The 72,089-nt window shown below is 34.7% G+C and overlaps 1 protein-coding gene and 1 pseudogene across 2 annotated transcripts; both read left to right on the forward strand.

Annotated features, from left to right (window-relative positions):
* The first annotated feature begins 5,281 nt into the window (after positions 1-5,281).
* LOC143591244 (disease resistance protein RPV1-like) lies at positions 5,282-26,426 on the forward strand (annotated as a pseudogene). The gene is made up of 8 exons (XR_013145625.1): positions 5,282-5,868; positions 7,976-9,101; positions 9,231-9,296; positions 19,057-19,278; positions 19,385-20,134; positions 20,241-20,844; positions 25,578-25,639; positions 25,808-26,426. The product of XR_013145625.1 is annotated as a disease resistance protein RPV1-like (transcript).
* A 39,440-nt stretch (positions 26,427-65,866) lies between these two features.
* Positions 65,867-66,181, forward strand: LOC143591245 (uncharacterized). Its single transcript, XM_077071505.1, has one exon. The coding sequence runs from the start codon at positions 65,867-65,869 to the stop codon at positions 66,179-66,181; it is 315 nt and encodes a 104-aa protein (XP_076927620.1).
* The last annotated feature ends 5,908 nt before the right edge of the window (positions 66,182-72,089 follow it).

A 72,089-nucleotide genomic window follows, 5' to 3' on the forward strand; every position in this document is an offset into this window, starting at 1 on the left:
ATACGAACCATTTTATGATTATTTAAATCGTCCCGAGAATCCAAAATATTTAACCCTAACATCAATGGTTTCGTATATTAAATCAAACGAAATAAAAGCCGATATACGAGATTCATGACACGCTAGATATTATCTAAGTTACGTAAAATTGTTCTCTTGCTTGAAGAACCGAACCAGCCAAAATAAGTAAACCGCGTAACTTGTTATTTGTAGTCGATATCCATTCCATTCTTTGATAATCCTGCTGCTCATACTAATGCTTATACGAAAATCTCAGCCCTGTGAACTCTCCGATCAATGAAGGTATCCGTATTTATGTATTCATCATTTCATTCGTTTTGTTTCACGCATCAGAACCGATGTGTAAAGACCAGGCCGAACCGACACTTTGGTAACTCGTTTAACTAAGAAACGAGCTCTAAAACCAAAACAATGTCAACTTATTTTTACAGCCATATACATAATATTTTTGTGGTATATAATATAACCAAAATCTATTTTAAGTGGAAACATTGCTTTAAAACCGAACTAGAGGGCAAACGGGCTTAAACCGAGCTCGAGCTCGTTAGTGCAGCTTTAAAACATTTTTAAAACTGAAATGTTAGAAAAACTTATTTTTATTTACTATTACAGGTCCTAACATACTTGTTAACCAAAAATGAGTTTTGATAGAAATATACCATAAAGGTGCCAACTTGCCCAAACCAATATTTTGGTTTCAAGTTTTAATTTACTCAGATATTTAGAACTGTGTTATGAAAAAATCCAATGCCAAATTAGGGCTTCTGGTTCAGGGCCTTACACCCCCAAAAAGCAAATGGTTATCATATTATTCATATGTTCAATTTTTTCCTAGGGCTGTGTTGGTAGTGGTGGTTATACAAACACACTGATAGAGAGATAGTGATGGAGAGAGGTGGCGGGAGAGAGAGAGAGAGAGAGAGAGGTAGCATAGATGGATCTTAGAAAGGGCCAGCCCATCCTGTCTTTTTACCCGGAGAGTAAATTTTTCTGAAACATAAAACATATTATATGTATTAAGTCTGGTCTATTTATATAAATTGTGTTAGGCCCATCATGTTATTTGTGTCGACCCACAATTGAATTTTTTTTAAAATAAATTTCATTTAAAGCCAAAGAATGGGAACTGTTTACCTAATGAACATAAAGAAAGCCTCATAATCCAACTTTTTTTAAAATAAAAAAAGCCCAATCCCAAATGATTTCTCAACAAAAAAAAACTAAATATAAGCCCACATCCCGACCATAATCGAACGACCGAAGTAGAGAAGCGTTTATATATGGCTGCTATTGTGTGAAAATTGAAATCAAACAAAAGTAGAAGTACGTCGTTCGAAGAAGGCTATGACCACTAGACCAGGGATGAGTCATGAGTGCTCACAAATTGTGATTCAAACACTAGACAAGCAACATGTTCGGCGCGTTTTATCGATTTGGCATGTTAGGGTTTGTAATTATTCGAAGAATTGGTGCTTGAAGTCGGTCTCCTTTCATGAATTAGTAATTGTTAGATGTAAATTTGATGTGTTTTGATTTTAAATTATAAGTAATGTGTTATGTTTTTTTTTAGCGTTTACTTTGTAGTGTTAAATGTGTGAAATTTACAAGAATTTATGTTTGATATGGTGATATTTGTTAGGTTAGTTACCATTAGGGGTGTGCATATTTAGGTCCGGACCGAAAAACCCGATAAACCCGGCCCTAAAAAACCCGAATCCGGACCGACCCTATTTTTTTCGGGTTCATTTCGGTCCTGAAAATTAATGTTAATCGGTCTCGGGTCGGGTTCGGGTAGATACCCAACAAAACCCGACTTTGGCCCGAAACCCGAATTTAGGGAAAAAAAACAGTTTCCAACCTATTTTCTTTGAGACATTTTATCATACAGTTGGAGGGCATTCTCAATACAAGCAAGTAATAAAGCATATGCTGATTGATTAAGCACACAAATTGAAAACCCATTTGACTAATCAATTAAATGGGAAGAATCATGAACAAAATTTATCAACTTCTTCAAAATCGCAAAAACAATGCCAATCGAACATGAGAAAACAGAACAAAGAAGTACAATCTTACCTTAATCAAATGGATGAAGAAACATTGGAATATGGGAAGGTCGGTCTCAGGTCTGCACCAGAAGACCGTTAGACCGATTCCAGTTAGTACCGATACCCGACCATCAACATAGGGTTTAGGTTCAGTCTTTGAATTTACAGTAGCTCGGTCATCGGGTCGGGTCGGGTCGGTCTCTCAACGGGTCGGGTCGGGTTTTATGCTTTGTGCAGCCCTCGTTACCATAGGGAAACCGAAAGCCATTTATTCTTTTTTGACAGAATTACAAATTTTGTCCTTTAAAAAAAGTCAAATTACGGTTCGTGTCTTTTTTTTAGTTTCTTTGCAGGCGGTGTACTTTAAACATTTTTTTCTTACACATTATGTCCTTTACGCTAACTGGGTTAGAAAAACTCAGTTAAATACCCTCACGTGAGGCGCACGTGAAGGCATTTTTGTCTTTTCATCTGTACCCCTTTATCAGTATTAAATAGCCAAAAAACAAACTGAAACTTAATTATATATATTAAAATTAATATACAAATTAAAACATTTCTTCTCCACCAACCCACCACCATCATCAACCACACCACACCACCTGCGGGTTGCCACCATCTAAACCTCCGAAAACCACCACTACCTACCACCACCCGCAACCACCACTCTTTCTCCAACATGTGATATATAATTCGATTCGGAATTGTGATAATATAAATAGATCTACGATAGTGGAGGCTGGTCATGGGTCGCCACGGTACTGGTGGCCGGAAAACCGACTGTGACTACGATGGTGATTCTAGGGAAGTAGAAGTCAATAGCCATGAGTGATTTTTATGTCGGTGACGGCGACTGTGACCACCATCGTAGGATTCAAATATGCGATTTTGATTTTTCAGATCTGCGATTTTTTAGATCTGTGATCTGCGATTTCGACTTTCAGATCTGCAAGGATTACGATGGTGGAGGCGTAGTATTGTTCCGATGGACGGTGATGATGGCGATTGAACAATGGTGGAGGCGTAGCAGTGTTCCGGTGATGACGACGGCTAGACTGTGGTTGTCTTTAGAGAGAGAAAGATGAGAGAGAGGGGGGGGGGGAGTTGAAAGAGAAAAAGTCTATATTATGTGTTTTGATCTCAGATTAGGTATTGTTGGTGGTGGTTTATGGTGGGAGTGGAGATGGTTTTCGTCGTCGGAGAAGACGACGGCTGTGGCTTGCCGGAGAGGAACCCAGTGACAGGCAAGGGAGAAAAGGACGAAGGGGGAGACGGCGGTGGGTTGGGTTTTGTTTGACTTCAAGGGGTTTTGTTTGCAGGTACAGACGAAAAGACAAATATGCCCTCACATGCGCCTCACGTGAGGGTATTTAACTGAGTTTTTCTAACCCAGTTAGCGTAAAGGACATAACGTGTAAGAAAAAAATGTTTAAAGTACACCGCCTGCAAAGAAAATAAAAAAGGACACGAACCGTAATTTTGCTTTTTTTAAAGGACAAAATTTGTAATTCTATCTTCTTTTTTCAAAATTATGATGTTGAAAATAAAGAGGAATGAAGTAACATCGCCAAGCTTCATCAACAAGGGAGCTGCAATCGCAAGGATCACAACCACAACCACAAGAACGTTAAGTTGAAAGATTAAATTAAGAGTTGAATGATTGAATTAGTTGAATGATTGAATACAGAGTTATTTTGTTTGACCCGAACAGAAGCGGGTTGCCAAACCGAAACATAGAAGTAGAAAATAAAACTTGGGTCTCGCTACTTACGGCTCATCCATACTAGATATTCAAGATCCTCTCTGAGAGAGAAAGAGAGAGAGAGAGAGAGAGAGAGAGAGAGAGAGAGAGAGAGAGAGAGAATACCCGTGATGCATGTGTATAACTAGTGTGCCTTAAGTTTGATGTTAGTAAATAACATAAATAGCCCCTAAATTTTAGTAAGTTACATATATAAACCTTTCTAAGTAAAACTACCAATTAACGCCCTCATTGCACGACACAAAGAGACTTAACTGAAAAAATGGATGGCCTTAGTTTAAAAAGCAAAAATCAAGCAAAACATGTAAATAAAGCCGGCTCTAATTATTAGCATATAAATATACATATATTAAATTGAATTTGTTATTTGTCTTATATGTGTCATTTTGCCACCAATTATTGATGGGATTATCACTCCACCCATACAATGACCGGGCAAATGTTTATTGTCCAGTTTTGTATTTACGTATCCATAAACAAATGAATAATTGGTGGAATATCATCCTTAATAATTATACAAATGCATCATGGTCCAGTTTTGTATGCAAATGAATAATTGGTGTTTCTTTGTCTTTATCCATAACCATTATTAGTGGTTCGAAAAAGAATTTATGTTATATAATCCGTCCTTCCGTTTCAAATAAAATTACCGAATGTAAATTTTCACAAGTGATAAGACCCGCTCAACGTTCCAATTTCCATGGAGGAAATTATAGTGATATATTTTTTTAAATTAAGAGAATAGATCGAAGGTGTTGATTATTATGGGAGGATTGATGTGATTTTCAGTTGTGACTGCTGTGGGTGGTGTAGCCGGCGTTAATTGCTCGTTTTTGGATCACGGTGTCCGGTTTGTATTTTTCAGTGGTAGTATACGTGATGGTTTGTTGGTGTGTCTAATTTCTTGTTAGCCTTTTTATTATTATAATATATGGTCGTTCAAATAAATAATAAATAAGACCCGCCCGATAAATAAAACTAGTAGCTACGACCCATGCGTTGTGCTGAATTTGCAGTATATCCAACATCTATCTATAGTCATTTTAAGTTTGTATTTAAAACGTGTGTGTTGCGGTGGAAACCTTAAACCATATCAAAATTGATTTGAAAACGTCAACCCGAATATAAATTTAAACCACAAACGTCAAAACATTAAAGAATATATATGTTGTTTTTTTTTTTTGCAATTTTTGAATAACTCAATTAAAAACATAGATATTACATCAACATAGCATGTAGGCGGGCAACAAGCTGCGCCGCTATCCCTTTGTGAATTGCAAACCCTAACCTGCTAAAAACATACCCCTGCCCCTTTGGAATCGACGCATTGCTATGCACAACCCATTGGACCCTGGTTAGGAAACGGATAGCTTCCGGTGCCAAGGAGCCAAAGATATCAAAAGCCAGAGGGACAAAAACATATTGTATTTAAAATTTGTTTCGTAAATTATGCCAAAAAGATGCTGTATGAATAATACAACATTGGCAGACGAAGACTTCTCATGCCTATATACCCCCTTTCTTCGCACAACTTCTTTTATGTACAAAATTTTACTCAAATTTGATTTTACCAACTTCAATGGCGTCAACTTCATTATCTACTCATACTACTAGATTTGACGTGTTTCTAAGCTTCAGTGGTGAAGATACTCGTCATACTTTTTCCGATCATCTATATCATGCATTAATCCGAGCAGGAGTTCGTACTTTCAGAGACAATGATGCAATCCCCAGAGGTGAAGTACTCGGGCAACAAATCAAGACCGCAATCATTAAATCTAGGGCTTCTATTGTTGTATTGTCTAAAAATTATGCGAATTCTAGATGGTGCCTCGAAGAGCTTTGGTTGATCCTAGAGCAAAGAAGGCATTGCGCTCATTTCGTTTTACCTATTTTCTATCACGTCGATCCGTCAGATGTTAGGAACCTTCGAGGAAGTTTTGCTATGGAAGGTTCAAAATGGAACGCGGATGATGTGACGCGGTGGAAGGAAGGACTAAAAGAGGTGGCTAATTTGACCGGGGAGGTTCTTTCAAGGTATATACGGTTTCTTTCCAGATTCATGTTTATTATTTAAGGCTTAAGAAACTATTACACTAATTAATAACTAGAATCCAATACAATTAACATAGGGCATTTGACTCAATGATATCAAATGTGTAATAGGTGCTCCCTTCCTTGAAAGAGTTGAAGGTTGATTGTTCAAATACTGCGATAGGCGTGTTAATTAAATGAACTTAGAGGTAGATCACTATTTGTTAAGAAAATTCCGTTTCTTGCCTAGCTGGGTCATCCTACGAAGGCATAAACTGTAGCCATATCTTCGTGCTTCTTGTAGCCATATCATTTCACTAGCATTCCATCTCATTAATATATATATATATATATATATATATATATATATATATATATATATATACTAGACGGGAAAATGGTTCAAATAAAAAGAAGAAATTTACTAGGAATGGTAAGAACCAATAGAATTTTGACATTTGACATTAAAACCTATGGTGAAAGAATAATTCTAGGAAACTATGTCGGTTATAATGCTGAAAGACTATTTCTAGGAAACTATGACGGTTTTTGGTAATTTTAAATCTCAACCATTGATTGATATGATCCAATGGCTATGATTTATTCCTAGTATTCTTAGAAAACTACTTGTTTTTAGGATAATTCTCCCCTACTAGACGGTGCCCACACGATGTTTGAGAAACTCAGTAATCATGTAACGAATTTATTAGTGTTTATTGTTCGATTTAATTACAGGTTCAACTTAAAAACTATCAAAATTTTACTGTGAAGACCCCTACGTAACATGTTAGTTCTCTTTTAATTAATAAAAACTGTAGTAATACTATACTTCAATTAAAGAGAATAAAATGCTCGTTTTTATGGTGCAAATTTTATAAAAAAGGTATTAACATATGAAAAGGTTATGGCTGTTTAAAAAATCGTTTGGGAGTTAGTTTAAAAATGAATTAAAAAATATATATTTATAGTAAAGATGATGGGTTAAAGTTGTAACTAATCTTCAAATTAATAAAAGTTATTAAAAATGAGGGGGTGATGTTGTAAAACTTTATTTAAAGAAGAGGAAGTTAAGTGAATGGTATTATATATAAAATAGTAAAAGACAATTGCGTCATATACAGATGTTAAACAATGAAATAAAAAACTACACTTGTTGATTTAATCCTATACACATTTTAAACTACACTTTTGTGATAGCTACACAAGGTGTTGTAATTGTAATAATGTAGTAATCATACACAAATTGATTAAGTGTACACTCAGTTGTTTGATTCTAGACTAATGTCAGAAGCTCACACAAATCTAACATTATTGTGTAAAACCTGCATATATGTGTCAGCCCTACACATATCATACGCTACGTATTGTGTAGGGTTATTTTTTGTTTTAGTGTTTATGGTGTTTGAACTTCTTTATCCTCACAATAATAACTTGGAAATTGTAAATTATAGAGTGACTAATAACTTACCATTACAAGAATATATATATATATATATATATATATATATATATATATGTGTGTGTAGATAAAATGTTAAAAAATTACAAAAAAATATGAGTTATTTATTTTGATTTTTTTTCTGTACATACAAAAAAATGTATTTAAAAGGTAAAATATTCGAAAAATATAAACCACTGATAACTTTTTAAAATTATTTAAGTTTTTTTTTCTTTTTATTCTTGCAATAATTGGATATTTTGTAATGAACCAAATAGTACATAGTTATATGGACACTAATTTACGAAGACACAATATGTTGATTAAGAACCACATAACGACTTCTACTTTTTGATTTTAAGTGTGATACAAAAGGTTGTTGGATAACCACATACCGTACTATCTCAATAAATCGTTAATATAATGAGTGCATGTGCTTTAAGCGGTTTTCATAGTTGTCAACCTAAACTTGATTATGAAAAGAAAACACTCTATTATTTTTTATTGAATTTAGTATTTAATCGAATTGTAATTGCATATCTTGTATACAGTACCACACTCACATTGAGGATTTTATTGTTATCAAAAAAGTGAGTAAAAGGTACTTCATTTGCTAAACCATATCGTGTTTTGGTTTTTAAATGTGCTAATTTCCATCTTCTTTGGTTCTAGGTCCGAGGTAGACTTTATCACAAAAGTTGTTGATACAATTGAAGGTAAACTTCATTTGAGACAACAAAGCACTCTAGCCCATTTAATGGGAATGAAAACTCGAGTTGAAGCTATTGATTCCTGGTTGAAAGATGAGCAATCTAACGCGATAGCAATTTGTGGCATGGGAGGCAGTGGCAAGACAAGTCTCGCACAATACATCTATAACTTACATAAGCAAGAGTTTGAAAGTAGCAGTTTCGTTGAAGATATTGGACAACACTACAAACACAATATGCTTAAGCTACAGAAAAAACTCCTCAAAGATGTTTTACAATTAAATGCAATCATGATATCAAGTGTTTTCGAGGGTACACATAAGATTGAGGAGGTCCTCCAAATGAAAAAAGTCCTTATTGTTCTTGATGACATCGATGACCAAGACCAGTTAAGAGCTTTTCTTGGTACAAAGGCGTTCCCCACGCATAGCAAGATTATAATAACAACAAGGCTTCTAGACTTAGAATCATGGTTTGCTTCCGTATCTTGGAGGTGTTTTGTGCATAAAATCCAATTATTGAATGATCTCGAGTCAGTAGAGCTTTTATGTTGGCATGCCGTTGGATCTGATATTCCTATGGAAGGTTTTGAGAAGCTTGTAGTACAATTGGTGCAATATTGTGGAGGGAATCCGCTTGCTCTTAGAGTATTAGCTTCTTCTATGTTTGTTGGTTATAAAGATCCAGTTACGAAAAATAGTATGATAGAAATTTGGGAAGATAGAATTAAGTCTATGAAATCATCAAAAGGAGACCTTCATGGTAAAATTCAAGAAGTGCTGCGAACAAGCTATGACTCCTTGACACATAAAAGTCTCAAAGAGTTGTTTCTAGACATTGCTTGTTTCTTTGTTGGTGAAAGTAAAGACCTGGTTACGACATTGGAGGATGATTTGTACGCAAAATCGGGAATCATAACCCTCATTAACAAATGTCTTCTTACAATTTCACCTGATGGAAGATTGATGATGCATCAATTGCTTCAAGATATGGGAAGAACGATAGTTAGTGAAGAATCTGAACATCCTCTAAGACGTAGTAGAGTCTGGCATGATGATGAATCTTATGATGTGTTGCAAAAAGGAGAAGTAGGATGTCTCTTATGTGTATATTTATGTTTGTTTGTTTTTTGTTTTTTATTCTTTTTCCTTGTATTTTTCTGTCTTACAACTGCTATTTCAACGACCATTCTCTAATTTTATGTCTTTCTTCTTTAGGGTTCAGATACAATTGCAGGTCTAGCACTGGATATGCGAAAGGTTAAGCAAGAGATGATATCAGAGGTAAGAAACAAAAAGATAACTATTTTATGGTGTTCGACTGACAAAACCAGTTAATGTATATTATATTATTTGAAATCTTATCTTACAATACTAATAAAAGAAAATGTTGAAGCTTAGAGGTAAGAAACAAAAAGATAACTATTTTATGTCTCTCATCTCATTCATTCTAGCTATTCATGGGTCATGGGTCAAAATCATTTTGTCAAGTGGGTTAAAACATATTGTGGATTTTATTCATTATTGAATTAAGTTTCATTTTCATGCCTGAGGTCCAATTACGCAACTTTTGTACTTTTTTATAAATTTTTTGACGTTTCCATTAAAACCATGCTATTTTAGTACTTTTTATTAACCGTCCGTTTGTTTTTTTCTATTAAATCTACATTAAATTAATTTATAAGTATTTTGAAAATCACAATTGATCAATAAAAGATCTAATTTATTTTTATTATTTGACAAATCCCGTGTAATGCACGGGTTCAAAACCTAGTAAATAATATATTATTTCTAACTCCTAGTAGGCTAGTAAAATTTATTGGAAATAAATCACCACTTTAATGTATATTATACTAGTTTGAGGCCCGTGTATTACACGGGTAATTGTTGAAAATTTTAAACTTTGACTATTAAGTAAAACGCAGTCAACAAATTAATCATGTATTGTTAATACAATTACAATTAAATTAACATAACAGAAATTACAGAACTAAGATTACACAAATTATGTTACACATAGATAAAAACTTCCTTTTACACTACATTTGTGATTGTATTAGCAAGTATATATTGTTTATTAAAGATCAAAATATTTAGTTCATGTCTGCTTGTAACTCTTAATAAAGTAATATATAGGCCTGCTTGTAACTCTTGATATAACCATATATAGTTGTTTGTGTGACAAAGAAGTTCTCAAAGTACATAACAACTCTAGATAAATGATAATATATATCCATGATACTAATAAAAAAAAGTTCATACACATAAAATATCATAACTTTTAATCAATTAATATGATGTCATTTGAGAACATCTGCTCATGTTTATCCAAAAAAATATGAGTATCCAAAAAACCATATACCTGAACTTTGTTGATATAATCATTCTTAAATTCTTTACAATTTAAAATTGATTGATCATGATAAAATTGTTTTCATTAAAATTCTGTGTATGATAAATTTTTAATTGACTTTATATTTTACAATTAAAATTTGCATAATCAAGCAACATAAAAATCGAAAATTTAAATATAACAAAATGATTTATTTATTTCATATGAATGTAATTGTCAGGAAAATGAAAAATACATACTAACATTAAAACCATGTTCAAATAATAGTGATTATTTTGAGTTAGAAAAATATTAGAAGATTTAAAGTTGCATAAGTGAATGTATTGATTCTTATTTATAATCGTTGAAAGTAGGGCTGTCACTTTTACCCGTAACATGAAACTCAACCCAAAAAAACCCGTACTTGAACCCAAACTAACCCGGCCAGAGAAACTTGAAACCAAGAAAATACTAACCCGAACCTGAACCGAAGTGATTCGGGTTGGTTCTTGTGTCCGAATTCTAGGTTTCGGGTCAACCCGAAATCTTTTAGTATTAAAATCATATGAATTTTTAGGTATTAAAGGCTAAGCCTTAGCCGCTGACGTTATCAAGATTTAGTCCAAGTCGATTGTTTTCATTCCACATATTAAGAATATAAACCATAATAAAAACTTTAATTAACACTTCAAAATTCGTTAATCATCTCTTGTCAATCCATATAGAGAATACTTATTATATGTAGGAATGGATTTAGTTGGAATAAATCAATAATAATAATGTCCTATATTGAAATGAATTAAAAGATAAGGACCATATATGAAAATTGGTTGAAAAAAATGTGAGGATGGCTATGGTATTGACAAGTGACAAAAATGGTAGGCTTTAATTAGAATAGATAGATTATTTGGTCAAAACCAGTTATGCACTGTGAAACTATTTATGGCTATCATGGTATCAGCTTAATCAAATTCCTTCCTTTTTTTAAAAAAAACCTAATTTCACCACAACCACCGATCAGTTTTCTTTCTCCCCTCCTGCTCGTCCTTCATGACCTCTTGCACTAATCTTCCATTCCCATGACTACCTTGTTTTTGTTCATACAACTTTAAACAACCACGAACACTTAATCCGAAAAATATATTGTGTTCGTGTTTTTTTTCTTTAAAAAATGAACATGTACGTGCTCGTTTATTTATAGGCAAAACGAGCAGTTTACGACCATAAATGAACATATACGAACCAACGTACATGAGCACAAATAAAATATAAACGACATAAATGAACATAAATGAAAAAACATAAAGCATTAAGCTAACTATTCATCCAAACCTTCATTCAAAAATTAACGTAATCAAATATAATTAAAGAACATTAATGAACGAGCATAAATATTAAAGGACAAAAATGAACAAACGAAACATATGTTCATGTTCGTTCGTTTAATTAAATGAGCATAATTATTTTTTCATATATATTCGTTCATTTATTAAAAGTTACATTTGATTTACTTAAATGATGGCTTGGGCCAAATCATGTCTGCGGTCGAGTATATGACCATTCTTAAGTACCGCTTGATGGTCCCAATGTACCCAGAAGACGAAACATGTCCGATCTTCCGTAAGACTTGCCTGGATAAATTCGGAGAGCATGCGGTTCATTGCAAGGATATGCCTGGGTTCAAATACCGACATTTTTGGGTGCGAGACGTTCTTTGGGACATCTTAAGGCGAGCTGGGATATCAGCTAAAAAGGAATCCCCCGTAAACTTCCTTACCACGGAAGAGAGATCCACTCTACGACCGGCAGATTTGCTCGTCTTTGGTTGGGCCGGGGGAAAGCACGCTTGTGTTGACCTCACAGGGGTATCTCCTTTAGCTGGTTTGAGGGATAATTGGTTTATAGCTGGGCAAGCAATGAAAAGGGCTGAAATGAAGAAGGCAGATTTTCCGGTCACCCGCTTTTCTGCCTTTTCCGGCCAGAACCATGGCTCCTTCCAATATTATCCAACTCACAGCCGCTACCCACTTCAATGTCACCCTTACCGACACCAACTTTCCAATATGGTGCAAACATGTCCATTCAACCTTAATCGGTCTCGATCTGACTCACTTTATCACCGGTACCAAAAACCCTCCACCGGAATTTACGGATGCCGAGGCCACCAAACCAAACCCGGATTACCATCCTTGGTATAGGCAGGATCAAATCATCCTCGCCGCCCTTCTTGGCAGCTGCGACCCCACCGTGCAGCCCTTAATCGCCTCCGCCGATACCTCCCGACAAGATTGGGAATGTCTCGTAACCAGTTATGCGAACACGTCTCGCTCCAAAGTTATTTCTCTAAAATCGAAACTTGCTTCAAACCCGAGAGGTACCCGTACCGTCACCGAGTATCTACGGGACATGAAATCTATCGCCGACGAACTCACACTCATTCAAAATCCGGTGAAAGATGAAGACCTCATGGTTCACGTTCTTTGCCAATTAGGTGATGAGTTCAAGCCTATTGCAATACCACTTCATCATCTTAACACAAAAATTACCTTTCCAGAACTGCTTGAGAAACTTGTTGATTTTGAAAGGGAACTTAACCTCACCACAACTCCTTCACCTACAATTATGGCCACTGCCAATTACACTCAAAGACAAGGGCGGTCTGGTTTTCGATCTCAATATGATCGCCGTAACAATCACAACAGCTTCAACAATAAAACAACTCGCAATCAGTGGTCTACCAATTCTCGAGCTAATGGCAGCAGCCGCGAAAACCGTAACACAGTGTATTGTCAATTTTGTAATTTTGCAGGTCATGAAGCAAAAGATTGTAGGAAGCTGGCTCGTTTTCTTCGTGAAAATCAAGTACCCATTGGCGGTTCTATGGCCCAAAATTCGGCTGCACCAACTGCTAATGTCACAGCCTCTCGACCCGTTTCCTCCTTGTCTTATATGTTTGACAGTGGGGCTTCCCACCATGTCACTGCTGATCGAACGTCCCTTCACTCTCTATTCGAGTATGGCGGACCAGATGAAATCGTTCTTGGAAATGGTAAAACCCTCTCCATCACTCACATTGGTCAAACTCATCTTCATATGCCTAGCAGTTCTATCTTATTAAAAGATGTTTTATGCGTTCCACATTTTAAAAATAAACTTATTTCCGTTGCAAAATTATGTAAAACTAATCATGTTTCTGTGGATTTTTTTCGCACGGGGGCACGTCTAATGCGGGGGGAGAATTACCTTGATGTCTATTATGCAAACCTTCCATCATTGCCTCAAATAAATGCGGTTTCAATCACATCGTCCCTTGATTGGCATCACAAACTTGGGCACCCTTCCATTCGAATTTTCAAGAAAATAGTCAAATGTTTAGGTTTACATTTCAATCTTCATAATTTCCATTGTAATTCGTGTTCTATCAATAAAATTCATAAGGACTCCTTTGGCATTAACTCCTTTACTACCACAAAACCCTTACAACTCATATATTAGTATGTTTGGGGACCGATAGAAAAGTCTATTGATGGTTTCACCTATTATGTGATTTTTGTAGACTTTTACACCAAGTACATTTGGTTATATCCGATGAAAAAGAAATCCGATGTGGCCGTTTTATTTCCACAATTCATATTGCTAGTAGAAAATTTTTTTCAAACCCCCTTGGTATCTCTTTTCACTGACAATGGTGGAGAATACATTGGTCTCACTTCCAATCTTCAATCTCAAGGTATTTCTCACTTCACCATCCCCCCCCCCCCCCCCCCGCATACCCCAGAACAAAATGGTGTTGCCGAACGTCGTCATCGTCATATTGTGGAGACCGGTTTAGCCCTTCTTCATTATGCTCATCTTCCTCTCTCATTTTGGACACATGCCTTTCAAATCGACGTTTACCTCATAAACTGTCTACCCACTCCGATTCTTGACTTTCAATGCCCATATTCCACCTTCTACAACCAAAATCCAATCTACAAAAAACTCAAACCATTTGGATGCTTATGCTATCCGTGGCTTCGACCGTATGCAAAGTCTAAACTTCACCCTCGCTCGGAAAAATGTGTGTTCCTAGGCTACTCATCATCCAAATCGGCATACAAATGTCATGACTACACCAATAGACGACTCTATCGCTCCCGACACGTGGAATTTGTCGAGTCTGAATTTCCACTACAATCTCCAAATAATTCCTTGTCTATACCTACTGTAGATCAATTTTTTGGTATACCACTAAACCCACCCACTTCCATGGCCAAACCACACACTCATCCATCACCCACTCATTCAGCCGAAGCTCCAATTTCAGATACAAACAATAATCCACCTAGCCCAGATATGTTATCTCAAGCCCATCAATCACCTCTTGTCTAACTCAGCCCACCCATACCCCCCCCCCCCAAGCCCATTCCCCTCCTCCAACAGCAAACTCCACCACACCACCCGCTTCACCATCGCCAACTCCATCTCAAACTAGTAATGAATCTGACACCACTTCCTCAACCACCTTTTCTAACCCTACATTTCCACTCACTTCTCAACCAAGTTCATATGATACGTCACCTAATACTTTTTCCCAACCTCGCTGCACCCGTAAACCAAATTCCAAGTACTATAACCCCAACTTTGTCAACTACACTACACTTCGCCCAATTTCTTCAACGCCTGAACCAACAACTCATAATCAAGCGTTAAAAGATCCCGAGTGGTGAAAGGCAATGTATAATGAGTTTAATGCTCTTCTCACAAACGCCACTTGGGAACTTGTCCCTCCTTGGAAACACAAACCCATCGGTTGCAAATGGGTGTTTCGCATCAAACGACGACCCGACGGGTCTATTGAGAAATATAAAGCTCGCCTAGTTTCCAAGGGGTTCCTTCAAGAACATGGCAAGGACTAATTTGAAACGTTTAGTCCGGTCACTAAACCTGTAACTATCCGTACGGTTCTTGCCATTGCCTTGTCTCAAAACTGGTCCAAGAGACAACTTGATAGTTAATAATGCGTTCTTGTATAGAACCTTGCATGAAGATGTTTATATGTCTCAACCCCCGGGCTATGCTAATCCTGATCTTCCTAATTATCTTTGTCGTCTACGGAAATCCCTTTATGGACTCAAACAAGCACCACGTGCATGGTACATGGAACTTGCCAATTTTCTCCTTGAACTTGGTTTCCGCAAATCCTTAGCGGAACCAATATCTTTGTTTATTTACAACCGGGATGGAATTGTCTCCTATTTTTTGGTATTTGTTGATGATATTGTCTTGACCGGCAACAATGATGCCTTTGTTCAACATGATGTTCGAGCTTTATCTGAAAAATTCTCTATTAAAGATCTTGGCATGCTACACCACTTCCTTCGTATAGAAGTCATCTCCACAACAGCTGGTTTGTTCTTATCCCAACATGCTCACATACAAAATTTGCTTACCAAGTTCAAAATGGAGGGGGCTAAATTTGTTGCTACACCCCTTAGCTCCACGGAGTCACTCTCTCTTATTGATGGCTCGCCTACCATTGACCCTACACCGTATCGCCAATTGGTAGGCTCCCTACAATATCTTGCATTTACTCGACCCGATGTCTCTTTTGCGGTCAACAAGCTTTCCCAATACATGCATGCGCCAACTCAACTTCATTGGCAAGCCTTAAAACGGGTTCTCCGATACCTAAAAGGCACAATTCATCACGAACTATTTCTTAACCACGGTTCTCCCATCGAACTTACAACCTTTACCGACTCGGATTGGGGAGGAATCGCTGACGGGGGCGTTCTACAACTGTCTATATTATTTACCTCGGTTCCAACATACTCTCATGGCGCTCGGCGTGCCAAAAATCGGTTTCTCGGTCCTCAACTGAGGCTGAGTACAAGGCATTAGCAAACGGAGCAGCTGAACTATCTTGGGTCCAGAACCTACTACTACTACTGGAACTTGGTCTATCAATGACTAAAACTCCTACGTTATTTTGTGACAATGCAGGTGCTACTTATTTATGTGCTAACCCAGTCTATCACTCGCGGATGAAACATGTGGCACTTGATTATCACTTTGTTCGGGAAATGGTAGCTGATGGATCGTTACGGGTTCTACACATTCATTCCACTGATCAACTTGCTGATGTGCTCACTAAACCTCTCGGTCGGGGTCCATTTCACCAACTTCGATCCAAGATTGGAGTCCCCGACGGATCCTCCATCTTGCGGGGGCATATTAAGAATAATCCTCATTGATTGTGTATATGTATTTGCGTTCAATTACAAAAGTTTTTTAGATAGAATTGTGGCTATTATTGGTTACCATATGACCAACCTTAATGTCCTCCTTACCATTAGCCTTATTATTCTCCTTTCCATTTGTATGCACATTGTAAAAGGTTATTTATAACCTTGTAATTAGTTCAATTGTATCAAGCTTTATGCATAAAATATTCCATTCCTTATACTTTTAGCTCATCAAACAATCACTAGAACAATCCTCTATTCATACCCCTCAATATTACAAGAATGATTAACAAATGATACAACGTGTGCTCCTCTTTGACTCTTTATTTAGCACTTGATCTTCTCTTCAGCTGCATCATTGAATGATGCTTTAGATTGAAGAGATCATCTATGAATGTGTATGTATGTATGTATATATATTTTAGAGCAAAGGGATGAGGTATGAAGTTGTACAAGTCTTCTATTTATAGCCAAAGTCCAAAAGTATTCTGGTGAACCGCCCGGTCGATGCCCGCCGTGGACGTCCAGTCCACATCACTTTGAACTTTGTGGTTGTGAAGGTTGCGTGAGGTGTTTTTCTACCATTTTATCTTCAAATATATATTACTCACGTTTTCATCATCTTTTGACTTTACACACAACCTAGTATTTCACTTAGAGGGTGTTTGGATGAGCTTTAAAACTTGTTTATTTGCTATTTGTTTGTCAAAAAGCAAAAGATGTTTAGTAAAGCAACTCAAAAAGCTTCAAAATGAAGCTTTTCAAAAGTTGTTTTTGCTTTTTTAAAAAGCAAATAAGGAAAAAAACAAATCTAGAAGCCCACCCAAACACCCCCTCAATAGGTTGGCTATAATTTTTGTTTATCAAACCAAAATCTATACACATTCCGTTCTTGCATTTGACTTAACTATTCTTATTAAGTTAAGTCTTCAAAGATAGATTGAATGAAAGACATTCCTTTCATGATATTATTCTTTTATATATTATATAAATTTCAAATAATATTTATTTAAAATTTTTTTGTCATAAATAAGTTGATTATTTTTTCTTAAATTTATGTAACTACCTTTCATCATTTTATAAAATTATCTCCAACAGGTTAGACTTGTAATTATATCACCTTCATTTTTGGGCGTAGATTCTTCAAGAAACACTTGGTTGATTTAATGATACAAGTAGTGAGTAATGATGATTAATTAAGTGTTTAGGGATAAGCATGTGATATATAAAATGACTGATGAGTTCGTAATATTTCAAATCGCATTATGTTAATTTGATCATTATTAAAACCATTAAGGGACGTGTCAGTTTCTTCACTCGCCAATAGATGACCATTTTCAAATGGCAAAAAGGATCATGAGGTATGTTAAAGGTACTATTTCTCATGGGCTTTAGTTTTCATGTTCTACAAAATTCACACTAGTAGGATATCTGGATACTGTCTGGGCTTGCTGTATTGAAACACGACATTCAACCTATGCTACTTCATATTTTTGGTGGAAATCTCGTGTCTTGTAGTGCCAAAAAGCATCTTACAGCTTCCATTTCTAGTTGCGAGTCCAAATGTCCGGAAATATGGCTAACACCGCTGTTGAGCTTATATGGACCACTCACCTATTAAATGCTTTAAATTCTTTACCGTCGGATCATCCAACATTATTGTCAATTTAAGTGTTATATTACTTAGCCCAAAGCCAATTGCACATGAAAGGGCTAAAGATATCGACATTAGTTTTCATTTTGTATGGGGACTTGTATCCTTCGTCAAGTTGCACACAACATTTGTGCCTAACAAGCCTCAACTGTCAACATTTTTAGGAAATCGTTAGCAAGATCTCGCTTCAAATCTATTCACAATCAGTTGCGAGTTCGTCTACCACCCGTTTGCTTGAGGAGGGTATTGGAAATAAATCACCATCTTAATGTATTTTATTTTTTATTCACCTCATTTACCACCTTCCTTGTATGCATCCTAAATTTGTTTTGTTTCCTTGTAATTATTTGTATTATATACCCCTCCAATAGACAAAGTTATGCACTATGTAAATTATTCAAGGCTATCAAAATACTTCTTAATAAGAATATCACCTGCAAATGTAAGCATTTCATTCACCCATGTTCGAAAGAGGAGCTGGATTCACCATGATGGTTGAGTTCCTCTTTACAAGTCCGAATGATTGGTGCATAACATGCCTATCAGAAAATATAGATTCAAATCCTTATTTTGTTTCTAATTAAAAGCATATAACAAAAAATTGTTTACTATATATGAGTTTGGACAAGGATTAAGGACATTGCTTGCGTTTATTTATTTATTCTAGTGGCTAGGGTGCATGAGCCTTTGTGATAGACACATCATTTCAAAGAATTAGAGAAACAATATATAGCGATAGTTGAGATCACCACTCTAACCTAAATGATCGCGATAGTTGATTTCAACTGTAATTGATGAATTATGATAACTTATTTCATGCTTAATTTGCAGGTATCAGCCTTTAAAACAAGTTCGCTCGCAAAGATGACCAAACTGAAATTGCTCCAGCTCAAACATGTGAAACTCGTTGGGTCCTACAAGAACTTTCCAGACTTAAGATGGTTGTGTTGGCAAGACTGTCCTTTGAAAACAATTCCATCCAGGTTATTGATGAGCAACTTGGTGGCTATAGATATGAGTTATGGAGACATTGAAATGTTTGAAGCTCCCACGGTATAATAATTTAAATCTTACCTTTTGCTTGACATTTTAGATTCTCTTAATTTAGACAATCTTCATTCGGATGCACAAAAATAACTTCAACTTGTTGTTCCAATAGGTTCTTAATTCACTCAAGATCCTAAATCTTGAAGCTTGTTACGAACTTGTCAGTGTTAGCAAGTTTCACTGGCTCCCTAAACTTGAGACTTTGATGCTCCAAAACTGTAACAGTCTAATCCATCTTTGTAAGTCGATAGGAGACCTTGAGAGTCTTGCTAGTCTGTACTTGAAAGGGTGCACCAAACTATGGAACACTTCATCGAGCAAGAACTTTGTAAATCAACTAGTAAGGCTAAAATGTATTGGTGGAGGCATTACAGAACCGTCGTTGCTTTTCTTACCCCCGTCGTTAACGGTTTTGGACCTCAGTTATTGTGACCTTACATATAACAATAATGTTAATGTGGTATTGCGCACCAAATCATTATTTAACTTGCTTTTATGGTGTAATCCATTTGAATACCTACCTAGTCACATTAATCTGACAATGCTTCGGGTGCTCTCTTTATTTTATTGTCAAAAGCTCAAGTCTCTACTGTGTATGCCTTGTACACTAGCAGAGTTGTATATAGACGGGTGTAAATCATTGGAGAGAATAACCTTCGAATCAGGTCGTTTTTGTTTGGAGCAATTTACTTATAAAGGATGTTCCTGCCTGTGTGAAGTTCAAGGCCTTTTTAAATTAGTCCCTATTGCAAAAATTAATGATGCAGATTTGGGTCACATGCAATGGATCAAAGCATATCAAAATCACAGTGTTGACTTAGTCGGTGATGAGATTACCGCAGGCAAAAATTTTCACATTCAGGTTGTCTCACAACTCCTAAATGCATTTATAAGCAAACAAAAAGATACACCAATATCCTTCATAAAATTTGTTTAATGCATGACTAACTAAATTTTATGTTGTGCAGATGTTGTATGAATATGGTATAATGAGTACCTATCTACAAGGCATAAAGGATCAACACATGATGACCTATGAGTATATATCATGATCTGCATTCTTATGCTTTCGTGTGCTAATGCATCAAAATAATATCAAGATCCAAGGATTAAATGTAAGTTGCTTATACAAACCATTATGTGAATACAAAGAGGATAAAGAGACTCGTTTGTTGGCCAAAGTATGCAACACAACCAAGGGTCTTACTTGGGTATACAACCCCATGGTGTATTGCAAACACAAAATTAATGAAGATGTTGTGTGGTTAAGCTATTGGCCAATTGGAAACGCATTAGATGTTGGTGATGAAGTCCTTGTGGGTATTATTGTCGATGAAGGAATGATTAAAGTAAGCGGGTGTGGCGCTAGCCTTGTGTATGCGAATGAAGTTGAAGTAGAGGAAGATGAAAATGATGAAAATAATACCATGAAAGGAGAGGAAGTGATTGGAGGGGATCTGTCTGAATTTGAGGTGACAGCAGGAGGTTACTATCTTTGTCGCCGTGATCTCTTCAAGTCAGAGACCTTTAATCGGTTAAAACAGTTGTTTGGTTCTAACATTCTCCACGCGGGTAACTTTCTCTTTCAAGCTTTATTTCAAGACTGATAAGAGATAATTAACGAAGACCACACAATAAAAATTAAGGGGGTGTTTGGGATTGCTTATTTTCACCAACTTATAACTTATAATCTTTTTGAAAAGTAATAAGGTGTTTGGAATTGTTATATTGTGAGAGGAAAAATTTTATAAGTTACAATGCGGTAACTTATTAACTTAATGAAAAGTTACAAGGAGGTAAAATAAGGAATCCCAAACACCCCCTAAATCGACTTTTATTATAACTAGGAAAATACAACTGAAAAACCTGATTACAAAAACTCTTATGATACATAACCCTAACTGGATGTATTTATAATGATAACCTAACTTGATCAATAAATTAACTATAACCCTAAAAGCCCTAAAACCCCATACAACTTAATTAGATTACTTAGGCTAGGGCCATTACAATCACCTTTGTTTTCGAGTTGGATTTCGGGAGGTCTTCTTCTCTAAGTAGCTTGTGTATATGCATAAACTTGATTCTTACGAGTGCTATAATTAGGATATTGGCCCGTTCCTTTTTCCCGCTAATGTACTTAACATAATTCTCACAATCATTGTAACAATCTCGGATAAACTAGAAGCAAATCTTTATATGCTTTGTCGATTGTGAAAAGTTAGATTTTTCACAATGGCTATTAAAGACGTGTTATCAACCTTTTACATAACTCTCTACAATGGTCTCCATTCAACTCACACAACTCTCAAAGCGAAACAGCAATACATAATTGTCTTGAAGTCTTCTCGGTAAAATCGATATTCGACAGAATCGCCTTAGAGCCGGATGCGCCTCTCCTTTATTTGATTGGGTTTGTCAACATTTTTTGATTTTTTGGCTTGCGGTTGGGACTCGGGACTTGTCTTACTAACACTTGATGGAACTGATGCCCTGGTATCTATCAGTCTGGTTCGAGTGAGCCAATTCAGTAAATGGGTTACTAAGGCCATTCTTGGTTGCCTCATGAGGTGGGATTGATTCGGCCTGAACCGTTGTCAATCGCACCACCCCATAACGAATGAGCCTTCATATGCTACACTCTTAGCGTATGAGCTCCTAGGCTAACGAATGGGCTGCCATACACTAGCATTCATAGCTTATGGCCTTCAGTCTAACGAATGGTCTCCATTCGCTAAATACACTTAGTGAATAGCCATGTTACATGATAGGATAATGACAAAACTACCCTAGCCTATTCGATCAGCTACGAACAAAAAATCATGCACTAACAAAACCTCATTTTCCATAGTTGTTGAATACTTTAACTGCAAATCATCAGTCGCAATAAATTACTCCCTCTTGACTGATGCTTCTCGGGCTTGTGCAGATAGACAAATCTATAAGTCTTGTAAGCGAAACAATAACTCGTTGCTTCTCGTATCAGATATCCCCCCTTAAGTAAGCATCTCCAGGTGATCATCCTAATCATCCAACTGGCATATGATATGGATCAATCTTTCAACAATCATCAACAAGTCATTAGCTATCTATCAACATCGATAAAGCAAAAATATATTTACATTTGACCTCATCATACATCTTCATGACCAAAATGTGATCATTCAAAATCTTTCACTTTGGTTTTTAATCTCCTGATAACATTTATCCAAAACTATCAATATTTGATGTTCTTTTACATCCCATTCGTTTGGATACATTAATCAATCCTGAACGATCTAATGCTTCAATCCAATGACAAAACTCTTTTGTATCTTCAATGAAATTAACTCATTCAAGAATTTTCCCCTTTAACAAAAGTAATATGGTGAATACTCGTAGCCAACATTGTCAAGATCTAAGTCCTTCAGAAAGAAGTTAACGGGCAGACACTCGTAGCCTACATAATCAGGTTTAAATTTGGAACAAATCAATCGGCAATGGAAGAAATGTTGTTGTCATTTAGTCTTGAGCTCAGTCAAACAAATCTTTAAAACCATGTATTACCACCTGAATTGCAATAATTTTTCAAGAACCCTTACAAACATAGGAAGATACCAATCAAATAAAATCCTTGAAATTTTTTTCTCCTTCTTTTCTTGAAAAATTTGGTAAGGTCTTGAACAAAACATCAAACATCACAAATAAACTCCTCTTTAAATCAATCATGTTCTCCCCCTCGGCTAATAGGAATACCCCGTTTTTTTATCGAGGACAGCTGTCTTGTCTTCTATGTGGTGCACATACACACTCTCATTCTTTAAACATTGGCCCTCATTCACTGACCTGGTCCACATTCACTAATATTAATCCTCATTCGCTACCCATTGAGCGAATACGGTCTCATTCGCTATACATATACTCATTCGCTATCTAATATAGCGAATGAGATCATACGTTAAAATTACATGATTCATTAACGAATGGCCAAGACCCGTTGAAAATGGCCAATTTGAATAATAAACTAGTGAATGAGAGGTTGATGGGAGTTACTGTTTCTGAAAAAACGTTATCTCGCCGGAAAATACTGAAAAACATGTTACGACGGCCAGAAAAACGGTTTTCATGGCCAGAAACTTTAAATCTTCATCAAATATTTAAATAGACATCACCAGATCATCATCAAAGGTTCAGAACCATATAACGAACGTGATTCAAGCATCAATTTTAACATTCATCCACTAACTAACATCAAATATGATCAAACAATAACTTGAATACGAAAAACACGACGAACACGTCTCAAATCAGAATTTAGAAACTAATTGATATATCACAAGCAACCATATGCTCTGATACCAATTGCAGAAACGTCATACGAGCCAAGATCTAGTCGCAATTAGATACATCAATGATCAACGAGGCGATAAATAACATAGAACGATATCGAGCCGAATGATTATTTCATTAATACGATAGCCGAATGATTACAAGGAACCATACATGCATACATACATACGATTAAGCTCGATCTGCCTCGTTGTGCACCTCGAGGCGGCCTATCATTCTGGAGAGAATCCGGCAGCATACCGTTACTTCTTAAGAACAAGGCCAAAATCTCTAAGCTCATTCTCTAGGGAAGACCTATTTATAGGCAGGCACCTTCCCCATTCTCTTGAAAACCTAACGAATAAGGATTCACATAGAGAATGGCCTCACATTCGCTAAACACTCTTACCGAATGGGCACTAACTTAACTAATGAGCCTTCATACGCTACACGCTTAACGTATGAGTTCCTAGGCAAACGAATGGGCTGCCATACACTAACATCCATAGCGTATGGCCTTTAGTCTAATGAATGGACTCCATTCTCTAAACAACACACTTAGCGAATGACTATATTGCATGATAGGATAATTACTAAACTACCTCTATCCTATTCGATCAGCTGCGGACAACCAGGGCCGGCTCAACATCCTCGGAGGCCTAAAACTAGCAAAAATGTTGAGGCCTTTTTATTTTCTTTACTTTATGCGTATAACGCTAGAGAGTATACAAGAATTATAGAATATGGATGATATGCCGTGATAATGGATATGAAGCAATTATCCTTAGCTTGTGGTTTATCATTGAGTTACTAATTCTAAAAGAACCCTACTTTTAAAATCTCATAATACATATTTTCTTTAAGATGGAGGCCCTATAAATCTGGAGGCCTAAAGCTGTTGCCTCATTTTAGCTTACCCAAGAGATGGCCCTGCGGACAACAATCATGCACTAACGGTTTACCTTGGTCACCTCCTTGCATCTCTACTTCACGAATTCGCTCCTCATAGGCCCGGAGTTGGCCTAATGCACCTTTAAATCCCTTTTTGTTGTAATCCAACCTTCACTCCTCTTGTGACTTTCAAGAAACTTTTTTACCAACCTTAATTCTTTTATAACTTTTCCGGGAGACGTGGATTTCATGGGAAGGCTTGATAACTTCCTAGCGAATTTATCTATGGAATCTAAGTCGTTAATCCTCATTTGTCAAATTCCTTCTTCAAGGTTGGGGATGTGCTTCCCTAAACCGATAGACACATAAGTGCCTAGTTTTATTGGAATTTCTCAAAGCTTTTAATCTTTGATCTACATGATGATCAAGGTTTAAGGTATTTATTGAAATAATAAGGTCGTAGACATGTATTTTTCGTCTTGATAGCTAATCCCGGTCCCAAAATTCGTGAACTCTTAGGAATACATTCGTCCTTATAGAGTACACAGTGTAGTTCTTTGAATTTAACATCAGTTACTGAATGGAAGAAGAATCGTTCTCTTTCCCATTTGGTGCATTTGAAGCGGTGGTGGCAGTGTCGAACCACCCAACCTAACATGTTCGATCAGAAAAAGAATTTGATCGGGCTCGGTTGATGATCGTAGGTCGGCCGGTGTTGCATGTAGGATCAAAACACCTTCTTCTTTGAGTGATTCATTAGTTGGCATGTTATTGAACCGGACTCTAACGCCAGTTCAAGATGGGTAAACGATAATTAAGAAGAACACACAGTACAAATTAACTAAATTTTATTATATCCAGGAACATAACATTAGCTCTCATAATACATAACTCTTTGGTTGATGAAGTTATAATGTTAACACAACTTGGTAACAAATTAACTAGAACCCTATAAGCCTCTTAAACTTCATACAACTTAATGAGATTACTTAAGCACGAGCCGTCGGGGCTACTCGATAATTAGCCAACACTTCTATGGAGGTTTGTTTTTGGCGATATTGAGCTGCAAATGATGATAAAGACACTGATATCACAAATTTTCACAGAGACATTGGGATGGAGAAAAAGTCGTTACTCAATGAGAAGTTCTAAAGAATTCGTGTACAAAGTAAGCATATATACCCTACTACTCTTTTATTTCTATGTATTTATACACAATTCTTTATTGTGGATTTTTTGCATCGAAGAAGACATAAAATTACAGTTAATGGTACTTATCATGCATCCTTTCTTCTCAATTTTGTTGTTTGATCCATTTGTCTTGTGTGCATGTCAGAATATTAAGATGCAACTTAACCATAACTGTGTAAAAGAAATCAACAAGCTATTGAAGGCGGTGCTTAAGCTTGCAGGAATTCAATGTGTTTCGGTTGATTATAGATATGGAACACTAACTATGGTGGGGCCTGTTGATCCTCAAAGTGTGTTAAGAGTTGTGATGAAATTTGGATAATGTCTATATATTATATGTTGGTTCCTACTTGTTGAGAATAATTCACAAGCATCAGAGTAATATGAATGTGCAAGGGGTTTCAACAAGTCAAGTCTATTTTTTATTTTTAAATCATTTGTTTTTGAATTGTAACATGGTTATTCAATGACTTGGTTAGTTGGTTATATGTATTCCATTCTCTGTTTGTTATTTTGATTTCCATTAAGATGTAAGGCTATATAAATCTATTCAAGTTTCCTTTTGATTATTGCTGGATATTATAAATCATTTGAAGTTATTTGAAACCGTAATATGTTCTTTTTGATAAATTCCAACTCTTGATCACCGAAAATAAATGAAGTCCAGACATTTACATTATGAAAGATGTTTATTTGTATGTCAACAACTTTGTTTAGAAAATTGCTTGTATGTCCTGCACAATACTTCATTACAATACTTTAGGGAGTCACCTCGTCTAGCAGAGCATAAGCCAGACCACCTAGCTTGGCTTGAACTTTGAACAAGCGAACTTGGCTTGGCTCGGAAGTCAAAGTCAATAACCAAGTCAAAATCTATTGACGATGTCGAAAAACTTACATATCGGTTCTTCATATTCCAACAATGCTCCAACACTTTTGAATTTTGAGATCATACCGGATAATTTCCTATTATAAGGTTTAAGCCAATTCACATGTTCGTTAATGTGCTAGTTAAAGTCAAAGGGGTGATCTTGTCAATATCTCATTGTTGACAAGTTTTGGCTAATAAGTGACAAATCCTTCAAACAAAGAGGGTATAGTGTCAGTTGTATAGAAGTAGCCTTTAGAGTCAGCTAGATCCAGATGAGGGTAGCGTTTCATTCAGATAGTTCGTTCGATTCCTTTCTTGTTTTCTTGTAATCTCAATTTCATTAATACAATTAAGTTCTTCGTATAATTTCATTCTTGATTGTTACTTCAATCCTCTAATTCTTTGGCTAATGTATAACAAGTGGTATTAAAGCTACGACTCTCGGTCAAAGAAGGTTATCAATTGATTGATTTTAAGAATGATTGAAGGTCCAACAACGGTGTCAACTGCAACGATATTTGATCTTGAGAAGTTCGATGGAAGAAACGATTTCAAATTATGGTGAGTCAAGATGCGAGCACTCTAGGTTCATGAGGGGATTTTAGACGCTTTTTAAGAGAATCTGACTTACCTAAAGGGTTATCTGATAAAGAAAGGAAAGATATTCTAGAGAAGGCATCTTGTGTTTGGTAGATATAGTTCAAAGAGAAGTGTCCAAGGAATTAGCTGCAGCTGATGTTTGGGCCAATTTGGAGTCGCTATACATGACTAAATCTCTTGTAAATAGGTTGTATTTGAAGAAAAGATTGTACACTTTTCATATGACTCCTGGTAAATCCCTTGAAGATCATATTGATGAGTTAACAAACTCATATTGGATCTGGAAAATATTGAAACTGTTCTTGAAGATGAAGATCAGCCAATAATTTTTTATTTATTTTTTTTACTTCTCTTCCTTCTTCTTATGAACACTTTGTTGATACCTTGATGTATGGGAGAGAGGCAGTGTCCATGGATGAAATTTTAGGTGCTTTGAATTTGAAAGAATTAAAGAAGATATCATATCTACAAGAAGAATGCGGAGATGGTTTATTTGTTAGGGGTATGCCTACAGTAGAGATCTAAGTCTAAGATCCAAAGAAGTTGTTAAGTGTGCAACTTTAATAAGCATTTTAAGAGAAATTCTCCATAAAGGAAGAAGAAAGAAGGTGAATCAAGTTCATCAAAGGGTCATAACAGTCATGTTGAAGAAGGTTCTCAAAATGGTTATGATAGTTCGGATGTGATTAATGTGTCTAGCCATGTAGAGGTGGATGCTTGGATACTTGATTGAGGGTGTTCTTTCCATATGACCCCTACCAAAGAATTCTTTAACGAATTGAAGATGAAGGATCTTGGTGAAGTAAACCATAAAAAATTCTTGGCATTGGTACCACTACATTCAAACTTACTAATGGGTTAGAGGTGGATATCAATGATATAAGGGATTCCTAGTCTCAAAAGGAGTCTTTTGTCACTTGGTACATTTGAGAAATGTGGTCATTATGTTGGATTAAAAGATGCTAAGGCTAAAGTGGTGAAAGACCGAAAGGGTCACTTGTCGTGTTGTGTAACATCCTACTTTTGGTTATAAGAATAATATAAATTTCGTCTATTTATAATGGGTCGTTATCGGTTTAGATAAACAGAATACGAGTTGGGCTAGTGTTGGGTTAAATGGATATGGGTTATGGACTTGGGTTATAAAGAAAGAAGGAAAGACCATGGGCTTAAGCCCATGATCCATAAATATATAAACCATTAATCACCATTTAACTTCATTTCACACATATTCCATACACCACCCAAAACACATACTTAAGCTTCTCTCTAGTTCTCCTTTTTCTCTCTAGCCAAAACCAAGAAGGAAACCGAGCACCGACCCGAGGTAATACTAGTATGATGTTTATTAACTTAAACCCGTTAGATATAATCGCGAAACTACGAGCCGACACCGTTAAACCGTTTAAGTCACGAGATCCGGATGGAATCGGGTATAAACCGAACCTAAGATGAGCTTAGGGATCACCCTAGCTCAGATCTGGATCGAACGGGAAGAAAAACGGTGAAAAACGAGTTAAAACACGTTTTTCGGCGAAAACGCGGTTTTCCGGCGATGACGGCCCCGGAAAGGCGGCGCCGGAAAAGCTTGGTACGAGGTTTGGCGTCAGAGAATGTTTCTGACATTCTCTGACCTAACCCTAGTTCGCTAACGGAGAGTTAACGAATTAGAGGTAATTCGTCACCTGATTCGCTAAGGAAAGAATAATGAACTAGCCTTAGTTCGCGTCCAGATTCGTTAAGGAAAAGATAACGAATTAACCCCTCAATTCGTTATAGTCATTCGTTAAGGAGATAACGAATTATAAGGTCCAATTCGTTACCTGGACTGATTCGCTATGTGGGCTGGTTCGTTATATGGACTGATTCGTTAAAGGACCAGTTCGTTAGAGGGTTCAATTCGCTACAATGACCAGTTCGCTAAGATAAGCCAATTCGTTATGAACTAGTAACGAATTAGAAGTTTAATGGAATGACAAGAACAGTCCCTGGACTTAGAAAAGAATGGATTAATTGCAAAGAAGTCCTCAAACTTTTTAAGTTAGTTAATTAAAATAATGATTCAAATTTCTAATGGAAAATGTGTTACGATAGTAAATGGAAATAAAATTTTTCCAAGCTGACTTGGCTCTGCCCCTGGGACCCTGCTAGGGGCTGCCGCCCCCGGACCCCCGTTCGTTGAGGGTAATAATTAAGACTAGAAAGACGATATAAGTAGTGATAGTTAATTGATACGTGTAATTGTATGCAGTTAGTCGTGCACAGCTCAAGAAAGGAATTACCATAAACGGTGAACGTAACCGCATTCAGGTGAGTTTCTAGCCCCATTCCTTGTTACGTTTTCGGGGCTGTGTGCATACTCGATGTGATTAGTTAATACACTTATCCTAAGTGATAAGTGTATGCCAATATGTATTATGTGAAATGTATGAATGGTTTCTTGCCGGTAAATGAACGATCTTCGGAATTGCATGTACTGCCAGGAAATGGTTGATGTTATACGCATGTTGTAATATGAAGAACGAATGATGTATGTATGTGCCAAACTTACGATTAGGTATATAGAAAGTATGTTAAGGAGGTATGGAAGAAAGGGTACCGGACCCTAATAATATCCGAGGATGGAGGGTACCGGACCCTAATAATATCCGAGGATGGAGGGTACCGGACCCTAATAATATCCGAGGATGGGGGGTACCGGACCCTAATAATATCCGAGGATGAAGGGTACCGGACCATAATAATATCCGAGGTATGTAGGGCGAATTCTCTTTATAACGTAAGGTTAGTTCTGATTGCGTATGATGATTGATGGACAGGTTAAGTATGTAATGCGTACCCTCGGGCACGTATATGTGTATGTAAAGTAAGTGATGTGATTAACTAGAACTCACTCAGCGTAGCTGACTTTTAGTATGCACGCAGGCAAATAGGTTGAGGCAGCTCGCGTGAATGAAGACACATGGCATGGAATCGAAGAGACTGGCATCTCGAAGAAATGTTGTGATGTTTTAAAGACTTGTTTTGTTTTAAATGACCATGAATGTTTTTATAAGACAAGATTTGAAGATTATGTAATATATTATGGTTGAATTTTTAATGTTCCGCGAATGTTTTAATTAACTATGATATTAAGAACCGTGTTTATGAGTAAATCCAACACCAAAGTAGGGCTACCGGTAACGGGGCCTTACATGTTGGTCATTATGTTGGATTAAAAGATGGTGAGGTTAAGATGGTGAAAGGGTCACTTATTGTGTTAACTAGTATAAGAAAAGGCAATAATACTTATGTGTTAGATGGTCGTGTAACATAAAGGTCTGCTTGTGTTGTAGTGTCAAAAGCATATAGTTCTTTAGTTTGGCACAAGAGTGTTGGTCATTTGAGTTAACATGGTCTTATAGAATTAAGAAAGCAAGAGATCATTAGTGAGTTTAAGGTCAATGATGTTGGTTTCTGTGAGACTTGTGTTGTGGGAAAGAAAAAGAGGGTACAAATTAAGAAGGGGAGACATATATCTAATGGTATATTAGATATGTTCACCCTGACTTGTGGGGACCTATAAGAGTTGGTACCCTGGTGAAGCAAAATATTTTCTTATTACTATTGATGATTATTTTAGGAGAGTGTGGGCGTGTTTTCTTAGAATTAGAATGATGCCTTTAATAAATCTGTAGAATGTAAGACATTAGTTGAAACTCAGACAGAGAATAAGAAGCTTGAGAAGTTAAGAACTGATAATGGATTGGAATTGATTAATAATTAGTTTAATTAGTATTGTAAGAAGTATGGAATAGCAAGGCACTTGACTATTCAAGGAACTTCACACCAAAATGGTCAAGCAGAGAGGATAAGTAGGACTTTGCTAGAAAGATATAGGTGCATGAGTTTGAATGCAAGTATGCTTGAGGTGAACTTGTTACTATTGCTGCATATTTCATAAATAGATCTCCTTCTAGTGCACTGGAAATGAAAACTCCAATGGAAAACTGAACTGGGGTTAAGCCTGATTGTAGTCATTCGAGGATTGTTGGTTTCTATGGTGTATTCACATGTGAGCCATGATAAGCTTGATGCTAGATCTCATAAATATATTCAATTGGGATACCAAGAAAGGATTAAAGTCAAAGGGTAACTGTCAGCAGGAATGTTGAGTTTCAAAAATTTACAAGGACGTGATTGGTGGTGGGCCTGTTAAATTAACTAATTGTGTTCAAGGAAAAGAGAAAGTACGTATAGATGTGGAGAATAATAAAGAAACTATTAATTCTCATGCTACTAGTACAAGGATAATGTACAATGGGTTAACTAATAATAGTCACAATATTGCTAGAGATAGAACTACAAGAAAGGTTGTGAAGCCCATCAAGTTTAGAGGTAATTAGGACGTGTCTTCATTAGATTTTCTTGCGTTAGCAGAAGAGTGTGTTTATGAGCCTCTTACATATTATGAAGCCATGTGTTGTTAATATAAAGATATAAGGGAGGAATCCATGGTAGAAGTAATGACATCTTTAGAAAAGAATGAGACATGGGAGTTACTTGACAAGCCCGTGAATAAGACATTAGTGTCATGTAAATGGATTTAAAGAGTGAAAAATGAAATGCTAGGAAGTGATGGTCCTAGATTCATAGTAGGACTTATGGCCAAAGATTTTACTCAAAGGGCAACTATAGACTACAATAAAATTTTCTCACCAGTTGTTAAACATACTTCAATAAAGGTAGTTTTGTCAATACCTGCTACTTTTTATGTGGAGTTGGAATGATTGGATGTAAAGAATGTGTTCATACATGGTTATCTTAATGATAAAATCTATATGAAGCAACCTTGTGGTTTGATAGATAAAGGAAATGAATATAAGGTGTGCTTGTTAAAGAGGTCCTTTTATGGGCTTAAGCTGTTTCCCAAGCAATTGTACATCAAGTTTGATGAGTATTTTGTTTCTCATGGGTACTCGAGGTGTTCTTATGACATATGTGTCTTCATTTGTCCATTTTTGGTTTTCTTTTTCTTAGTCACACTCAACCTATCAACAGCTACTACTGTTCTGGGTGACTTGTATTTAGGTACAAAGGTTGGATGAATTTCAGTTTGATTGAACTCTAAATCATTTCTTTTAACTTGAGTAACAACATAACTGGAACAAATGTACAGTCTATTGGATTCAATTCTTCTTGAAAATACTAATGATCTTGGGATATTAGTTGTTTGAGTTGAAACAATTGTTGTGGTATTCATAACAGTTGTTTTGATTGAATCATCAGCTGTTTTTGAACCTTCAGATGGATTTAGGTCAACACATGACTTTTGTTCATCTAGAGCTGTGATGGTAACCTCTGTGACTCCATTGAGTGAATCAGTTGTTTGATACCAATTTTCAATTCCATCTTGGAATAAGAATTTGGCTGAATCATCCAAGTTTTAAGAACCATGTGATGAGTTTTTATTAACAACTGATTTTTTTATCACTCAATTCATCAAGTGAAATTGGTCTAAACCTTTGTGATGTATCAGTTGTTTAATACCAGTTTCCCATCTCATCTTGATTAACAAGTTTTAATAGAACAACATTTTGTAAAACAACTGATGCATCTTGTTTTTAAATTATTGATTCATCCTCAAGTTCATCAACACAATTGAAAAGGTTAATAGGAGTATAATTCTAAGGTTGCTCAGTATGATTATATTCTATACCAAATTTCACATTACTGCTTGATTATTTACTTAGCAAAATTTGAAACCCTTTGCTTGATTTAGTTCATTTACCACAGTTTACTTGAGTTTGTTCTAATGTTTTCTGCATTCATTGTAATTTTTCAACAAATTTTCTGCATAAGCATTTTAATAAGACACAACATGTTTTAATTTCACAATCTCTTTTTTATTTTCATTTGGTTTGACGTTCAAGTCATCTTTGGATTTTGCTACTGCTGACTCAAGTTCAGCAACTTGTTTTATCAGTTTTATTTTACAAGTTTGATGTTTGAAAATGCAATAATGCGGTCATTAGAACGTAACTTTTGACAAATCTCAGGTGTTACCTCATCCAATAGCAGTTTTGAGTGCTTTGTCATCCGCAGTTTGTGTAACTACTGAAGTATTAATTGTCGTCAGCACTTGAATGATTTCATTGTTGAAATCATTTTTCATCTACCTTTTTCATTTGATTCCACATTAATAACCACAAGAGTTATGCATTCACGTGCAAAGTATACTAGTCTGCCACACTTATGACATGTCATTTAGACCTTAATAACCCACTTTTGTCCTATTATTAATTCTAGAGAATTTCCTTCATGTCCTTTTGTAAAACTTTTTTATCTTGAGTATCAATAACGCTAAGGAGTTCAAAAATTCCATTTCCTCTAGATCAATTGGATCTATGTGTTGCATATCTTCCATAATGAATGATAGATTGTCATACACATGTGGAGAATTCTCTTGAACGACAAATGTTTTATTATCTACTGCTGATCCAATACCAGTAGTTATGACTATGTGGTAGTCATAACCTTGATCAGCAACTTGGACATATTGAGTCTCATGACATAGAAGTGTGGATCTAATAGTAAAATCATCTGATGATTTACCAGTAGCGATCAACTTCTTTTGACTTATCTCTTGTTCAATGGTAAGTAACGTACCATGAAGAATAGTCAGACTCAGATCTTGAAAATTTGGTATAGTCCTTAGTATGATAGCATAAGTACGTATCCCAATTTTCTAGAAGTGATCTCTGAAATCAGTTGTTAATAACAGAGTTTGTAAAAGTAACATAAACCATTGTTAGTTCACTAATTAGAGTTGTGAATCATGTTGGGGTCAAGAATTGATCAAGGAAGATTGGAATCTTCTCAACCTTCTCAAAAAAGTGGCTAAGTAAGGAATACGAGCAAACCAGACACTTCGAGCAAGCCCAGAACTTATTCAAGCAAGGTATTTTACTTTCGAGCAAAGTTATCTTCTAGAATTCTTCTGAGTGTTAGTTCGAGCAAACTACACTTCATCAAGCAAGGTTGTTCTTCAGTCGAGCAAGGTATGTTTCCGCGCAAACACTTGACTTAACCTAGCTTAAACTAAGTAATTCGGTGGGTCGATCAAGGTTTAATATAGTGATCTCAAACACACTTGTTGGAAGTTATGATGGATTTATTCTAAGGACTTCTATGAGCAAGGTTCAGCCTCAAGCAAGCTAAAGTGTCACTAGCATACTTAGTTTGTTTAAGCTAATTAAAGACAAAAGGTTAAAGAGATCAAGAAGAACATGTTTGCTCGTAGGATATTATCGAGCAAAGTTTGATATTTCCTAAGGAAAATATTCTAAGTAAAGTTTGCTCGGAGAAGTGTTCCAGCACACTAATGGATACAAGCTCTGCTCGACAACGACTAAAAGCTTACTCGAAAACCTTTACACTTGTAATATTTTGAATACGTTTGAATATGTTTTGTAACAATCATTAGGGTTTCTAGAAGGTGTCAGGTGTGCCTATTTAAGGAAAGACTATGTCACATTTATGGTGACGGACCTAAGAGAATATTGAGTGTTTGGACGGCTGCTGACAACTTTCTCGTAAAAGAAATATTTTGTAAGGAAAGTAGCCTCAAACCTGACATTCAACTTATAAACCTTAATAGATCTTCATTGTATTCTTATATTATACTCCCTCCGTCCCAGTTTAAATGTCATGAGACCCAAAACACACAAATTAAGAAATGTTTGATCATTTTATTTTATGAGTTGTAAAATGAAAATAATGTTCTTTAAGTTATTATGGCTAAAAACCATTTTTCTTCCTTGGCTAAAAAATTCACTACTTTTTGGCTCTACTTTTAAGGGCACAATTGAAAAATGAATTATATGTATAGAAATGACATTTAAATTGGGACAACCAAAAATGGAAGAATGGACATTTAAAATGGGACGGAGGGAGTATTAATAGAAATATTTTGAGTAACTTGTGTGTATTTATTATATTTGTGTTCGTCTAGCAACACCTTGAATATCATTGATTCCGCCTTTAATGTTCATCAGGTTCTTCAAACTAGCATCCTTCGTAACCGTCTTGTCAACACTCTGTTGTTGGTTACGTGATTGATTTAGTTAAAGAAAGATCGATCCTGACAAATCTTTAATATTGTTGAGTTAAACTCTCTCCTCTTAAATGGCAAAATGCTTCATATTGATGCCTGAGAATTTCACGAGTATTATCAAGGACTTGTGGGGTACCACCATTTTTTTCTTTCAGTGCATCCCACAAAGCCTTAACAGACTTGTGATGAATTAATCCACCTTAAATTGCATTCGAAATTGCCATGGAATGTACATCATGTTCTTTGGCATTTAATTCAAATTTATGTGGATCTTGATCAAAATAATCCTTCGGATCCTTCTTAATCGTCTTGTTTCCATCCAATGGATCAACAATCTCTGTAACATGAGGTCATGTGCAACAATGTTTTGGTTGCATAGATGGTGGAGCATTCGTTGTGCCCAGATGTTGTATTGACCTCAAATCTGGTCAATGTCGAAAGGTCAATCAAAAACATTTATAAAATACCTTTACTAGCTAGGGAAAGCAAGGTGTCGAATCCACAGGGAATCAGTGGAAAGTGCAAGTGGAACTCAATTTCTATTATAAAAATACTTAAAAGTGGATAGAAGATGTCAAGCGATTTAAAAGAATAGTTTGTAAACAATGATATGAAAATAACCAAACTCTAGGGTTCGGGTTTTGCAGCAAGTTAAGGAATTGATAAACTTCTTTGGATGGTTTCTTATAAAATATGTAAATCAAAAGACTTAACGATTGACTGTGTTGATCGTCATAACTGAATCCGAACAATTGACAGACCTTATTGAAAATCTATTTGATAATCGGTTTTACTTGATGAAACACAAAATCAATAATATGGTTAACGATAAACGGGTCAATGACGAAAGAACTTAATCCTAATTGTTGATGACCACAAATCAATTAACTGACAAAAGATTAAGTAATCAATTGATAAAAACCGTTTAAGCACAAAAGCAAAAACAAAGAATTGATCAACCGAATGATTAATCGATTACAAATCTGAAGTTAAAGTATAGAATAACAAAACCTAACAAGCAACTCAACCCTACACCCGGAGATGGTTATGAAGCCTTTAGCCTAGCATCTCGATCTTCATACTCTTGATGATTGTGTTGGAGAATGTGTTCATGGATCAATCTTGTGATTAGGATGAGTGTTTGTGGTGTAAGATGGCCTCCAAGAAGTCCCAAAACTGAATAATATTGAATTTAATCGACCTTAGGGTTTTATGGCTTTATATATGGAAGAAAAATACCAAAAACCCATTTTCCGTCAGACCAAACCGTAAGCTACGGTCTGTGAACTCTGCTTTACGGTCCTACCAGACAAAACACTGTTTTCTTCATAGAATCTTCATTTCAACTCCGTTTTCCTCCCTGTTTGCGGCCACGGCTTCGGATTTCAATTATCTATCATCTCATAGATCATTACTTTCATTTCCACTCCATCATGAATGCTCCAAATTATCTTCTTTAAGCTCCGTTAAGCACCGCACATTTGTAACCACAAACTCAAAGTAATTGTGTTCACAATATATAACTAATCAAAACACACGAATTTACACACTTAATACACATATTTTTACCCACAAAGAACATCCCCACACTTATCATTTGCTTGCCCTCAAGCAAACTCTCATGCAACACATACACCTCGAGCGATGGTTCGCCAATTATCAGTATTAATACTAGTGAGGTATAAGGTCATACCCAATTCCCAAGAACTGACACTGTCAAGGTTGATAACCCACCAAAGAATTTAATTATACATTTTAAAAACTTTGAAACTGCATAAACGAGTGTACTTTGTTTCCGGTTAAGGCACACATGATCATACCCCTCATAATATAATATCTCTCTTCTCGGTTTAATATCTGGACCAGCAAAAAATGTGCTAGTATCTCTCTGCCCTATATACCAAGTATGACCACAAAGTAATAAGCTTGGAAGCAAGTCATATCTCCACCCATATAAGTGTTTTTACACAAATGCAAATCAAGAGGGCTTAAACGGGTTGTAACGGGGATAAGTGTAATGGTATGGAAGGTAATTTTTAAAGTAGCTCAAACGATCCTATTCGGCTTATTACAAAATAACTAAATAACACTGACATAAACAACTGACCAATTTATTCCAACGACTAAACAACTAAACAAACTCACTAACTTTCATTTACAACCAATGCTGACTAGAACATTGACTCTTTTTGAGCTTTTCTTTGACTTTTCATCATTTGTTTTTCTTTTTTTTCTTTTTTTTACAACTCATAACACTTGAACATTTCAATGTTAACACAATTTTTTTTGAAGCATAATAACCATAATGCTTAATACATCATATTGATGAATACTAGAACAATTACAAAGTAACCTATTAATCCAGATCGTCTCGTAATATCACACCGGGGTTAATTGAACGAAAGAATAGGTCCAAAAAATGTTTTCTAAGGGAACTAACCCCCCGCCCTCACATTACCCACGCTCATATGTATAACATATAAGGCCCAACCCCCAATACACACACTCTCACTCATCCAGACAAGGCTTAACCTAATTGCCTCTATCACTTTTGCATTTATGCCAAACTAAGATCTTGAAATGCATGAGACAACCAAGTTCTAGATATTATGGGCATATTGGTTACTCTCTATAATGACACTCAAATGACATGTGTATCTACTATATATTTTATGTGTATTATATATAAGGCAAATCTTACACACGTACCGGAAGAATTAGGCTGCCGACATGAACCATGTGTACCTGTCCCCATGACTCGTTATCCCCATCTAAATAGTTCATTTTAATTTTCTATTTTTGAAAAACATTTGCATGGGAAGAATTTTGAGAAGCTTAAAAACTGACCATGACCAAAGACCTCTACTTGGCATTAATAATGGCAATTAACAAGTTACAATTCCGGCTTTTGCGCACAATCAAGCTACTTTTAAGGCTAAAATTTTAATTTCTCCACCATCCCCATACTTGATGTTGACATTGTCCTCAATGTTTAAAAATACAACTTTTAAAAGAACGTTAACGAGTTAGGGGTTAAAATTTAATTCGTATTAATTTTAAAACCGAGCTTAACGTGATGGGAGTATCAAATTATACAATTACACTTTTAAAAACGCAACTAATAAAACAAAGAAAATTATGAAAACGAAATCACCTGATATAGCAATTAGTAAATCATGTGCACTCGTGCTTGCTTGAAACGAACCTGTCTCCCCAACTCACTCAACAGTCTCTGCAAACTCTCACATGTGTAGAAGCATGCATCTCACAACTGTTAGGATAGGTATATTAAACCGTTTGCCAAACCGTTAATTTTAACTACCAAGCCGAGTTAAATAAATTCATAATTAAATTTGTTAAACGAGTAAAAATGTTAAAAGACCTAACTCACTTTCGTATGAATTACGATTGCATTTAGCATATGCAACAAGCCTTTTAAACCCCCCGGTATCCTGGGTGGACGAGTGAGGTCTCGTGAGGGTTTATAGCGAACTACACCCACAAAGTTCGGATACAACAAAAATATACACGTACCTGAATTAACCATAGTAAAAGGAACATGAAAGCACCTTGGGTAGCTACAACTCATGTCAAGATGATTTTTTGTTTACCGAACATTGTAAACTCCGACTTTTTCATGTGTGGCATCCCCACACTTGACTTTTGCTACAGTGGTACGCTTGAAATAAAACGGTTAAACAAACTGAAAATATAATAAAATACAATTTGAAAATAAAATCCGGGTTGCCTCCCGATCAGCGCTAAGTTTTTGTTAAGGTCTTCAGCCGGACCGTTACCTGGTATGATGTTCACGGTGGTTTAAGCGGACACTTCCCTACCGAATTCCATGTAAAAGCTCGGTAGTTGACACACATCGGCTCCGCTTCTTCCTTCATGTTCAAGATGCCTGAAAAACAATTATGGGTCGGTGTGAATGAACATTTACCTTCAGAATTTCCAACATATGCTAGGTAACGAACACGCCGAGCCCACACACTCTTTCTTATCTTTGAAACATCAAATATTGATCGAGGCCGAACCGAACATTTCCCCCCCGAGTTTCCCGTGTAAGATCGGTAGTTAAACTTTTGTGCCCGTACCTTATTCTCTGTGGTGGACATGTGCGTAAACCGAATACAAGGCCACTTCACCATATTTTGTTCAAGGTCTTCCAAACTCACTTTCCTCTTATATTTGAAACATCAAATATTGATCGAGGCCGAACCGAACATTTCCCCCCCGAGTTTCCCGTGTAAGATCGGTAGTTAAACTTTTGTGCCCGTACCTTATTCTCTGTGGTGGACATGTGCGTAAACCGAATACAAGGCCACTTCACCATATTTTGTTCAAGGTCTTCCAAACTCACTTTCCTCTTCTTTGAGCTTGCACCATCACCCAAATCTTCATTTATATGCGAGACCAAAATGGGAGAACAATTGGGATTCACCTGGGTTACTTCAGTCACCGGTTTTTTAAAGGTTACTATGTCTTCAATCGGTTCTAAACATTCAACTTCATGCCCCAAAAGATCCAAACTCTCTCCCTTTATCTCCTCATCATCAACCACAACCGATGCATTCATTGGCTCTTTGGTAAATAGAGGAATTGGTGTGGTATTATTCTTCACAACCAGATCCTCAAATTCATTCTCTGAAAGATCAAGAGCCTCTTCTATCACTTCCTCATCAACCATGGCACCACTAGCCAACTTTTCATGTTCTCGTTCAAGTTGAGCCACCTCTTCTAATAGTTGACTCACCAGTTTATCTTGAGCAATGTTAAACGTTTCTTGGAGTTCTAACCTCTGATTTAAAGCCTGATTGTGAGCTTCTTGATCTCTCATTGTCTCCTTTAGAAAATCCATAACGTCTTTCCAAGACTCTTCTTTGTTATCCGAGGAATCTTCTTGATCTCGCTGATAAATCCTTTGATAGGTACCACCAAGATTATAATAATGAGGGTCTTCTTTGAATATCGATTGGGGGTACTCATCATAATGGTAGTCTTCCTCCTCTCGGTAACTTAAAAAAGTTGGCGTTTCAGGTTCATCACTATCATATTCACTTGACTCATAGTTGTGTTGATAATCTAGTGGAGGTGGTGAATAATTCTGGTACTGCCAGTTACGATCTTGCTGGTTGAGTGATATAATGCTAAATGTTTATGTTTCCCGTGTATCTTTTATTTAATATTTTAATAGGTTTTGTTCGTTTTTAGTCAAGATTTGTATACTACTAACACTTTTGTGTTTTGTAGGTTCCAGGATTTAATCGTGACAAAAAAGGACGAAAAACGAGCTAAAAAGAGCCAAAGCGGAGATCCGGAATGCGTTAGGAAGGAGCCAGAACAGAGAACCGGTCAGACCGCGCCGCTCTGACCGGCCTCCTTGGTGAAGCACGCCGCGCCGCGTAACCGGGGAGGCCAAAGCCCGTCGCACGGCGCCTATGGGTTGCTGATGGATTTTTAATTCGTTTTTGCTTCTAGTTGGGCCTTGTTTTTGGTATTTAAACATGTTTAAATTAAACCTGAACATAACCTGAAGCCTCTAGCCGATTTATGGAGTTATTGGAGGAGATTTTCTAGTTTTTGGTGATTTTGAAGGCAAGAGGACAGCCGGTGAAGACTTATACGTTCACGTTTGGAGATTACGGGTTTTATCGCCTTTAATCTTTCGTTTATTAGATTTTCACCATGTTTTCAGTATTACTTGTTTTTTTTTATTTAGACTTTATGATGCTAGTCTAAATTCCATAGACTAACTAAGTCATGATGAACCATTGTTCGGTATGATTTTATTTGGATTTTGTTTTCGTTATGGATTTTATGTTCTAAGTAAACTGTTAAGTTTGAAGTTAACTGATGCGTATGATTGCTTGATTTTGTTTACTTGAATTTATTGTTTCACATTGCCCTTGTTGATTGTTTCATAGGATAGGGTTTTGTTAGATCATTTACTATGTGTTCTTGACTAGTTTGTGATTAATATCGATTAAAATCATAGAAACAATAAAATCAATTAAACAGATTAAGGTGAGCTGCTAGTCTAAAAAGCTGTAAGGTGATAGGCTATTGATAGATATTTGCTTCGTAAGAAGTCCGTCTAGGTTTGATTGTCAGCTTAGTCTATTAAGTTAACTGAGTCTGCTTTGCTATCTTTAAATTCCGCGTTGTAAGGTAGGTTTTCGTCATAAAAGATACTTAGACATAAGCGATTAAATAACCGTAAGGAAGTTTAATATAAAACTGGTGAGTCTTAAAACTTGTTAGAAATCCATAGTCGTCTTCTTGAAGTTCAAGGGTTCTGTTCGGGTTTTCTGTCAAGAGTCTATTTTATGATCTCAGTTCCATAACTTGAGTTTTCCATTTAATTAATAACCGTAACTTTGGGGATTCTAGCTTAGGTAGTTATCTTTATCATCTAAATTAATCTAAGTTTTCTTAATTGTTTATTAGTTTAAAGTAATTAGGTTTAAGGTTTTATTAATTAATTAATTAAGTTTAAGGTAATGATTAAGTTTTATTATTATTATTATATTAATTAGGGTTAGGTTTTATTAGTTTATTATTAGTTTAATTAATTAGTATAATTAAGTAATTATTAGTTAATTATTATTAAGTTTTAATTATTAGTTAATTATTTTTTAGAGTTTTAATTAATTAGTATTAAAATCACCCTCAAATATTATTAATAAATAGTCGTGTCTTGTAGTTGAGTCTAAATTGCTAGTTTTGTAATTTAAAGAGTCTCGTGGGTTCGATATCCGGACTTACTTAGTTGTACTAGAGTCGATCGGTTCACTTGCCGGTTAGTAGTTTAAGTTAAGTTTAAGGGTCTAGGGTATTACTTAGTGTCTAAATTAGTATAACTTTAGTTAATAATTATTTGACTACTTTTAGCACATTAAGTTTTTGGCGCCGTTGTCGGGGACTTCTTAGCAATTGCGTTATTTGATTTAATTGGACTTATTTTCTATATACGTGTTATTGTGTTTTTGGTTTTGAGTTTTTAGGGTTTAGTTAATTAAATTTTTACGTGTTTATATTTTGTTTTGAGTCATAGGTGTCTAATTGTCCGTGTCTTTTGCTTGTTTAGATTCTTGTAATTATGTGTGAAATTTGTAATGGACCTCACTTTACCATTAATGTCCATACTATAGTAACCTTAATTGTGATACGTGTGGTGATCCTCATTTACCCTATGATTGTCCATACAAAGGTTCTAGATTTATTTGTTATAGATGCGGTGGTTGTCATACGACTCGTGCATGTCCATATAATCGTACTAACCCCTATGTGCAGCATCAGTCTTATCTTTCACAGGGGTCCCCGTCATATTTTTATAATGAACCGGATCGGGGATATCAATACAAACAAGGGCAAGATTATGGTCAACATTCCGAGGGCAACCCCAACGGGGTGCTGAGGCGTATTTGAATAAGATAGGGGAGTTGTTGACCAGACCATTAGAGAAGGATGCCCAGTACCAACGAAAATTAGCTGAACATGATGCTATACTAGGGATGGCAATGAAACCCGAACCCAATGAGAATACCCTAAACCCGACATAAATGGGACGAGTAAAACCCATCCCATTAGGGTTTAGGACAGGTTTGGGTTTAGTTTTGAAGTTTTTCTTGGGTTTGGGGCGGGTTTGGGATTTCTAAAATACCCGGTTACACGACCCGATTACCCAATAACATTAACCCATTTACCCGATTATATATCCGACACAACTTATTATTATTATTATTATTATTATTATTAGTTTATCATTGCTAAGTGGCCACCTCGATAGCAAAAAAGAAAATCAAACAACATACATAAATTTATATGAAACTTGTTTAGGTAGTTATTTGAGAGATTTACGGTAAAAATCATTGTTCATTTGTTATAACCAATTAGTTATAATTTGTCAAAACCCGATAGATACCTGATGGGTTTTTGGTTGGGCATACCCGATGGGTACCCGAAACCCGACGGGTTTGCCCAATACCCGACAAAAACCCGACGGGTTTGGTATGGGTTTGGGATGGGTTATACTAATCGGGTATGGGTTTGGTATTGCCTAAACCCGTACCAAGCCCGACCCATTGCCATCCCTATGCTATACTAAGAAAACAAATATCTGTTTTTGCAGGTCTCCAAGATGCAGTTAAAGAAATCTCCAGAATACTGACAAAGGTGGAAGAAGGGTCAAAGCAGATCTCCCAATGCGTGTATGAGTCAGATAGCGAATTTATTCGAGAAACCGAAGATGAGAGTGTGCAGCTGGAGGAAAAACCGACACCTGGTTATAAGTATGATGCAGAAGGCAAATATCTGGGATACATGAATCGGTTGGGCGAGTTGTTCCCGATGTTTCTAGAAGAAGGGAAAGAGCCAATCATGGAGTATATAGATGATTCAGAGGAGAACATTCCAGATACGAAGACACGAGTGGCTGATGAAGTCCCACCTCATGTTTCACATGTATGTGTTCTAATTTTAAAGAGTTTTGCAGTGACTCCGATGATGATTTTGACGAGGAGGAGTGGGCTGCATATCTGAGATCAATTATGGTGAAACCTGTGTTTGAGGAAGAGATAGAATTTGGAGAGTCACTCGAGCTAATGTTTGGTGTTGAGGATATGGTTAAGGTTGATAATGAGCTTAACGAGGAAAATGAATTCCTGAATCTGGAGTTGGATGGATTGTCGGACTATGACGGGGGAGACACATTGGACGTTAATGAGGACGTTGCATTTTTCGAGGCCCTACTTGTAGAGGACAATGTAGATGAGGATGTGGTGTTAGAGGAAGAACACCATTGCCAGCCCGTGGACTGTGTTTTGAATGTTGATCGGGAATCAAAACCACGGGATAAGGACGAGGATGATAGGTTGGCTGAAAACCGAAGTTGCGTATACTTTAGAAGATGATCTACGTGAGTGAAAAATCCTTTGCATGTCAAACATGACCAGTCTTCTCGATACTTACAACGCATTCGGCTCTTGCCAGGTAAGTTTAAATATACATGGTCTGACCCGTTACTGATTTTTAATTCTAATTTAATATTTTGCGGTTCCATCATTGATGTATTATTGTTTGATAAATTCCTGGTGGAACTAAACGGATTAGATAGGGTCCAGATCAAGGAGAAACCTCCTGATTGAGTTCAAGTGTGGGTAGTTTTTGCGGAGTCTTGTATAATTAATCGAGTCACTAACGTAGTTTTTGTAGTTTTTCTTTGTTTTTGTGTTTTTAAGTTTTTCTAGTTTAAAATTTGAGTGAGCTAGAGAGACGATCCCCAAGGAAGAATCTAATGAAAAAGACAAGTGTGGGGATGGAGTAGTAGTTTAGCCGTATAATTTATGTTTATTATTATTTGCTGCTAATTATTCATGTGTTATTTGTCAGTTGATGTGAAATACTTTAAATACATAAAATCTATCGTTACGATAAGATATATTTTTAGATATGTTTGTTTTGTTTTGCCGCTTACGTTCGTGTGTGAGAGAAGGAGTTACCATTTGCTGAGCACGTTCGTAGTTGGAGGGCATTCATGGAAAAAGACCTTGGCATCATGTTTCATGCGCAAATTACCAGCTAAGTATTTTTCATTATCTAGCTTGTTAACTTTTTATTTTGCTTTTATTTTTAGGTTTTTAATTTTTTTTTTGTAGTCCGAATTTATTTTAAATTTTATTTTTATTTTAAGTCATCCTTATCCTTGCATTGAGGACAATGCAAAATTTAAGTGTGGGGATAGGATATTTGAGCCGTAGTTTAAATTGAGTTTATGTTAAAAAAAATAATTAAAAAAAATAAAAAATTGAAAAAAAATTGAAAAATGTTTTAAAAATGTCCCTTGAGTTAGTTTTTGCGTTAAAGTGGGAGAGGATGATTTTATCGGAAATTGGTTTTTCAAACTACTAATAATATGAAATAATATAAAAGAAAACGCACTTAACTTGGGATGTGTCGGTAGGCTCAGCCTTGAAAATTAAAGGGCAATTTGATAAAATGGGTCGGAAATCTCTTGCGGGTAAAGCGTTTTGTCCGTGGAAGATAAGTAATGAAAGGTCGGGTCATACTCAAGCCTCAATTCTTGGTATGAAAAGTGAAAAATTTTAAAAATTTGAATACGTTATCATATGATGCTTGGGTAGGTTTAACGTTAGAGTATGCCATGTAGCTTGTGATATAAATCTTAAACTGCTAGTTTTAGTGTTTTACACATCATTGGCGTATGGTTTTATAACCTTAAATCTTGTATTGATGGGATGCCCCAGGTCCGAAGACCATGGGTCTGTATGCAGTCTATTCATCTGGGTATTCACAATTCCAAATATGGTTGTGAATATTTAAAATAAAGCCAAAAAGAGCAAATCCGCAGTTTACTGCCACATAAATCTTTAAACATGATCACAAAAAGTACAAAGTACAAATACATTACAGACTTGATCATACACGTTGTTAGCCATGTGGGGTCCCCTTTCTCGCGTCCCATTATGAAACAGATCACAAGGGACACGCTACATGTAAGCCCTACAGATGAAATTTTGCATGCTCACCTATGGTAATGGTTCGGTGTATTGCTTGATAACGGGGGTATGTCATGTTGTGGGGAACACTAGCTATAAATTAATTGAACCTTAATCATATCTAATGGCTGCTTGGTAGACTTTGATGCTTAAGCTTAGGTGGATAAACAATACCCTTAATCGTCTTAACTATTCATAAAAGGAGCAACAAAAGTTTTAAGTATGCTAATTTTGAGGTTTAAGTCAAGTTGGGGTGCTCTGATTCGGTAAAAGCTGAAAATAAGCGGCTCTTAATTGTGTAAACCACTGAGTAATATTATTGTCGGATCTTATTTGTCCCGGTAAAGATTAAGGCATAGATTTAAGTGGACAACAATATCGATTATCGCGGTTTTTGCGTTTTTCTGAGATTTAAAAATTAACCTATATGTTTGTTAGACTGTAATTTTCCGATTTTGATCCAACTGCATCAAACTTTTGTAAGGACGAAAAAAGAATAAGTGTGTGGATATTTGATATAATGCTAAATGTTTATGTTTCCCGTGTATATTTTATTTATTATTTTAATAGTTTTTGTTCGTTTTTAGTCAAGATTTATATACTACTAACACTTTTATGTTTTGTAGGTTCCAGGATTTGATCGTGATCAAAAAGGACGAAACACGAACTAAAAAGAGCCAAAATGGAGATTCGGAACGCGTCAGTAAGGAGCCGGAACAGAGAACCGGTCAGACCGTGCCGGTCTGACCGGCCCCTTAGATGGAGCACGCCGCGCCGCGCGACCGGGGTGGCCAAAGCCCGTCGCCCGGCGCCTAGGGGTTACTGATGGATTTTTAATTCGTTTTTGCTTCTAGTTGGGCCTTGGTTTGGGTATTTAAACATGTTTAACTTAAACCTGAACATAACCTGAAGCCCCTAGCCGATTTCTAGAGTTCTTGGAGGAGATTTTCGAGTTTCTTGGTGAATCTGAAGGCAAGAGGATAGGGCTGTCACTTTTACCCGAAACCCAACCTGAAAAACGCGTACCCGAACCCGAACTAACCCGACTCGAAGAACCCGAACCCGAGAAAAGACTAACCCAAACCCGAACCGAAGTAATTTGGGTTGGTTCTCGGGTTTGATTTATAAGATTTGGGTCAACCCGAATAAACTTTTTAGTTTTAAAATTAAATATATTTTTATATAACAGGTTAAGTCTTAACCACTAAAGTTATCAACAGCTGGCTCTAATCGGCTGTTGTCATTCTAACTATTATAGATCGATTACTTATTATTAATTCATGTTTTCCGTTTATTACTAATAGCAACCGTAATCGAACAACCAAACACGCCCGATTAAATACGATTATGGTTCGACTTAGTTTTACTCTTCTTTTGAATTGTTTTATCAAGTTAGGTTAGTTTATTATTTGATATTTGTGTTATAAGCAAAGAAGAATATGAAGGTTTAATTTTAGCATTGTAGTTATTAAAAATTTTGTGGTTTTGTGTTTTTTTGATAGGATACCCGAAACCCGATTAACCCAACCCGAAAAAACCCAAACCCGAATTACTAGAACCCGAAAAACCCGTGAGAGATTTAGGTTGGGTTTCGGGTCAAGATTTAAAACTTTGAAACCCGAAGAACCAAACCCGAAAAACCCGAAACCGAAAAACTAACCCGAAGAACACCCCTACAAGAGGACAACCGGTGAAGACTTATACGTTCATGTTTGGAGATTACGGGTTTTATCGCCTTTAATCTTTCGTTTATTAGATTTTCACCATGTTTTCAGTATTACTTGTTTTGTTTTATTTAGACTTTATGATGCTAGGCTAAATTCCATAGACTACCTAGGTCGTGATGAACCATTGTTCAGTTTGATTTTATTTGGATTTCGTTTTCGTTATGGATTTTATGTTCTAAGTAAACTGTTAAGTTTGAAGTTAATTGATGCGTATGATTGCTTTGTTTTGTTTACTTGAATTTATTGTTTCACATTGCCCTTGTTGATTGTTTCATAGGATAGGGTTTTGTTAGGTCATATACTGTGTGTTCTTGACTAGTTTGTGATTAATGTCGATTAAAATCATAGAAACAATAAAATCAATTAAACAGATAAAAGTGAGCTGCTAGTTTAAAAAGCTGTAATGTGATAGGATATTGATAGATCTTTGCTTGTCGGGATTGCTAGATTTAGTTCTTCGTAAGAAGTCCGTCTAGTGATTGTCAGCTTAGTCTATTAAGTTAATTGAGTCTGCTTTGCTATCATTGAATTCCGCGCTGTAAGGTAGGTTTTCGTCATAAAAGATACTTAGACATAAGCGATTAAATAACCGTAAGGAAGTTTAATATAAAATTGGTGAGTCTTAAAACTTGTTAGAAATCCGTAGGCGTCTTCTTGAAGTTTAAGGGTCCTGTTCGGGTTTTCTGTCAAGGGTCTATTTTATGATCCCAGTTCCATAACTTGAGTTTTCTATTTAATTAATAACCGTAACCTTGGGGATTCTAGCCTAGGTAGTTACCTTTATCATCTAAATTAATCTAAGTTTTCTTAATTGTTTATTAGTTTAAAGTAATTAGGTTTAAGGTTTTATTAATTAATTAATTAAGTTTAAGGTAATGATTAAGTTTTATTATTATTATTATTATTATTATTATTATTATTATATTAATTAGGGTTAGGTTTTATTAGTTTATTATTAGTTTAATTAAGTAATCATTAGTTAATTATTATTAAGTTTTAATTATTAGTTAATTATTATTTAGAATTTTAATTAATTAGTATTAAAATCCCCCTCAAATATTATTAAAAAATAGTCGTGTCTTGTAGTTGAGTCTAATTTGCTAGTTTTGTAATTGAAAGAGTCTCGTGGGTTCGATATCCGGACTTACTTAGCTGTACTAGAGTCGATCAGTTCACTTGCCTGTTAGTAGTTTAAGTTAAGTTTAAGGGTCTAGAGTATTACTTAGAGTCTAGAGTAGTATAATTTTAGTTAATAATTATTTGACTACTTTTAGCACATTATTGTGGTTCCTTTGGTTATAGTTATCTGGATTGTAGAAGCCTTGAGAGTTTGTTGAAGGTGGTTCATGATATGAATATGGATGGTATGAGTCATCATCCTCCAAGACCTTATATCCTTCCTGTGGGTCATAGACCCGACTCCACGTCATCTTTAGTTACCAACACACATGAGAGACACAAATACCAAACGTAAAACAGAAATAAATAAAATAAAACTAAAAGTAAAAAAACACTAAACTAACACTTTGCGCGTTGATTCCCCTGTAACGGCACCATTTTGATCGATGTCGAAAGGTCAATCAAAAACATTTATAAAATACCTTTACTAGCTAGGGCAAGCAAGGTGTCGAATCCACAGGGAATCAGTGGAAAGTGCAAGTGGAACTCAATTTCTATTATAAAAATACTTAAAAGTGGACAAACGATGTCTAGCGGTTTAAAAGAGTAGTTTGTAAACAATGATATGAAAATAACCAAACTCCAGGGTTCGGGTTTTGCAGCAAGTTAAGTAATTGATACACTTCTTTGGACGGTTTCTTATAAAATATGTAAATCAAAAGACTTAACGATTGACTGTGTTGATCGTCATAACTGAATCCGAACAACTGACACAGCTTAATGAAAATCTATTTGATAATCGGTTTTACTTGTTGAAACACAAAATCAATAATATTGTTAACGACAAACGGGTTAATGACGAAAGAACTTAATCCTAATTGTTGATGACCACAAATCAATTAACTGACAAAAGATTAAGTAATCAATTGATAAAAACCGTTTAAGCACAAAAGAAAACATAAAGAATTGATCAACCGAATGATTAATCCGTTACAAATCCAAAGTTAAAGTATAGAATAACAAAACCTAACAAGCAGCTCAACCCTACGCCTTGAGATGGTTATGAAGCCTTTAGCCTAGCATCTTGATCTTCATACTCTTGATGATTGTGTTGGAGAATGTGTTCATGGATCAATCTTGTGATTAGGATGAGTGTTTGTGGTGTAATATGGCCTCCAAGAAGTCCCAAAACTGAATAATATTGAATTTAATCGACCTTAGGGTTTTATGGCTTTATATATGGAAGAAAAGTACCAAAAACCCATTTTCCGTCAGACCGGACCGTAAGCTACGGTCTGACGACCGTAGCTTATGGTCAGACTGTAAGCTACGGTTTGTGAACTCTGCTTTATGGTCCTTCCAGACTAAATATTGTTTTCTTCATAGAATCATCATTTCAACTCCGTTTTTCTCCCCGTTTGCGGCCACGTCTTCGTATTTCAATTCTCTATCATCTCATAGATCATTACTTTCATTTCCACTCCATCATGAATGATCCAAATTATCTTCTTTAAGCTCCTTTAAGCTTCGCACACCTGTAACCACAAACGAACTCAAAGTAATCGTGTTTACAATATATAATTAATCAAAACACACGAATTTACACACTTAATACACATATTTTAACCCACACGTAAAAACCAACATGGGTGGTTTGGAGGTTGAACCAGTATTGTGAGGATCTTGTACAATCGACATGATTCTCAATTCAGCTAGTTTTTCACTAACAATAGAGTTTTAAGCAAATATTTAGATCCTTTTGAAATCCATAATTAAAAATATCAAATTAAGATTAGATCTTTGTTTCTAAATTGTTTATTAGATCAAATTCAAATATCCAAAGCTCTGATACCAATTGTTAGGATCGTAGACCTTCAACATAAGCTACATGAGCACAACTCAGTCCAATGGAACAGTAAATGACTAATCTAATTATTTGAACCAATTAGTATCATTTTAATTGAAATCATATTTGAATTAAAAAATTTATCAGTATATGAAATTAAACAAATTAAGCAACGGAATATATTTAAGCTAATTGATAGGTTTCATATAGAAGAACAATTATGCATTAACTATAATCGAATGATTATAATCTATTGATTCCCTTCAACTTTAGCTCATCATTCACACTGATTTTTCCAGTACAAAAGTGCATGAATCAGGTGAGTATTGTGACGTGAAAAGTTTTAATGAAGAAGGGACTCTTTTCTTCATTATATACAAGTGTTAAACTATTGATAAACAAAAAGGTGAAAGAGACATCTAACAAAAACGGTTACAAACTACTGACGAGTAAATACAAACAGCTAACTAACACCCTATGCTAACTACTGATATTTGCAACCAACTGATGTTTGATCCATCAGTTGTTAGACTTTAGTTGTTTGGATCTTCTCTTTATTAATCATATGTTGTGTCTTCAGTCTTTTCCTATCAGCAGTTTTGCAAGATCAGATGTTTTAAAACAATAGTATAGCAAAACACCTTAATGGATAACAACTAATGTTTGAACCATTAGTTCTTTAGTTGTTTGGTATTTGGTCATCAGTTATTTGCTAGGTTTAACAATGCCTATAAACAAAATACACCGGTAGGCGGACGATGGGCACCGGCTCATCATAGCCAAGCCCTAAATCTGCCCCTGTCAATAACTAAGCCTTTCAATAAAATAAACAAAAATATAAATAACTAAGCACATATAATTAAGATAATTTAGCTCATTTAAACACATCAATAAGCATCTAATATAAATAGCTAAGCCCATATGTAAACTAAACAATATATTAAATTTCGATTTGGAACACGGAGAATTGTTTAAACACTTTAAGAGCACCAACATTTTGGAGCCTAAAGAAGTAAACAAAAGCTATTTAATTGAACAATCGCTCGCTCTCACTCTGAACGCAAAGTCCGTTATGTTTGTTTGCTTATTTATGTGATTAATTTCTTAATTAGATTATTATATGGTACTTTTTGGATATTACTATATTTGTATTAGTGTGTGTTTTTAGATTAAATTTAGGTATTTAGTTAGCTAAGAGCATTCTCATTCCATTCTCCATATTTTGTGAGGGGAGTCTTCATTTTTTAGAGATTGTTAAAAGTGGTTGTGAGAGGAGCAGAGATAAAATGTTACTGTGCATGGTTAAATTTGGGAAAATACACCGTTAATCTCTATAATTTTTTAATGTTTTTTAAAATGGTTGTGAGAGAAGGAGAGATAAAATGTAATGATAAAAGTATAAAAAAATATTATTTAATTGAAAGTGGAAGAGAAAAGATGATGTTTTTAGTATAATTATAGAGATGGAGATGGAGAATGAAATAAGAATACTCTAATAAGTTAAAATATGAAACTTGTTTTTTATTATGTTACACAACTCGACAAACTCGGCCGATAATATTTTTATATAAGCATATAGCGAATATTTCCTATCCTCAAAATTTTCCAAACCACTTGAAAAAAATTTCTAGGTCCGTCATTGATAAAATACAATGTTAAAATTCATATTCCGGGCTACTATAATAATATGAAATACCTCACAAAGAAAAAGAAACAAATATGAAATACGTGTGGAGATGGATAATCTCTCAACATGGACAGAAAGAGACAATTAGGTGGGGTTTTAGACTTCATATATGTTTTTTTGGTCGACGGCCCTTTTGTCCCATGCTTTGAAATGATGCTAAATTGGTAAGTGTAATTTATTCTATATTATTAAAATACTCATTGGAAAAAAAAAAGAAAAAAACATGTTTGTGGGTTTAGGTTTATGTCACCTTAGGAAGTATACCAATAATTTTAAATGAAATAAATAAACTACACAAATGATTTACATATCCGTAAAATTTGTATTTTTTTTCTTTATAAAAATAGTTATATTGTCACGTTGCCAAAAGGTAACTATATCCTTTACTTACAAACAAATATATAAAATGCATATATTAGTACCATCACAGGCCGCCATCAACAAAAATAATGTGATAATTTCATTAATAGATTCAATAACAATATAGAAGCAGGTAAACGAGTAATAAGCTGTGTCGCCAGCACTTTTAAATGACAAAACAAAAATAACCACAATTAGCAATTGAAACAGAAAAGAGGGTTGTTGGAAGCTAGTTTTATGCACACATGTAACAAACAACACAAGGCAGGCCCGACTCCGAGAAAGCAAAAAAAAAAAAAATTAGGCCGAAAGCGAAATTTTTTTTGGGCCTCGAAGTAAAGAATTTTTTGTTAGATTTAAACAATTTAATTTTTATACGGGTTTGCTTGGTTATAATTTGGGTTTAAAAATAAGATTAAACATGTGTCAAATGAGATTAGAACCTACAACCTTTTGGTTGGGAGTAATACCATTTGCCACTAGACCAAATTATTGGTTATGTAATTGAGTTTAAACATTAAATACACATAGTGTATTTAATAAAAAATATTAATTTAAAAAAATAAAAAAAAAAATCGGGCCTATCGGACGTCGGGCCTATGACGGTCGACCACTTTACCATGACCCAAGGCCGGCCCTAACACAAGGGTAAGTCAATTTTCTAAGAACAACTTAATAAACAAATGGTAAATTCAACAAGTCATAAGGATAAGTAATAACCAACTTAATTATTGATATATCCAAAAATGAAATATAGAAAAATGAAAGCATGCCCCACGCACGCCAACCTTTCAACAACAACAGCATTTTTCTTATTTTTATACTTCTCCCATCTCGTTTTCTCTCTTGTTGGAAACCAATAATTTTCATGCCTATTTAATTCAACGAAAAAAAAGAAAAAAAACAAAAATAACCTTTTCAACTTTTTTTTACTAGCTCCTACTCTACTCCATTCTATTAACCACTTATATCTGCAAGAAATTTCAGGATTTGAACTCTCGACGTTTATGATTGAGTGAAGACACCTTACCACCGATATATCAGTTAAGCACTTAAATAACCGTTAATTACGTGGATGAGCTGGCTCTATCTATCAACCCATCTCTTGATTGCTCCAACAAAGTTGATTCCATATGTTGGTGTTGCGGTGGTGTTGCTTGCAGAGGAAGCAACACCACTGGAGCACGACATAACGGACAATCAAAATGAGAATACAACCACATATCTATACAAGAAGCATGAAATGAGTGTTTACACACCGGCAACTTTCTCACTTCCTCACCATCTTCAAAAACCGATAAGCAAACGGAGCATTCGATATCATAATCCAATTGAGCTTCATTATTATTATTACTATTACTATTATTGTTACTATTATTATTATTTTCTTCATGCCCCTTTTTGTATCGAAAACTTGATGTCAAACCTACGGTGGAACCGCTGCGGTGGAGGGCGGATGGTGGTGGCATGATGTTGTTTCTGGTGGTGGTGTTTCTCCGGTGGTGGGATAGGCGGTTAGTTTCATGTGAGTGGCGGTATTGTGTGGCACACCACCTTATAACGATGAGGTTGTAGATGGCAAGGACGATGGCGGCGGTGGCTACGACGACGAGACCGTAGTATAAGATGGGCATGCTTGATCGGTGAGGTGCCGGAGGAGGTGGTGTTGGTGAAGATAATAGTTGAGTTGGAGGTTTTTGAAGGTTTGGGTGGTCTTCCATTTAATATGTGTCTTTGTTTTTGTAGAGGTAAGAGGGGTTTTGTAGGGTTAAATTAAATAAATATTAATTTAAATATTAAATATTAACTAATAAAAGTTTTGAAAATTGAAAAGAAATAAATTGGTTGTTAAAAAAAAGAAACAAGAAAATTTATAAATGATACTAATACATATTTAAGAACTCGATTAATGAAAAATTGACCGAGAATAAACTTATTTATTAAGTGAAAGATCCCACAAAACTGTGACAAGTGTGCTTATTTACTTAATTATCATGTTAACAGAATATTTAGAAAACTAAACAAAGTTATATATTTAGTAGAATTTCATTTACATATATATTTTGTAAAAAAAATTAGTAAAAATAAATAAATTGATTTATTATAAATTAGTAAAAAAAATATAATTGTGTAAAAAAAGTTAGTAAAAAAAATAATTTGTATAAATTAGTAAAAAAAATAAAAGTTATATATATATATATATATTGTAGATGCATATTTTTAATATAAATTGTTGATGAATTTATTAGGAAAGGTATAATTTTTTTAACAAGTTAGCTTTATTTAAACAAAACTATAATTTTTTTTCCAACTTTGAATAGTATGTGTTAATGTAAAAAGTTAATATGATAATCACATGTTATAACACCATTTCACAACTTTATTGATTTATGCAACAATTGTTTTCTATACCAAAAATTATTAAGTTTTATTAGCTGCATTTATCTTTATACAACATGCATGATTGCTTGTAAATGTGTTTCATCAAGTAAATTATTAAAGTTATAAAAGGTTAAACATATTTACATGTATAATGAATTAAATGCTTTGTATAAACCGATACACCTTATACTAAATCTTATTAATGTCACCAGAAAAAAAAAGATTTCTAAAAATAATTACACAAAAAGAAGCATAATACAAAAATAACAGTATATTTATGTGTTTTTCATGTGTGTTAGAATTTAGATGATGATAATATGTTATATATAAAATAATAAATATTTAAAGGGGTCGATTCAAGAATACGGGTAACAAACGGAACGTTGTTGCTAAAAGTAATGTGTTTGCTCTGCCACGCTGCCTACCTTCTCAACTGTCACTTACCTTTCAGATATATACAAAAGCTGATACCAGATAGTGACAAACAACGGTTTATATTTATATTTATATTTTACAAGATGGAAACACAATATATATATATATATGTAATAGAACAATGATATGATATAGTCCGCTAGTTTTCAACTGAACACGTGTTGTATGTATTGTGTGTTACATAAACCAAAACTTTTGACTCGAAACCTATTGTGGTGATAAGAATAATACATAATAGAATAAGGTATGGGTATAAAAATATCATATTATCATTACATGTGAGCCTCCAAAGTTTAGGGGTGACGTCTACGGTTAGGGGCCACCATCTCCAATCCGTGTCATTTCTCATCTGGCCTCACCCTGGCCATTGATCTGGAGATGGTCCAACGGCTATGGTTTTATCGTACGATTGGAGGTAAAAGCAAAACCCTGGGATTCATTAATTTCCCTTCATCCAGCCTCTCATTTTTCGCTCACTAAAAAGGTAAACCCTTTTTCACCATACTTTTCATCCAACCTCCATCTCGGTTAATCAGAGTCGAATACACCACCGAGCTGCAAAGAGCTTCAGTGGAGAATCGTTTTCCATCCAGTTTCATTGGAGCACACCACCCGCACATCGACCTTCTTTGTCATAGGAATTGTGTGTGTGCGTGTGTTTATATTAGGTCAATTTTGCTTATTATAGTTGGGTTGTGTACTATGTTGTGTGTATATTCACTTAATTTTGTTGATTGCGGGTTATATTTTCTTATTATAGTGGCATAGCCCACCTTTAGCAACAACTCCCACTATTAGCGGAGACAAAAGAACCATTAGCGACGGGGCAATAGGAGTGACCTTTTAGCTGCAACATGTCGCCCCTAATACTTTTGTGTGCAACACTTGTCGCTGCTAACAAAAGGTTTTCTTTGTAAAAGTTTGTCTTACAATCCATAAGAGCATTCATATCCCTTCTCTTATGTCCATTCCAAAATTATAGTAAAAGTCATTATCTTTTCTCTTCTTTTTTTTTAATTAAATAATATATTTTATGTATTTATTTTTCTCTTCTTTTTTTTTAATTAAATAATATATTTTATGTATTTATTATTACTTTTTATCTTCTCTCTACTCACAATCAATTAAAAAAAATTTTAAAACTAATAAGGTAGAACAATAATTTTTAAAATATACAAAAATATCATTACTCTTTCTTTATTTTTTCACTCAACGTTCTAAACTACTCCCTACATGATAAAATTTTACCTCACGAAAATGGGGGATATGATGTGAATGCTCTAAGACATCTTACATACCGCGACTCACACATGCAAATGTTGACAGTGAGATGTGTAAGAATAATATGTGTGTGTGTGTGTGTGTGGCCATTATAATCATTAATATTATAATAGATCAAAATATTAACTATACCTTATTATATATTAGTTTGGTAATTGTTGATGGGCCATATTACCTATAATTAACTAATAAAGGGTTTTCCCTTGGGTGTATATATAGAGAGATAAATATTAACATCATAACCTAATTACACACACATAACAATTTGTGTGCCTCCTCTCTCCTAAAACCGGGTTCCTCTCAAGAACCCTAACACAATCCTTAACTATACATCCTAAAGGGGAACTCGATCAAGGTGACAAACATGTCGACCACATCATACTCTGCTGCGATTACTATTCTCCATGTTGTAACATGTTCATAGATTTAATATTGGTCATGTTTTATATTACTTACATGAAGAACTGATCAACATGTGGCATCAGAGTGATGTTGATTAATCAGTTTCTCATGTTTTCAATAAAATCTGGAATTGAATCAAAAGACATAGACTAAAACTTGATAAAACCTAATTTTTTCGGTTTCTTTTTTTCATGTTCTATTACGAAAAAAAATATATGAAACTATTTAAAATCGCTAAAATTCATATTTAGTAAACTCTAATATTTTCGAAATCTGTTAAATTCATGTTTAAATATTTCGATTCTAGGTTTTTTTGTATGTTTAATTGTAAAAATTTTCGATGAAGTTCTTCGTGTTCATCATTATTATCGAAAATTATACATATGCAGGTCAAAATCTAGATTAAAATTTGTTAATCATTATTTTGGGAAATATTTTTTCAAATCTTGTATAACTTAGAAGTTTGAATATTTTCTTAAAAGATTTGAATCCTCTTAAAATAGGAAACGAATATAATGGTTAATCATTAAAAAGATTTGAACTAAATCTTATCTTTATTAATTTAGTTAATAAAGATCATGGGTTAAGGGCTTAAACCAGTTCACGGGTTATTTAAAAAGTCATGTATTATGGGCTTAAATAGCTTATGTATTCTAAGAGTTAATGGGCTTGGGTCATAACCCACAAACCCGAAAACCCGCTAAAAGCCGAAAACTGACCATTCACGGGAACCTAAAATTCTCGAGAACTAAGGCTTTATCGGAAACTTAAAAATCCTTACCCCTAAACATTCTTTTGTTGTTAACTAATTAAATGTTTTGTAAAACTTAAATGTTATAAATTTTTACAAAACATAAAAGGCTTAACTTGAATGAATTTTGATGTATCGCTTCTGCCCAAAGGTGATGTGTTACATCAACCCTATCATTTAAGTCTAACTGAAAAGTTTTTGTTAGTTTTGCCTAACATGATACAAGTGTCTCACTTCTGCCCAAAGGTGATTTGTTACATTTTTATTTAGCAAAACTAGCCCATGCGTAATTCAAATAATTTTCTCACTTCTGCCCAAAGGTGATGTGTTACAATTGTTTTGCACATATACTTAAATAAATTTTAATTCTGCCCAAAGGTGATTTATTTTTTGTTTAAGTAGAACTTTTATTCATAGTCTATTAGTCTGATGCTAATAATAGACATATCACATCTTCAATAAAATATAATGATCCTCACATTAATGATCCTTTATTAATCTAATGATCATAAATTTTAATCTGTATTATTTTAATATCCCATAATATTACTCAATACAACATTCTTTTATAAATAACAATCTCATCCAAATCATCCACTCTAATCTCAAAACACAATTGAATTTTGTCTCATAAAGAGTTTTAATAATATTTAGCTCTTCTCAGTTTTAATTATCCATTAAGACATGATATGACTATCCTACTGCTCTTTCTAATAGCAATCATTCTATTGAAAACTAGAGCACAACAAATGGGATGAGTCAATCATAATGTCTCTTATGATAATGATAATCAAGAACTTATTTAAATAAATGTTATCACTAGAGTTATTCTTGATTTAGTTTTTCCTAAGACTAATCAAAATACCTCATAAGATGCATGCATTTCTTCTAAATTCTAACTATAAGGTTAAATGGTATCCCCAAATACATCATAATGTACAATTCCATAACCCATAAAATTAAGGGTTCACACATGAAAATAAGTACAATTTTATAGTACATTACATACTAAAATTTTCAATAGTATAATTTGGTGCCTTAAGAATCAACTATAACACTCAGAAGTACCAAAGGAAAATGAGTGTGTTGATCAGCAACATATGTACAAGAAAAAAAATGTCTGGTACTGGAAATAAGATGTTATTCAACTCACTACCACTAAAACCTAAAAGAGGATAATTCTAAGGTTCATAGACAAAATACAGGTATTACTTCCAGCTCTAAGTTCTTTAAGGAGAAGTCTCATTGCAAAACTATGTCATTAGATTAGGCATAAGCAACAAGACTATCCATAATTTAAAAGAACAACTGGCTAAAATTGATAGTTGTATATTAATGATATTTAATTTTGGTAATCCTAATATTCCCATTAACATATGATTGGTTGAGTCTAGTTCTATATGTTTACCCGAAATCAACAAATAACTAACATGAGTGTTAGTGACAAATTTAAATGTTAAGGTTATTAGAACCATGATAAACTGTCTTCTAATTACATTTAATGATATCTTAAAATATTCTGGAGATTAATCAGAATTTAGTATCAATAATTAAGCTACATTATGACAGTTATGAGGTTTGCATAGCCTACATAAAGTCACTCTTACCTTAAACTCTCATATTATTTATTATCAATATTTGGATTGAAACATTTATAAAAAAGAACTAGATGATACTATATACTTTCACAACTTTTGTTATCATACAAATAAAATTAACAAAAGACAAATGAGACCTATAAATTCACTCATTAAAAGCAAATTTTATGAGAAATCATGACAGGGTTGATGAGGGTGATATTTCATAATCTCATTTTTAGTGATTTTAAATCATGTGTCAGATGCCCTAAACATTACTTGGCTTAAGAAATAAGTATGGGTTCACCAAAAGTTATATTCACTTACATTCGTGGAACTTATTCAAACGGAATATTCCGAAATAATTATTTATGATTTAAAAGGCTATTACATGTATCTATTCTATGGTCCACGGTCTTAAGAGATCCATTCATATATACTTAATACGATTTCTTCTAAATATGTCCCTAAATTTATTATGACATCTGGACGTTAATGAAATCAAATCAAGTATAACATATTTATAACAGATTCCCATATCACGTACATTGTTGAAATTTCTCTTGTATTTTTCCTAGAGATATTAAAGATCAGTATGAGCCTTAAGTGTCTGAATCATAACTTACAAGATTTGCAAGAGGTGAGGGAGTGAAAACTTGATATTATCTCAATTACACCTCTTGTACAAGACACTGCTCCATCACAACACTATTTCATCAAAACTTATCTCTTTAGAATTTACTACTACTCTTACAAAAGTTTCATTGTTGCTTAAACGTGGGCAAATTCAGATTTCTTACTAAACTAATCCTCACCCAGAGAAACTACAACAACTTATATTATTAACTTGTTTCTCTGTTAGAATCTATTCGTCTTTAAATATTGACCCTAAGCATGCTAATTTCCTAAAGACTTTTAAGGTCAGTGGGAGCAGTAAAAGTCCTTATCATTACTTGTAAGAAGTACAAGAGGCGGGGGGGGGGGGAGTCATTAAATTTACTCCATATTTAAACTCCAATTACACCTCTTGTACACCATACTGCACCAACTCTTACATACTTAGAATCCTAAAAATGATAGCAACCTAATCAAGAGCTAATCCATAAAACCGAGATTTTTAAATTTACCCAATAATCAACTCAGGAGGCCATCTAGGTTTAAAACCTACTAACATTGATGATTATGTAACCTCCCTAAATAAAGTTGAAATGGATGTTGGAAAGTTTAATGATCATACCCCTTATAATTAAACCATTAGCATCAATCATAATTGATTCCATAAGTCAGGCTAACGTTTTAAGATTTGGTTGAATCACCTAAGAGTTTTCATAACTAAACTAAATCCCAATACGAAACGTTAAGACAGTAAGAAGCACGATTGATTATTAAAGGTTATATTCAAGGATAAACCAATTATCAAAGAATCTTCTTACCTATATTATAAAAGATTTCTTTAAGGATCATTATTGTTCTAGTAGCTTATAATACTTAAGAGCTACATTAGATGAACATTAAAAGAACTTTTTCTAACAATCGGCTTACATACTTATTTGTTCATAAAACAACCTAAAAGTTATAAACTAAATGTCAAAGAACATTAGTCTATAAGTCAATAAAATCCATATATGGGTTAATGCAAACATCAAAATGTGATGAAATATTTATATAATTATTTTCATCAAAAACCAAGTGGATTAATGTACCTACCTCAAGATGAGTGGGAGCAACTAAAAACAAACTTGTCCTTATATAGATGACATTCTTCTGACAAGTATATGTCACAAAAGCCAATGCATTGTTCACACACTTTGATATTATAGATCTCAGAGATATTTCTTACACATGTAACAAACAATACTGCTCTACTTTAGAGGATAATAGGAACACATAGATTATTCCTTATGCTTCATTAAGTAGAAGCCTTATATAATTTCAAGTCTATACTCGTTTAGTTATTACTCAAAATTGCAACACACTAGATTTGTCTAGATTAATGTGAAGCATCTAAAAGAGTATTAAAATATCTTTTAAATAAACGAAAGACTATAATTTAAAAAGAAGTGAGAATTCAAACCGGTAGATTAATCTAAACTTTGTCATATTCAAAGATAAGAAAATATAATTTTCGGGATATATTCTTATGGCGGTAGATAAATCTATCTCATTGAGGAGTCATAATGAACTGATAACAACCTAAGTCATAACGACATAATATGTTGATTAATTACAACGGTGTTGTCAATAAATGTTGTTGAATATTTATTAGTGGACTCATAAGTTTTATTAAACTCCAAATAAATTATATATTGAAGACAAACTGTGATAAAGTCAGCTACCATGTTTTCTCAAACAGTAACAGTTTGAGAGGTAATGTATTAAATTTTGATATGAAATTAATTATTCGTTTATGAACGAATTGAGGAATCTAAATTTCATATCGAATACATTCATGATATGCTTAAGGATCCTATAACTAAAGGTCTATTACCCGTAAGTATTATGAAAGCGCTTATAATCATAAGGGGTTTATTGATGACCACATACAACTGCATATCGTACTATGAATGATTAACTATTAATTTTCCTCATCACTTTTGATTTGTATGTCTCTTAACATGTTCTGCATGCATAATGACATATAGACAAATTATTATACAAATCAAACGTTTGAAGGGCTTACTTGAAAATTTTGATCATAACTACTTAGGTTTTAAATAAGGGCTGTAGTATGATTAATTGGGGTCTTGAGCTGATGTTCAATTCAATGACTGTATTTCTCTGCTCCAGTTTGAGTTTAAAGCTAAAATGAGTGTTAACTCCTAATCAGGCTTATCTAATACTCATAATAAATGATTACTTGGCCAAGTGGGAGAATGTAAGAATAATATATATATATATATATATAGCCATTGTAATCATTTATATTATGATAGATCAAAATATTAACTATACCTTATTATATATTAGTTTGGTAATTGTTGATGGGCCATATTACTTATAATTAACTAATAAAGGGTTTCCTCTTGGGTGTATATATAGAGAGATACATATTAACATTATAACCTAATTACACACACATAACAATTCGTGTGCCTCCTCTCTCCTAAAACCGGGTTCCTCTCAAGAACCCTAACATCATCCTTAACTATACATCCTAAAGGGGAACTCGATCAAGATGACAAACATGTCGACCACATCATACTCTGTTGCGATTACTATTCTCCATGCTGTAACAGGTTCATATATTTAATATTTATCATGTTTTATATTACTTACATGAAGAACTGATCAACAAACTGTGCGCATGCCTGGCATCCATGCTCTTTCTAGTATATATAGAGATCTCATGACATATGTTTGAAGCATTCCAACCCTCTTAATCATCTCATCTCTCCTGCACACCATATTTAAGAGAAGAAGTGAGGTTCCTTTAATCCTTTGCTTCTAATTAAGCAAGTGTCAAGTGAAGACGGAATTAGAGAAGTTCTATCCTAGCATTTCAGAAGTTCTAGCAACATACCCAAGCATTGTCTAAGTAATTTTAATTGTTAGAAAGCTAATTTCAGGTATTAAACTTATGTTTATTGAATAAGTTTAGTTATGTTTATGGTTTTAAACCTAAAAGGATAAGCCAAGATGGTCTTTGATGGTTCATAACGGCTAATACAAAGTTTTGAACGTTTAAATTAATGGTCAAACAAAGCTTAACATACACCTTTTCAAATCATACTTTTGTGTATAAGTTTTTTTTTAAAACGATAACTTTCTTGTGTATTAGGCCATCACACTCTTTAATTTGGAGAGTCACGTTGTCGCACTCTAGCCAGACTATGTTGTCTTAACCAGGCCCACGTTGGCTTCAGAGTTTGACTTGAGCATTACCCCGGGAAACCATACCTCCTGCCTACCACTTGACAGTCGTTGTGTCACGGCCACAAGAGCATAGCACACAGTGTAACTAAAACTCGAGTGAGCTTAGGATTCAAACTGACAGTCTTTACACTAAGACACAATTTGCTTCATGTTCATCTGGTTAAAACAAAACCATGAGTTTTTGATGGGTAACTCATTGGGAACAACCCTGATATCCTGTTTGGGTGGTGGGTGGGGTTGGGGGGGGGGGGAGTAATTGGCTTTGGAGGATACCTTAATACATGTCTACAATTTTCGTCACAATATCCCCTGTTTTGTTTCTCGTTGAGATAGCCTATCTCGACGACATGTCGTCGAGAAAGAGTGGTTGATACAACATGACCTATAACAACGAAAATTTGTCGATATAGTCTATTTTTAAAAAGGTTTTAGATTTTATTAAATATCCTGTATCAACGAAAAGTAGTTGAAAAATAAATTTTTAAATAGCTTATATCAACGAAAAGTTGGTATAGACTATTTTAAAAAACAAAAAACCCGTAATTCTTTTTTTTTCTTTCAAAATAGTCTATATTGACAAAAGTCCTTGATATAGGGGTAACACAATTTTTTAAATATTCTTGTTTGTTTTTTTCAGTTTTCAATCCAACAATATAATGCAAAAAAAAAAACTATAGAATAACATATAACATGTTTTCTAATGCATGTCAAATACAAATTACCATAACTATCAGAATATTACTTCTAATACATGCCACAAACAAAATTACCATAAGTCTAGAATCTTTTACAAAACATAAACGATAATCTACAATAGCGAGTTTCTCCTTCCACCTATAACGATAAGTTCATCCTATATTTGGACAAATGCAATGTCCATAGATTAAAAAACATGCGGTAAACTCTAGGAAGTGAAGTGCCAAAGGTATTTGCAAAATGGCTTATGTATATATTTGCATGAGGGTGATAAAATAATTGATATAGATGCTGATATTCCCATTACTTATTCATGTGATTATATTTCTGACTTAATTTAATTTGTGTATCTTTCATTATTTGAAAGTTTTAAAAGTTCAGGTTTTTTTTTCAAGAAAGAGCAATACTTACATCAAAAAATAAAGTGGTTTAAGAAATTATTGATCTTTGCCACTAGTGTATTCAAGGAGTGATAAGGAATACGTAAGTTCAAATAGTATTTGAATTAATGTTTTAAACAGGTGGTCGTTTGTGGCTTAGTTGTTTGGCCTAAGACGTTGCTTTGAAAGATGCTGATCTTCCCCTGAGCTTACGAAATCTCATGGTATAGTCGTTGTTCTTTGCTTATCGTTTTCTATTTTAGAGGCTCTAGGGTTTTCAATTATTTACATAATTCAGGTATAACCAAATCGTGAATCACTTTGTTAATTCCCTCACCTTTTTTACTACAATCTTTCCTTATACAAGAAGTAGATATGAGCAAAATCGGTACTGGTACCGGTACCGATACCGAAATCGGTACCGACTTGGTACCGTCGGTACCAAATCGGTGCCAACGTTTTGAGTTTCGGTACTGGACCGGGACCGGTACCGGTACGGTATGGGACCGGTATTTCCCAAAATTTTACCTTCAATCCCGGTACAGTACCGAATATTTCGATACCGGTGCCAAGAATTCAAGATTTTCGGGACCGGGACCAGTCGGTACCGGTACGGTCCCAATCTCATCCCTAAACAGAAGTATACAAAATCAATGAATGGTGACCTTATGAAATTATTTCTGGTGATATGGAAATTGTTGCACTTATGTAGTTATGTATACAAGTAAAGCAATGAAAGCAATTATTTATACACATATTTTAATGAAACAACTTGTTTTAAATTTCATTTTAGTTTTGATTATGTAGGTGCCACACAATGTTAATTTGGAAATTTTATGTGCGGTTGTATACATGGCAAGTCAACCATATGAGCGGTTCACAATACTTTATGATTTAGAAAAGGGTATGAATAAAACATAAAACTTTAATATTTCTTATTGATAAAGAAAATTAAATACTTCAAATATAAAAAGTCATGTAAACAACTTTCTCAATATTTTTGTTGATAAAGAAAATTATATTTATGATTTAGAAAAGGCTCTTAATAAAACATAGAACTTTATCAATATTTTTTATTGATAAAGAAAATTATTTTTTATAAATATTTTTTTATTGATAGCCTTTATAGAAGATATAAATGCTAGTGGTTTTTTTACAAATATAGGTCTAAGTTTAGATCTCTAGCTTGATTGAATTAGTGCAAATTTTATTTAATGTAATTTTGTTGGTTGTGGCTGCTTTCAGCTTGTGGAGGCGGCCGCGGGTGGTTTCTCTTTGTTTGTGTTTATAAAGTTAATCGTTTGAAAAAAATGTAAAAAACTTTCCGTATAGAAAATAATACTTGGCCAGAAACCATTCTCCACATAAAATTATATGATATGAACATGAAATGAGAGATAGATCATAGATATATGGATAAGGTTATCTACCGCTACCAAGTGTAGAACCTGCCACGTCAGATTCACAGATTTGCAAACCACATAAGGTTTCATATAACACATACCTCTTAACAAACCACTTCTTGTTTTCTAAACAATTACACTTTGTAATAATAAGCTCAATAATCATTCATCAACGGCGGCAGTTTGCATGACAACTATGCCATTGACCCAAAAGACCACAAACTCTTTTTTCAACCCATTGTCACTTGAGGTTTCATCTCCAAAGACTTTGGCTGCACAACCGAAACGGTTGGTTGTTAAGAGTTCTTTGAAAGACAACGCTGTCACCGCGTTGACAGCGGCTGTTCTTACGGCATCTATGGTGGTTCCTGAGGTGGCACAGGCGGCGTCTGGTGTGACTCCATCGTTGAATAACTTCTTGTTGAGCATTGGAGCCGGTGGTATTGTGCTTGGAGGGATTTTGGGAGCTATCATTGGTGTGTCTAATTTTGATCCTGTTAAACGTGGGTGAGTGTATGTTTTTGTTTGTTTTGGTTTTGTGTGTATGGATGTGATCATGTGTAATTTGTTGTGTAAAAAACTTATGGATCTTGATTTGAAGATGATGACATTTTGATTTTGGTAATTAATTATGTAAAACTTATGAATATCTTGTTAGTAGTGAGGTATTTATAAGTCTATGACTATGAGCTCATTTAGGATGGTGTAAAGTAGATTAATTAGAATATGGCTATTAATGTTGTTTTGGTTAGGAGGTAAGGGGATTAAGGTATGAAATAGGCGATCTTGGTTATAGAATGCAAAAAATTAGCCGTTCAAAACGAAAAAAAAGAATAGCCCGGTTAAAAAAAAGCAATTTTCGATCATAGCGTGACTTCCCGAATGGACCGCTGATTAAACTCTCTCTCTCTCTCTCTCTCCCTTCACGGATTTTCATAGCACTAGTGTACAAATACCCACCGCGTCTTGGCTACAATGCGCCATTTTAAAGCAACTATTTGTAGATGAAATGGATTCTTTTAGGTTACCGAGGAGGTAAGCTGGAGGCGTTATATATGGTTCTTTCACGAATCAAGTTCAAACAGCCACAACACTCAGGGTCTCCAACTTTTTTAATTTAAGATTTAATTGGTTTATAGTTTACTCTAGTAAATTGCCGGGTAATTTAAATTCGATTAAACTAGTTGGTTTACCTGCGCTCTACGCCGAGTGCATGGAAGTGTCAGTAATTGTTTTTGTTGAAGAAGTGAAAGAGAAACAATAGGCGCTAGCAAAAAAACCGTAATTAAATCCAAAACTCTAAATAAAAAACAAATAAGGCAAGTAAAATCTGTTAGGGCATAAAATGTAAATCGCTTAGGCCTTTTAGATCCTGTGTATTAGGTCCTGATAGTTAGTGATTTGGATTGTATTATAATATATGGAATGCAATAGTTATACGCCATATAGCTTACATGGCGCATTACTTATGCATCGTATATCTTACATGGCGTATAAGTCCAAAAGCTTATATATAGGTTGCTTGGCTATTGTGTTCATTTGTCCCTTTGGTCTAACTTGTTCATGGTCTAATATTGTAATATCCAGATGTACTTCAATGCTATCAATGAATAAAAAAAGAGTTAAAAAGGTATTATCGTGTTTTTCACCTTCTTATGTTTTCCGCACATAATATTGTAGAGTAGATATATTCGTGAACGTTCATACACGTTTATCTTTTGATCCTTTACGGACTTTCAATTGGTATCAGAGCCTATGGCTTAGAATTTACTCAGAAAACATCTCTTTTCAACCTAGTTTTGATCATTCCAGAAGATGTAGCCGTTCAAAACTTACCAAACTTTCACACATCATCATATTCTTGGGTTTGAACAGTATCCTTAAGTGTCTGATATGTACATATTCAGTATCTCCACAAAAAGCTGCAAAAACGTTCATGTCTGGGTTTATACGGCGCATAATATTGTGGCTCATAAGTGAAGAACATATGTTTGAAGCGTATATGTACGTATCCGTCGTATAGCATATTATCATGCAACATATCTAGCGCATAACTCCAACGTATATCTTATACGCTGGCTATCTTTCTCCGCATAAGTTTTCGAAGAACATCATCAACGAATAAGTACTTATATGTTGTGTAAGACTTCTGAATGAAACTTACTTATACGACGAATAAGGTTATACGACGTATACAAGATTACATGTTGAAGATTGAATATACACGTTAAATGTTACTTGTACATTGTTTTACTTATACACTATTGATCTAATTTTGGATAATGAAGAGATGACATGGAATAATACTGATGTGGTGGATTCCATGTGGATGATTACTGAGAAGGAAGAGTATGAATCAAGCACAACAAACTTTAATGTCTATTTCAAGTGTGCTAGGTGATCCATTTTGGAAGTAATGTGCGTGGAGGATATTTGGAATGAAATAGTAGTGGAAAGATTTTAGTATTGATTCATGAAAGATTGAAGACCTAAGATTTTGCCGACAGAGAGTTCTAAAGTCTCAAATCTTTAAAGCATGTTGGGAAGGCATAATGTTCATGGGTCATTGATCTTAACAATTGAATCATTGGATGATCTAGTTTAAGTAATATCTGAGGGGGGTTACTATTAGTGCATTGAATGTCTATTTGCTTAGACAACAAGACCAAGCAATATCCAAGGGGAAGATTGCTAGTGCATAAAAAATGTTTCGCTTAGTTCTTGTAGGTCTTGTGTATTAGGTCTTAATAGTTAGTGATTTGGATTGTATTGTAATGTTTGGAATGGAATAGTTGTACGCCGTATAACTTACATGGCGCATAAATTATGACCGTATATCTTACATGGCATATAAGTACAAATAGGCCTATATATAGGTTGCTTGGCTATTTTGTTCATTTTTCCCTTTGGTTCAACTTGTTCCTGCTCTCATATTGTAATATCCCGATGTACTTCACTGCTACAATGAAAAAAAGTAGAATTAAATAGATATTATCGTGTTTTTCACTTTGTTATGTTTTTCGCGCATAATATTGTAGATTATATATCTTCGTGAACGTTCATAAACGTTTATCTTTCGATCCTTTATGGAATTTCAATTGGTGTCAGGGCCTATGGCTTAAAATCCACTCAGAAAAGCTCAATTTCATCTATTTTCAACCTAGTTTAGATAATTTCAGAAGATGTAGCCATTTAAAACTTACCAAACTTTCACACATTATCATATTCTTGGTTAAGTACAATTTCCTTAAGTGTCAGATTTGTACATCTTCAGTTTCTCCACAAAAAAAGTTGAAAAATCGTTCATGTCTAGATTTATACGGCGCATAAGATTGGGGCGCATAAGTGAAGACCATATGATTGAAGCTCATATGTACGTATCCGCCGTATAACATATTATCATGCATCATATCCAGCGCATAACTCCAACGTATATCTTATATGCTTGATATCTTTCTCCACATAAGTTTTCAACGTACATCATCAACGGATAAGTAATTATATGTTGTGTAAGACTTCTGAGTCAAACTTACTTATACAGCGCATAAGGTTATATGTCGTATACAAGATTTCATGTTGAAGATTGAACATACACGTTAAATGTTACTCGTACATTGTTTTACTTATACACTGATGAGATAATTTTGGATAATGGAGATATGACATGGAATAATATTGATGTGGTAGATTCCATGTGGTTGGTTAGTGAGAAGGAAGTGTATGAATCAAGTACAACAAACTTCAATGTCTATTTTGGAAGTAACGTGTAGGAATCCATTTTGGAAGTAATGTGTGTGGATGATATTTGGAATGAGATAGCAGTGGAAAGATTTTAGTATTGATTCATGAAAGATTGAAGAGTACCTAAGCTTTAGCCGATAGAGAATTCTAAAGTGTCAAATCTATTAAAGCATGTTGGGAAGGCATAACGTTCATGGGTCTTTGATCTTAATGATTGAAGCATTGGATGGCCTAGTTTAAGCAATATTCGAGGGGGAGTACGGTTAGAGTATTGAATGTCTATTTGCTTAGACAACAAGACCAAACAATATCCGAGGGGGGGTGTTAGTGCATAAAATGTCTATCGCTTATAGTTAGTGATTTGGATTGTATTGACCTATAATGATAAACAAGTACATTTTGTTATCGTTTAGTCAAGTTACTAAATATGATAAACCTTTAGTCATAGACCTATAATGATTATTACGTTTAGTCAAGTTACTAAATATGTTTAAGAAGATCAAATATGGATGAGATAATAATACAAGGAAGAGTCGTTTCCTTAAAACAGAGAAGAGACCTTTCAAAAGTCACGTTTACGGTGATTGTGGCATGCGGCATAGACAGATGAGTATTTGCCTTAAAACTATGACGACATGACTTAGAGTTACAAGAAACACTCTTTTCTTTAAAGTTATGAAGACATTGTCTTTTATGTTAACAAGTGTGCTACTAGACCACAATAGTTAATTACTAGACCACATTAGTTAAAACACATAAACACACACACATATATATATATATTGAGTTAGAATGATTTGAATATGAGGCATGTAATTGCTCTTCCGTAAATTTTCACGATTCGGTTTTATAGAATTGGTTTTTAGTATAAATCGTAAACCAAATCGTTTGTTGTAGTTTAGAAGCGTTGAAGCTAATCGGCCGAAAGTTTGTTGAAAAACCAACTATAAAACCAACCGATGATTAGTTTGGGCAGTTTCACGGTTTGAAACCGTACGGTGAACATCCCTATGTATTCAAAAGGGTAAACCATAAAACTTTAATATAACCATGCATTGTATAGCATTTTTGATTTCTAGTCACAATTATGTATATATTTTATGATTTACCATTACAAAAAATATATTGAAACCAAAAGAGTAAGAGATAGGTAAACCATTTAACATACATTGAAAAGGGCAAACCATATACATTAAACTTAACTATTACATAGATCATCATTTTTCATACATTCCTTTTAAAAGAGAAACAAAAAGCATTGAAGTCTAGGTTTACCATGGATATAAAATTTAAAAAAAGAAAACAAAAGACATTAAATAGACAAAACTACCTACAGTGTGCTCCTCTTTTGCTACATTTAACATCAAAGGTTAAGGTTAAGTGAGTTATATTTTTGAACCGACAATAAAATCAAAGTAAGTGGTTAGAGATGATAAATGCAACTTTTAAACATTCAGAATGATATCTAAAATTTGGCTCAAACAACAGGGATCATCATGAAATTATCTCTTTTATTAATGCATGACTAGTAACATATAAATTTAGTATCAATCCAAAGTAGAATATGTTGGATTTATATACATAGAGATACAATATATAACGTATTTTTCGCTTTCAACATTGTGTTATCATAACTAGAGATGGCAAATGGGTTGGATTGGGTTGGGTCGAACGAGTCATGGGTTGAAACGAGTCGTGGGTCGAAACAGGTTTGGTCGGGTCAGAATAAGTTAGGGCCATAACAAGTCAATTGAAAAAATGGATTTTTTGATTTGGGTAATGTAATTAATGGCCACTTATACGAGGTTGTGTGACCAAAGAGTATGTTAGTTTTATTTTTATAAGTTTTTTATTGTCACGGATACACTTATTATGTGTGGCTATAAGTGAGAAATTGTCACACTTAAATATTTTTAAGTGTGTCCAAATGTAATTAATGGCCACTTATACGAGTTTATGTGACCAAAGAGTATCTTAGTTTTATTTTTTATAAGTTTTTTATTGTCACAGATACACTTATTATGTGTGGCTATAAATGATAAATGGTCACACTAAAATATTTTTAAGCGTGTCCAAACCTAATTAATGACCACACGTTGATTTGACTAGTGGCGACGTCATCATTGCCTTTACAGTTTCTTGTGCCTCCAATTTCAAATTGTCAGGGATATGTTCCGCCGGGTTCCGATGGTGTTTAAATACCGGTCACAATCCCAATCACAATCACAATCACAATCACAATCACAATCTACTTCTGATTTATTTCCAATAATGGCTTCTTCATGGATCGTACGTAAACCCGGTGATCATGCCCCCATCTACTACGACCACACATTTTTCACCATTTGTTTCCACTTTTCTTCCGGCGCCGTCCGGAAGAATCAAAGGGTGAGGTTTGTGGACTATGTTCACCCTCAAACCTTCACGTACCAACAACTTAACCGAATGGTTAGGTGGCTTGGGTACCCCACTGCTAACTATTTCAGCATTGATATGGTAGTCCCGGGAATCGAGGTGGCGTACATTGAGTTGAACGACTTGGAGCACTTCAAGGCTGTGTCCGTTTATGGGGCATTCTGTGGTCAGGTGATCCTTCGCCTCTAAAGGCTTAAGGACTCCACCTACACCTCGGATGGCATGTACGAGATGATCATGCCCTCTCATACTCCAGAAGAGAA

Source organism: Bidens hawaiensis, unplaced genomic scaffold (genome assembly GCF_021521415.1).
Source record: "Bidens hawaiensis isolate Kalapana, Puna unplaced genomic scaffold, B.hawaiensis_p1.1 tig00039496_1, whole genome shotgun sequence".
Taxonomy (NCBI): Eukaryota; Viridiplantae; Streptophyta; class Magnoliopsida; order Asterales; family Asteraceae; genus Bidens; species Bidens hawaiensis.

Coding starts and splice junctions, on each gene's coding strand:
- LOC143591245 (XM_077071505.1), top strand. CDS start 65,867: ATGCCATTGACCCAAAAGACCACAAACTCTTTTTTCAACCCATTGTCA.